The 72,089-nt window shown below is 41.9% G+C and overlaps 1 protein-coding gene across 1 annotated transcript; it reads left to right on the top strand.

The window, feature by feature from the left end:
- Positions 1–13,235: 13,235 nt before the first annotated feature.
- On the top strand, positions 13,236–43,055 carry IGFBP3 (insulin like growth factor binding protein 3). The gene is made up of 5 exons (XM_075272217.1): positions 13,236–13,452; positions 13,548–13,949; positions 25,229–25,446; positions 30,130–30,249; positions 42,505–43,055. Exons 2-5 carry the CDS (start codon positions 13,607–13,609, stop codon positions 42,628–42,630), a joined length of 807 nt encoding a protein of 268 aa, XP_075128318.1. The 5' UTR covers positions 13,236–13,452; positions 13,548–13,606; the 3' UTR covers positions 42,631–43,055.
- Positions 43,056–72,089: the final 29,034 nt, after the last annotated feature.

Raw genomic sequence — 72,089 nt, 5'->3', positions numbered from 1 at the left:
ATAACAAATAACAGACATGTTTTGCATTTGCACATACAGAATGACTTGTACAATAAGGTAATGCCGTGATGAATACTGTAAAAAATTTTTCAAGAATATTAATTTTTTTATAATGCATTCCACCATTATAAAAATTATAGAAATTTAAATGGCACAAGAAAACAATGGACTTCATATGCATTTTTATCCACTGATTTCAGTGGATGTTTTGCATACTCTTGCTTCATTTTTGTTGCTTGACAGTAAGAATTTTTATATTTTTTTTATTTCAGCCTTAAAATTTGTATGTATTTTTATGTAATTAGTAACATGCCCATTTTATTCTTTATACACTCACAACCATTTTATTTCTTTTTATATCATTCTATTATGTTTTAACTTGAGCAATGGAAAACATTCTGTTCTACATTATACAGTCATAAGATGTTAAATATTCCATTGCTGAAAGGTTTGTTATACAGTCAAAATTAACAGATGTTTCTATAGCAATAATGGGAAACAAACATTTATAGGCAAATAATAATGTTGCTTTGAATAAGAGCAACATTTAAAGTGTCCAGGGAGTCAGACCTGGATATTTATGGACAGTTCTAACTCTCAGCACCCCACAAGGGAGCTACGCTGTAATAGCATGGCCCCTATACAGTGTAAGGTGCTGTCTATCTCCAGCTCTGTACACTGCAGAGCTGCAGATGGCAAAATGGCTCCCTGTAATAATAATCTAAAGAATGACCAAGGCCAATTAATGGAAGATGGTGAGCTTCATTTGGGGAGGGAGGTGTAATAAATAAACTGTGAACTGTTGGGGGAGGGGGGTAATTAAACCCTTCCCACTGGAGGCATTTTTCTATTTTCATTTTTGAATCCCCACTTTCCAAAACCCATGACTTTTTTTTTATTTTTCCATTCACTGAGCCATAAGGACTTAATGTTTGTGGAACAAATTGTTCTTCATAATGGTACCATTTATTATTCTGTACAATGTATTGGGAAGCTGTAAAAAAAGTTCTGAATAGGGCAGAATTGGAGAAAAAAGTGCCTTTGTTTTCTTCTTACGGGCTACATTTTTGCTTAGCTCACTGCGCAGCCAATATGACATGTCACTTGTATTCTATGTTTAGGTACTATTCAAGGGATGCCAAATTTATATGGTTTTATTTACATTTTAACCCTTAACAAAAATCCAAAAATGCAAAAGAAATTTTTTTTTCTTAAAGTTGCCATATTCTTACACCTGTAGTTTTTTTCTATTTCCATGTACAAGGATACATAGGGTGTCTTTTTGTGGGTTCAAATGTAGTTTTTATTTATACCATTTTGAGAAGTGTCTGTTGCTTTGATCACATTTTAATAAAAATTTTTTAGAGGTAAAACAGCAAAAAAGTGTTCACCGTACAGGAAAAATATTTTTATAAGCTTGTAGACCAGGAATTTTTGGACAAAGGGATACCTAATTTTATTTCATAGTAATTCTCTACTTTTATATGTATTCTAGGGAAAGGGTATTTTTTTTATATAGTTTCGTTATTTCAATACTGTACTTATTAGACCCCTAGGGGGTTTCAACAACAGGGATTCTGATCACTAATGCAATGCATTACACAACGCTATGCGACTTTCTTACTTACTTCTTTTTTACGGCATTCATTGTGCAAAAGTCTAATAAATGCAATAAGTGCTATTAAAAGAATTTTTAAAAAGTAAAAAAATAAAAAAATTCAACTCATGCCCCTTTCCCTAAAACACACATAAAAGCAATTCAATACTGTGAAACGCATACACATTATGTCTGAAAATGCCCAGTCTATAGAGACATTTTTCTAATACGTTGAACCCCAAAGTGGGATAAAAAAAAAAAAAAGTGTTGAACCGCTGTTTTTTTGCTGTTTTGCCTCTGATAAAAAATGTTTTAAAAAGTGATCAAAACAATAGATATTTCCCAAAATGGTATAACTAAAAAGTACAATCGGATTCTGCAAAAAAAGACACGCTATGCATCCCTGTTCATGGATCAACACATTTACATTGGTGTAGTATTTTTAGGAAGGAGACAGTAAATTCTCCAAATTCGTGAAGTGAGATTACATACACTGACTGTGCAGAAGGCTGTGTCCCTTTGGTGTCATTTGACGTACAGTCTTGATGCACTACAACCAGATGCTTTGTTGTCACATGGATGGGAAAAAATATCATATTAACCCCCTTAAAATTACAAAAGCCCTCCTGAAATTGTCACTTTTTTGTTGTAGATTTAGAATTTATGGCTGAAATAAATATAAGACTAAGGCCCCACTTTGCAGAAACGCAGCTTTTTTTTGTTGCAGATTCTGTTGCGTTTTTTTGAGCCAAAGACAAGAATGGCTACAAAAGAAATATATAGGAAGCTCTTAGGCTCCGTTCTCACGGCGTAACGCGCCGCTCATTTAGACACGTATACACGTGTCAGAACGTGGCGCTTCAAAACAGATCCCATTGATTTCAATGGGTGCCGGAATACGTCCGCTACCCATTGAAATCAATGGGAGGCTTTTTTACCTATTGCTTTCAATGTGATACGTGCAAGGGGGCGAGACACGCCCCCTCTCATACTGTGTATGTGTTAGGCAGTGTTAGGGAACCCTGGAACGGGGACACAAGAGACAGTGAGCCCTAAGCTTATGCCCCCTACTGTCCCTTCCTATTGCCATGCCCTATCCTACGTAATAGGCGGCAACCACGAAGACAGTCCCTCCCTGAGTATGTGACACACAAAACGCAGACAAGACGAACAACAACAATGGGAAGTCAACTTAGCCAAGGGTCAGTAACAGTCGGGCAATACAGTACCAAATCGGAGTCCAAAAAGAGAAGTCAGTGAGGAAAGCCAAAGGTCAAGTATAATACAGTAATCAAAACAGAGACAGTAAGAGCAGGTATGCGCACGGCAATAGCAAGCGCTGGTGTGAATAGGAACCGAGGTTAAATAGGGAGGAAGAACCCGCCCATGGAGTTGACAGGAAGGCAGGTTGTCAATCACAGGGCAAGGCCAGATTAACCTTTAGAGGAGCAGAGAAAATTGAAGGTGAAGGAGATGGGTGTGGTGGAAAATCAATTACCAAGGTGAAAGAATAGGGCAGTGTTCAGACAGTGCAAGGAGAACCCAATGGAATAAATCACAACCGAACACATCTCCTGCGCCGCAGCATGCGGACAGATGATGATGCCAAAGCCCAGATGGGCAAAGATGTTACAGTATGAGAGGGGGGCATGTCAAAAGTTCCCCATGGGGCCCTGCCATTCCTACTTATGCCACTGACTAACATCATGATTTTTGCAAACTGTGGCATTTTCCATATTCGTTCAGCTCTATCACATTTCTTCTCAAAGTTGCTTGCCTTGAGACATGATTCATACTAACCAATCTTTCTTGAGAATAACAGATTTCCTGGTAACCAGTAACACCTGTTTGCGATCAGTTTAGTTAGATGTTACTTGGCTATAATTTTTCGCCTAAATTACAATCAGACCACATCGTGTTATTAATCAATACAAAAATCCAGGTATTCCCAAAAAATTGACTAACTTTTCCTTGAAACTGTACATATAATTTAAATGGTATGAACAACGATAGAAGGATTGGCTCGACCAGACTTCATGTATAAAACATAACCTTTAATCCATTATGCTTAAAAGCGGTGATACAGACATCGTGATGAAGTAAAGAAAAAATAATGAATTAAAACCGCATCCTGGCTGACGCGTTTCGAGATCCCTATCTCTTAGTCATAGCACGCAGTACATAATTTAAATATGTACACATGAATGTTAGGAGTCTCGGTTGAGCTACTGTTGCTTTAAAGGGGTTGTCCAGACTGAAATTCTATTTTTAAACTAGTCCGAGGGAGGTAAAAAAAAAAACATACTCCCTAGTCCCTGGTGCTTCAGTGCCTCCTAGCACAGTCCACCAATGCAGTACCGTTTCTTGCCTCCGTAATTCCCCGCCACACATGACCACTGAGGCCAATCAGCAACCTCAGCAGAAGGGACTGAGACCTCACTGCTGGTGAGGACTTCCACAAAAGAAGACCGCTGAGCAGCAGGACCACACCGTGCTGATAGGACACCAGAGCAGCAGGGACAGGGGAATAAGTTTTTTTTTTTTTTTAATTTCACCTTCCACAGACTAACTAAAAATAAAATTTTATCCTGGGCAACCTCTTTAAAGTTAGTGTGCTGACATGGGAAGCTTCTGCAGTGTTCAGAGAACTCTTAGACTTATCCAATTAGCATCTGAGGAGAGATGTTTATACCCTCTTCCTCTTCAGCCAGGTGCCAGCTGTTTGGCTGTATGTGGTGTGACTTCATATCCTGATCAAGTGTACTGGACTTCTCTAACTTGACTTTTGGCTTGTCATTGGAAATCTGTATGTCTCCCTATTTTGGCTCTGTTGTTACCTCACAGACTGACTCTTGGCTTGGATTTTCATTCTCCTGATATATCCTCATGGTTCTTAACCGCCTTGTAACATATTGTGAGTTCTGGTTTGACTTCAGTTTGTGGAGTGCTTATTTCTTGTATATAGCACCATCATATTCGAAAGTGTTTTACAGATGTTGTCAATCTCACAATCTACATTCCCTGTCAGTATGTCTTTGGAATATGGGACGAAACTGACGTACCTGGAGGAAACCCATGCAAACACATGGAGAACATACAGTGGGGCAAAAAAGTATTTAGTCAGTCACCAATTGTGCAAGTTCCACCACTTAAAAAGATGAGAGGCGTCTGTAATTTACATCATAGGTAGACCTCAACTATGAGAGACAAAATGAGAAAACAAATCCAGAAAATCACATTGTCTGATTTTGTAAGAATTTTTTTTCAAATTATGGTGGAAAATAAGTATTTGGTCACCTACAAACAATCAAGATTTCTGGCTCTCACAGACCTGTAACTTCTTCTTTAAGAGTCTCCTCTTTCCTCCACTCATTACCTGTAGTAATGGCACCTGTTTAAACTTGTTATCAGTATAAAAAGACACCTGTGCACACCCTCAAACAGTCAGACTCCAAACTCCACTATGATGAAGACCAAAGAGCTGTCAAAGGACACCAGAAACAAAATTGTAGCCCTGCACCAGGCTGGGAAGACTGAATCTGCAATAGGCAACCAGCTTGGACTGAAGAAATCAACTGTGGGAGCAATAATTAGAAAATGGAAGACATAGAAGACCACTGATAATCTCCCTCGGTCTGGGGCTCCACGCAAAATCTCACCCCGTGGGGTTAAAATGATCACAAGAACGGTGAGCAAAAATCCCAGAACCACGCGGGGGACCTAGTGAATGAACTGCAGAGAGCTGGGACCAATGTAACAAAGCCTACCATCAGTAACACAGTATGCCGGCAGGGACTCAGATCCTGCAGTGCCAGACGTGTCCCACTGCTTAAGCCAGTACATGTCCGGGCCCGTCTGAAGTTTGCTAGAGAGCATTTGGATGATCCAGAAGAGTATTGGGAGAATGTCCTATGGTCTGATGAAACCAAACTGGAACTGTTTGGTAGAAACACAACTTTTCGTGTTTGGAGGAAAAAGAATACTGAGTTGCATCCATCAAACACCATACCTACAGTAAAGCATGGGGGTGGAAACATCATGCTTTGGGGCTGTTTCTCTGCAAAGGGGCCAGGACGACTGATCCGGGTACATGAAAGAATGAATGGGGCCATGTATCGTGAGATTTTGAGTGCAAACCTCCTTCCATCAGCAAGGGCATTGAAGATGAAACGTGGCTGGGTCTTTCAACATGACAATGATCCAAAGCACACCGCCAGGGCAACGAAGGAGTGGCTTTGTAAGAAGCATTTCAAGGTCCTGGAGTGGCCTAGCCAGTCTCCAGATCTCAACCCTATTGAAAACCTTTGGAGGGAGTTGAAAGTCCGTGTTGCCAAGCGACAGCCCCAAAACATCACTGCTCTAGAGGAGATCTGCATGGAGGAATGGACCAACATACCAACAACAGTGTGTGCCAACCTTGTGAAGACTTACAGAAAACGTTTGACCTCTGTCATTGCCAACAAAGGATATATAACAAAGTATTGAGATGAAATTTTGTTACTGACCAAATACTTATTTTCCACCATAATTTGCAAATAAATTCTTACAAAATCAGACAATGTGATTTTCTGGATTTGTTTTCTCATTTTGTCTCTCATAGTTGAGGTCTACCTATGATGTAAATTACAGACGCCTCTCATCTTTTTAAGTGGTGGAACTTGCACTATTGGTGACTGACTAAATACTTTTTTGCCCCACTGTACAATCTCCTAATGGATGTGGTCTCTTGGTTGAATTTGAACCAAGGACTCCAGCGCTGCAAGGATTCAGGGCTAACCACCGAGTCACATGCACAGTACATTTAGTGGGAGGCACTGAGCAGCAGTTATCAGCAACAAATAGTAAAGCCCATTGATGGAAAGCAACGCCCTTAAAACCGTTTTCTGTTAATTTGCATAGGGATAAAAGAACTTAACTTTTCAGCAACAGAAACTTTAATTATGTATACCAATGGGAAGGTACAGTAACTACTTGATGCTGCACATGATGAGGTTTAGTTTAGGGAGGAAAAAACACCTGACAAGGTTCCCTTTTAAGATTTTCATACATACAAGTATAGTAATACACATGCACTCATTATATACAGTAAAAGCACACAACATGTGGCATATATAAATCACAAAAGTGCACGGTTGTATATATATATATATATATATATATATATATATATATATATATATATGTGTGTGTATATGTGTGTATTGATTTGTACGACTAAAAATAGGCAGCGTAACTGAAAAAATAAATTTACTATGAATATAATATTAATATAATAAATATGAATATAATAAAATCCATTGTTATCTGATTGCAAGCCTTTTGTACTACAAGAAATTACAAGCAATAATGTACGTAGTTTTGCTAGACACCTAAAATATTGAGCTTCAGAATGTACTTGAATGATCCCCTTCTTTGCAGAATTTTACTGTAATGACCTAAACAAAATACACTCAGTCTGAAGAAGTTAATCAGTACCTTCTTTGTCCAATGAGTGCAGCATTATCAGGATGAAATCTAGAGGAAAGGCGACCCCTTTTGGCAACATTCTGCAATGCACTGAAAGCCAAAGTAAACACAATTTTATACCTAACACAAGAACAAAATACAATTATATTATCATTATAATGATCATATTCAGTAGAAATAAATCTACCTGCACAGAATATTTTATATGATGCAGCATGGTAAGTGGCAACTATATTGAAAGTTCAATTATTAAAAAGAAAGCGCCCCAAGCATGTTTTTCATATGTACAGATGCAGCAAACTTTAACTTGCCATTATGTTGTTCATACATACAAATGTTTATTCCCCCTCCCAATTATGCTTTCAGTACAAGTGCAGGTTGATGCATTTTTTTCACAATGGCACATGCTGCCAACCAAGAATGATTTTTTTGGTCAACATGAAAGATGTGGTCAAGTGCAAATAAGCACACTATACTTTGCATCAACAAAACTTGAATTTGTGTCTTCGCCCTAAACATATCCAACAATTGAATGGCAATTTCTTTAGACTAATTCCAGGAGTGGATAATAAAAAAAAAAAAAAAAATCGAAGATGTGCAATCTGACCAATTATAGGTTCTCGGTTTTACGATCCTCTCCTGGTTTTAGCTTCAGAAACTCCATACACTTAACAAGTATCTTGCCCCTCAGTCTAGAATGATCATTATGGTGATAATCACCCAGTGTAAATGAGTCTAAAATTCTAATAACTGTACGCAATTGCGATGTGATTCAGTCTCTAAACTATGAACAACAAGTTTTTGGCAACTGGTCATACAACATGCATGGCCATGTCTAGACACTCAATGTAAGGAACTAGTGATGGCAAATTATAAAATAGATTAGACCAGGAATACCAACAATAATCTTAGCAGTTTTAGCCAGCTGACATTTGATATTTTAATTCCGGGTTGGCTGTATGTAGGTAGCTTTGATTTACTTTAATTATAGTTGGATACCCTAAGGAACTCCATTCCACTTGAACTTCACTGAATCAGTGGCCTTTCTAAGGCCTCATTCACATCTGCATTTGGATTCCATCAAGGGGAGTCCGCATGGGGACCCCCCCGAACAAAATACCAAACGCAACTGCAAGCGGTGTGCCAGTGAAAGCACACGGACCCCTAGACTATAATGGGGTCCGTGTGCTTGCTGCCAGATCTTTGCAGGGATCATGCGGTCAGGAAAGTAGTTCACAATCTACTTTCCTGCCCACATGATTCATGCGGGAAGCACTTGACAAGTGCACGGACCCCATTAAAGTCTATGGGGTCCGTGTGCTTGCGCTGCCACACCGCTTGCAGTTGCGTTTGGTATTTTGTTTCGGGGGGGTCCCCATGCGGATCTTTGAATGGAATACCGAACGCAGATGTGAACGAGGCCTAAGATGTGAAATTTTGACTCATGGAAAGGCCATAAAAACTCAAAGTCCAGATGTTGCGATCCTTACTGATCACTAAAGTGAAGGGCCAGACACATTCAGCTGTGTGAGCTCTGAGCCCATTTCTCTGTGAACAGTTCTTTTTGATTTTCTTCATTAACTGGAGAAGGGATCATAGACTTCTATGAATCTACCCTCAACTAGTGAGGAGAGTCAATCACATCCATATTGGTGAATATAAGGATAAACAATATGTATACTTATACCTGTTGAGCTTTATGTTTACCTAGTTCACTCTGTAAATGATTTACACATAGATAAACAATACTCCAAACTGCAACAACAGTCCCAATAATATGGAACTAAACTCTATGTTAGGAAGACTGAAATCTTGGGAAAGGGGTTTTCTCGTGAATATAAATATTTAAATTTGTAGTTAAACATTTTTGCAAATATAAATTATTAATTTTACAAAGTTTTCAGGATTTTTTCGAATCAGCTTAATGGTAAAAGTATGTTGTATTGATAGATTTTCAATGGATTCAACCATGAACGTAGAAATGTTTTATGGTCTGGTACCCGTCGGAAAACCACCCATGATTTCCTAGTTGTAGCTGGGTTATCTTCTCATGGATATAGTGTATCTGCTTGACAATGTGGCTACTATAAGGAAATCATGACTGGATTTTTTGACAAATCCCAGAGCAAAGAAAGTTTCTGCGTTCATGGTCGTATCCATTGCCAATGAATCAAGACTAATACTGTCACCACTAAGACGGCTCAAAATTTTTAAAACTTTGTAGATATTTTTATTACTTTATTTGGAAAAATGTGTAACTTTTAATTGTTTATAAATGTAAATATAATTATGTTCATTACAATACACTTTTAATGATATAAATTATATCCCACAAACTCTGGAACCCCTAGAAGCTTAGAGACCTGTGGCATTAGAGGGAGGCACAATAATCATAGTCAGAGATATAATGTGACAAGTACTTAGTTCACTGACAATCAAGATGCCAACAGCCATGGATGTATTATCTAAAGGATGCTGCAAAGTGAAGGTAAAGCAAAGAACACTGTGCTTTTATAGTCTATAATAAAAAACTCATACATGTACATGGGCCATAAATGAGTTACTTTATCAGTATATAAGCATTGGTAAAAGTTCATTATAGTTTCACAAAAAAAAGTATGTATTCCAATATAAATAAACCACTTTCACCATGTAGTGCATGTGCATCATAGCTCATGTTTCAGCAATTTTTCAAAGTGTTGTATATGATGGCATATTGCTTGCATTTGGCATCAATTTATAATCATAGATTGTAAGCCCTCGCGGGCAGGGCCCTCTACCCCACTGTGCCAGTCGGTCATTGTTAGTATTATATCTACCTATATATTCTGTGTACTGTATGTAACCCCCAAATGTAAAGCACCATGGAATTAATGGTGCTATATAAATAAATAATAATAATGATAATAATCAATGAGGGCATGACCTTTGTGACACCTATACATGTGCCCAGAGCTGTGCAGAGAGAAGTGCAACACAGTGCGACTGAAGTCAATGGAGTTGAGTTGTAATGCCCACATAGTGCTGGGTCAGAAGTCTGGTGTTTATAGAATTTGCAACCTTAGAAGAACTGTCCAGTTCAGACCAGTGTTAAGAGACACATTATGGGCATTCATTCAAATGAATGGGTTTGAAAACTGCCTGCCGATCTCCATCTCCTGTTCAGTTTCTCGGGCAGGAAATGGAAACCTGCAAAGCGGAGACCAGGCGCAGGTGTGAACCCGTTCTATATTGTTTGTATAATAAAAAGTTATACAATTTTCCCATATATTTTCTGTATTGATTCCTCACATTTTTCTAGATCTCTGCTTGCTGTCATTCAGACATCTGCCTGGCAATGGACTGCTACAAGAGGTTGTCTGTCAGCAGTTTTCTCCCCTATCTTTATAGAGTAGGTGTGCATGCCGATCTGAGCCAAGTGTGCATGTGTAGGAGGTGGCAGGGCACGAGGTATAAATCATCTGATCACTGTCTAATGTGTGTCTAGCATTACTATAGGAATAAATCCCTTATAGAAGTACTAAAGCTGGCCATACACATTGAAATTTAGACTGGTGAAATGGCATATTTTAGACTGTCTGCTGTTGGTTGTTCGTACATAAACCTATGACAGTACTAGCTTTTACCCGCGACTTCGTCTGCGGTGATTTGAGAATTGGGCGGACACAGACGTGTGAAACTGTAAAAGTGCTTTAAAAAGTTTGGTGGGCTAGCAAATGTGATGTGTTGTATTGTGTATGTCGTGATACAGACAATGTGATGTGTTGTATTGTGTATGTCGTGATACAGACAATGTGATGTGTTGTATTGTGTATGTCGTGATACAGACAATGTGATGTGTTGTATTGTGTATGTCGTGATACAGACAATGTGATGTGTTGTATTGTGTATGTCGTGATACAGACAATGTGATGTGTTATATAGTGGACAGCTATATGTAAATGTGAGTGAGGGCTACTCCTGAGGTGACAGTAAGGAGTGTGCAGGCAGGTTGAGGCAGGAAATGCCAGGCAGTGTGTGTGAGTCTATAGCTGGGGCTAGGAGTCCTGCTTTTGTGAGTCTCCTGCTAGGAAGCCATGTTGTTTAGTGGCACCAAAAGTAGCCTGTGACTCAATCCAAAGGGAAAACTATGTTTGTGGAAAATTGCACGCAAATCCGTCCAGGCGTTTTAACGTGATTGAGGAACAAACATCCAAACTCACAAACATCCAAACACACAAACTTTCACACTTATAATATTAGTAGGATGTCCCATACAGACAATCAATGAACTAAAGTTGATCAAGACCAAAGTCTTGTTGGATTTTTTACTTTTGTTTTCTGCTGTGATCCAATGTGTATAGGCTAGAAAGACAGACTAAGGCCGGGGCCCCACAGGACGTAAACATCGCGATTTGCCCGCAGTGGAGATGCTGCGGGAAAAATTGTGGCGTTTTACAGTGCAAGCAAAGGGGATGGGATTCATGTGAATCCCATGCCCACTTTGCGGAAAAAAACGCAGTGCGGACACGTTGCGATTTGCAAAGCCATTGCGGCTGTGAACTTTCTCTTCAAAGTGCTGCGGAAAGAGCTGCAATGCGTTCATGCAGCGGTTCTATCCGCAGCACTTTAGCGCTGCGATTACGGCCCATGGGGCCTTAGCCTTGGGGGAGATTTTTGTTCTGTGTCCGTTTGTATTACTGACACACTCACAAAGTGGCCGTCAGCTATTTTCACTACTTCATTAGCACTAAATGACATTCATCTATTAATTTTTCAAGTATCTGAGATAGTCGAATGCTCGTTGAAAGGTTTGTGCTTATTCATGTGTTTAGGAGAGTTGGTCATGTAACCGACCAACTAGAGTTCATTTCAGATGAGCAATGGCGGTCTAACGTCTAATGTGCATGGCCAGCTTAAAGGGATTATCCGAGAGCAGGACAGTTAGGGTGGGTGTCCATCACAGAATGAGAGCAGCAGACATTGAATAACAGATACCAAGAGAGCCCCCTTTGTCAGGCGTCCATCTACATTCACCCAAATGTAAAAAAACACATGATTGAAGCTTTCTCCCATCATGTTTTTTCACTTTTCAGCACGCAGAACTTTACAAAAGTAAACAAACGTGAAAGAACACAGAGTCTATCATGTTGTTTACATTAGTCAATGGGAACGGATACAGACGGAGGGGCTCCGTCTGTGTCCATTACTGTCATTCTGTATTGGATGAGAGGACTTTAATAACGGTACTGTGAACGTAGCTTTATTAATGGGGGCTTAATAACTTTACAATGTACACTGTGTAGCAATCTAGGCCACAGGAACAGATTGTAGGATCAATTGTATTAGTGTACTCTGTGTTTGTAGGAGTGTAATACTGACATTTTCGCTACCTACAGGGTCTGTGTTCACTGAATGTTTGTCTTTAATGACAACCCATGAAAGCTCAAAACCTTCAATATGGAAAGGAATAATGGAATACATATTTAGGCATAGCGATATAATACACCAATGCAGACATAACACGGCGATCAATGTGGTTTGTGGTATGAATGTGATATTTATGTCCCTGAAAGTGTGTGAGACGCAAAACATTTTACCAAGTGACTTCGAACCTGCTCTGCTCACCATGAATGGACTCTAGTCTCCTACAAACAGTGTTGACCACTTGTGGGTATATTGTGGTGTCTTAGGGCAGCTGCCCCTCAGCAGGCAGAACATGGAGCACTGCCTCAATGTCATTCATAGTACTCTGCATTTTCTATTGTATTTCTTGAGGTGAAGTCATAAGAAAGTTTAAGTAACATGCAGATTAGAATGAGTCCTTATGTAATGTGGGACTCCTCTCCTGCACCACCTGTCTACACAGTGACTACTCCAGCTCCTCATGTGAAGTGCCATAACCTGACGCATTCACCGACTGCCCGCACTTTCCCAAGAAATATGTGCTGAAACAAAAGAAGCCAGTGCCCCCCTCTCCTCTCCCACCGCATTAATGGGAGTTCTCTGAGGTGCACTTGAACACAAATCAGATTCAGAGACTCCCCTTCTCCTCCTCCTCTTCGTATCACCGAATCCTGGATTCCGCCTCTCAGCCTGTAGTCGCCGGCCGGACGTTATTTACTATGCATATGCCGGGGCGTGTCTGGAGCTCACTCTCTATATAGTCAGAACTTGAATGAGAGAACAGATGGGGAACAGAACCTGAGGAAGGGGCAAGTAACAGGCCTAGCGTGGCAGCGCTGTACACAGGCAGGAGGAACGTGTATATTGCCTTCACCAAGAGGGGCGGACACAGCGAGTGGCTTAAGCTTCTCTGCGGGACCTTTCGGAGTCTAGAAGGTGTTCGGTGACATCACGTGATTGTTGAGACTTTGTGTGTAGCCGCAGCAACATGTGCATGTGACCAGGTGAGTACCTGCAGCCACACTGCCCGGCCGGACACATGTGCCTCTATGGGGTGAGATGATGTAATAACTGCTGCTCTCCCTCTGTGTCCCCGCAGCTCCTGTCATCCGTGGCTTGCCCTTATATACTTGTCCTGGTCTCTACACTTCGGCTACTATGTACGTGTGGTGTTCAGCGGCGCTGGCGTTGTGGTTGAGCCAGCTGGCTATGGCAGTGGGGCCGGTAGTCCAGTGCGAGCCGTGTGACTCTAAAGCCCTGGAGCAGTGCAAGCCCCTGAGCTCTGACTGCGAGGAGTTGGTGCCGGAGACCCTGTGCGGCTGTTGCTTGACCTGTGCCCTGCCCGAGGGCAGCAAGTGCGGGGTGTATAGCCAGAAGTGTGGCTCTGGGCTCCAGTGTAGACCCGAACCTGAGGAGCCCACACCAATCCAGGCGCTGCTCATGGGCCGGGGAGTCTGTGTAAATGTCACCAAAGGCAGGGACAGGAGTCACTCGCTAGAAGGTAAGTCTGTAATAGATGATGAGTAGTAATGTAGTCCTAGAACTGGGACCTGTGACCAGGTAAATCCCCAGGAGGGTCCCTGGCCAGAGTCCTGCATGCCATAGTACACTGCATACAGCAGCCTATGTGCCCATATAATAAACTGAGTACAACCTCTAACAAACTACCCAGTTTATTATATGTCGATTGTTTGGGTGGCAGAGATGGCATATAGGCACAAAGCCAGGCTGGGCGCTACCGTGTTTTTCCCCTGAAAATAAGATAGTCTTATATTAAATTTTGGTCCTAAAGATATGCTATGTCTTATTTTCAGGGGATGTCTTATTTTATTGTTGTGTGCTGCTGCCACCACTGCACTTTGCTGAGATGTGCTTGCTGCGTAAAGATTGTATGAAGAAAAACATTGCAGCCGGCTGAATGCTGTGTGCAGTGCTACGTGTGCATGGGAAATCAGGCTGCTGTGATACCGTATGTTGTATCCATTGTTCCAGCTGTTGTGGAATGAGCTGGGAGAGTGGACTCCACATTGCATATGATGCTTAGTGTATGCACAGCAGGCATCTCCCAGCTCATCTATGTATCGCAGTGGCGTTAGCAGCCGGCACACCTGTGCACACAGAACATCGTGCACAGTGTTCAACCGGCTGCAATGTTTTTCTTTACAATCTTTACACAGAAAGATTATTATCATTGGGGGATGTCTCACTTTCAGGGGGTGCCTTATATTAGGTAATTCAACAAAACCTCTGCTATGTCTTACTTTCGGGGGATGACTTATTTTCGGGGAAACAGGGTATCATGCCTCTGTCACTGTCGGGCCTCCGCCACCAATCATATTGCTCACAGAGCTGGGGGGTGGTCCTAGTTAAAGGAGAGGAGTGGGTAGCAAGCTAGCCTTCAAATAAAATAGGAGACAGGTCGTTTATCTGTGAAGTGGACTCCAAAAATGAATCCTTCTGGTGTGCCCCAAGCACCCCAGTCTGACACTTCCTGTATCTACTTGCTTGTTAAAATATTACCCGTGGATTCCACATTAATAGGGTGTGACTGAGAGACTTACAATATTTGGAAATGTGCAAATGTTACACCCATACCCAGGAGCCCATGAGGTCTCTCTTTGCAATATGAGGAGACCTGTACAGTAAACAGTATATTATGGGGGGGGGGGGGTGTAGTGGACCACAGATAACGTTGGGGCTCATAGTTCATGTTATGCCTCCGGAGTTGTGTGTGTGAGTTGCCACCTTCTAGATATGTGTGTAATATATATATATAGAGAGAGAGAGAGAGGAAAACTTTGTTCATTTTTTTTTTTTTTTTTTTTTTATATGGGGGTTATGCAGAGGGGTTCGATTTGCATATGTCTGTTAATTTTTGTTGCACTCATCCTCTGACCAATGAGAGCAACAGACATTAAATAACAGTAGTTTGAACCCACCACAACCTTATCTACTGTCCGCGTCCCCATTCAGAAGTGTTGTAAAAGTCTAAAATGTTGCAACTTTTTGAACGGCAGAATTCTGGTATGCAGAACTTCGTAAATTCACCTCCAGATACATTGAATGTATGTGCAGTGCATAAACTAAATGGGGGAAAATTTACTAAGTCTTAAAAGAACCTACCACCAAGTATGAAATGCTAAATACCATACATTATTTGATTCATGTGTCCCTGAACTAGCTGGCGTTTTCCTTTTTCCAATCTGTCCATCTATTGAAAAGACATTGTCCCTGAGAGGTTATATGTGACCTAGCTCTGATTCTCCATGTGGGTGGGAACCTTTTCAGTTGCTCAGAGAAATACAAATTGTTCCCGCCCACATGGAGAAGCAGAGATGGTTTAGGCTGGTCTTACATGACACTAGTGGTTTTTGAGGTCCGCAATTTGCTGATCAGCAACACAAAATTCACTCTTCTGCAGACGTCTGTGTCCATGCACAAAGTGCAAATGTCAAAGACAGTCTGTGACATGATGTCCGTGACTTTGCAGACCTGCGGTATTCAGTGCAGACCCTGGTCACGGACCGGCACACCATGAATAAACTATTCGGTGGTGTAAGAGGCCGCACTGAATACAATGTGTCCGCAATTATGAACCCACAATTGAGGACCATTTGCAGATTTAACTTACGTTCGTGTAAGGCCAGCGTTACATATAACCTTCCAGGGGGATATCTTTTGGATTGGTGGATGGATTTAAAAAACAAAACTAAAAACCCTATCAAATTAATATGTGCACCACAATATTTGTATAAGGAGTAACTATCAGATTGTTACAACTTAGGGTGCCTTCACACGGCGTAGCTCGCCGCTCCTTTAGACACGTATACATGTGTCCGAGCGCGGCGCTTCAAAACAGAGCCCATTGATTTCAATGGGTGCCGATAGACACGCGCTACCCATTGAAAATCAATAGGTAAAAAAGCCTCCGATTGATTTCAATGGGTAGCGCACATATATCGGCACCCATTGAAATCAATGGGCTCTGTTTTGAAGCGCTGCGCTCGGACACGTGTATACATGTCTAAAGGACTGGTGGGATACTCCGTGTAAAGTCACCCTTAAAGAGGCGATCATTGATAAAATACAGTGTGATATGTTATGGTGTAAACTCTATACAGTGAGCGTATAATATATGCGTATGTATGATTTTTTTTTTTTTATCATTACATTGAGGTTTCTTTTTCTTATGTTTTAGTCCAGTGACTGTTTAATGGATACTTTGGTTGGTTGGTACAGGCTTGCAAATATCATGATGTGAAATTGATCTTATATAGCCAATTAGCTGTATGAAGAGACCTTAGTGATTAGTTCTTTAAGAACTTTTTTTTTCTCTTTCTGTCAACATATTTAGGCGGGCTAATTGTTTGCCTGGGAAGTTGTACTTTTATTTGAGATAGTTTTGGGGGGTACATATAATGTTTTGATTAGCTTTTATTAAAGGGTTTCCCGGGAGTATTTATTTATCTGGTGCAGCTTTGGATGGATTGGAGTGGGGTGAGTGGGTCTGCTGATGTCACAACCCCCAGGTCATGTGATCAAAGGCTACGTTTGGATCCCCAGGTTGTTGATTTTTATAAAGGGCCTGTGGCAAAAGAGTTGTAATCTGATTAGTTACCATGGGCATCCCTACAAAAAGGAGAGGTCAACCAGTCTTGGCTGCTTAAATGGAACCTGTCACTGGGGATCTACAGTGGATTCAGAAGGGATTATGTTCTAGAGCAGTTTTAACTGAAATTGATATATAGCTTTGTGGGAAAAGATTTGGTAGAACTTTTCATTGATTCACTGAAAACTTTGCATTTCTGCTATAACCTTGAGGAGGTGATCCTATTATAGATTATGGCTGCAGCTATCTTTGTTAAAACATAGTGTAGAATACTTAGAGCACCTAGTAACCTAGCCATCCTATTTCTAGCTCTCTGAAAGAAACACAGCCAAAGTTATGTCAAAGTGAAGAGTGACAGTTACGAAACCTGTTAGGTTTCATTTGTTGCGAATGTCCCAGCAGAACAAAGGAAGACACGGACAGTGATCCCTAATACTAGACCCACCATGAAGTCCTTGCCTGCTTGCCTCAGCTACCCTAAACGGTAGAGGACAACTGGGCGACAGTCCCTTCCTATGTAACAAGTGCAAACACAAATGCAGACAAGACAAACAAATGAGAACAGGTAGAGAAATATTAAAAGGTCTGAACAGTCAGGCAGCAGGAACAAAACAAATATGGGAGGAATACGGCTCTGCAAAAACATAGTTACCGGGGAAAACTGCTATCATGCTCCACAGAGACTAATAGCAAGCTCTCAGGTGTGGGTTAGAAAACCATATACACTATGTGATCAAAAGTATCCAGACATCCCCAAAGACATGCGTTTTTCATATTAGGTGCATTGTGATGCCCGGTATTCCATTATCAGTGACCTCAGTAGACATTAGACATCGTGAGAGAGCAGAGTGGGGCGCTCCGCGGAACTGACGAACTTCGAACGTGGTCAGGTGATTGGGTGCCACACATCACGCAGGTCAATGCCAAACGACGCTTCGCTTGGTGTAAGGAGCGTAAACATTGGACAATTGAACAGTGGAAAAATGTTGTGTGGAATGACGAATCACAGTACACAATGTGGCGATCCGATGGCAGGGTGTGGGTATGGCGAATGCCCGGTGAACGTCATCTGCCTACGTGTGTAGTGCCAACAGTAAAATTCGGAGGCGGTGGAGTTATGGTGTGGTTGTGTATTTCATGGAGGAAGCTTACACCCCTTGTTGTTTTGTGTGGCACTATCACAGTACAGGCCTACAATGATGTTTTAAACACCTTCTTGCTTCCCACTGTTGAAGAGCAATTCAGGAATGGCGATTGCATCTTTCAACACGATCGAGCACCTGTTCATACTGCACGGCCTGTGGTTACACGACAATAACATCTCTGTAATGGACTGGCCTGCACAGAGTCCTGACTTGAATCCTATAGAACACCTTTGGAATGTTTTGGAACGCTGACTTCGTGCCAGGCCTCACTGACCTTCATTGATACCTCTCCTCAGTGCAGCACTCCGTGAAGAATGGGCTGCCATTACCCAAGAAACCTTCCAGCACCTGATTGAACGTATTAGAGTGGAAGCTGTTATCAAGGCTAAGGGTGGGCCAACACCATATTGAATTCCAGCATTACCGATGGAGGGTGCCACAAACTTGTAAGTCATTTTCAGCCAGGTGTCCGGATACTTTTGATCACATAGTGTATATGACATCTGGAATCTGCCCCAGACTTGATTGGAAAGGAAGGATGTCAATCACATAAGCAAGAATAAGGATAACTCTTTGAGGAGCACAGATAAACAAACAGTGGAAGAGATGTGTGAGATGAATGAATAGCTGAAGTGAGGGGATAGAGCTGTATTCAGACAGAGTACAAGAAACTGAAAAGCATGAAAATCCTAGCCAGGTGCACCTCCTGCGCTATACCATGCGACTGGAAGAAAGTGCGGAAGTTTGAACAGATGCGGATGTTACAGTGACATTATTATATTCTGTAGGGTCTCTTCATACTCTGCCGTTACCTCTGTTGGAATGCCAGAGGACCAAAGTAAAGGATAACCGCGCTTCACTTAGTTGATGAATATCAAACCTTCTTTATTATAGTTCAGAATAACACAACGCGTTTCGGGCATCAATTGCCCTTTTTCAAGTGTAAATGAACTGCTCTGGGTGGCTTGAAAAGGGCAATTGATGCCCGAAACGCGTTGTGTTCTGAACTATGATAAAGAAGGTTTGATGTCCATCTACCAGGTGAAGCGCCGTTATCCTTTACTTTGGTACTCTGGCATTCCGATTGACACCACTGGTGGGACGGATTCTGCTGCTCTTGTTCACCCAGGGAGGAACCCCCTGTGTTCTAAGGCACTGTTGGTAATTGTGAATTTATCAAAGCTCCCTCGGGTGAGAGTCAACTCTGTATTTATCGTATTATTCCTTCACCCAACAATACTTCACCATATACAGCTCGGTGCTGTACTTGTTTTTGTGTTCACATTACTTCTGTTGGGTCTCCTCACAGCATTCGTGCTCTTTTGTAAAGTCATAGATACAGCGGCCACAGCTGAGGCTGGTGATTGGGCCACCAGCAGTCACATGGGCATTCCATGACCCTCGGTAACCAGGACACTGCTGAAGCCTAATCATAGACCACAGCTCTGAGCCCGTGCCAATGATGTCACCAAGAGCGGCCCAAAAGAGGTAATAGAAAGTGAGTATGAATGTGTTAAGTCATCTCTAAATCTATGTGGGCTACAGACCTGCTCTTAATCTCATTTTAAACACTGGAATTAGACCTGTTTAAAGTGACATTGACTATGGACTGCTCCCGGGGTAAATGAACGTTGCTCCATCCTCAAGCAGGAACTTATTTCCATTGTAACTATCCTGTGACCAAAGTGGTGGTACATATTGCACTTCCTTATGTTCTTTGCCACTTTAAAGGGATTCTATAATTAGAATCCCTTTTTCAGTTATTATCCCGTCAGAATAGCCTTAAGAAAGGCCATAAGGCTGATGTTAACATATTTTTAATACACATAGGTAATAGTGTCCCAATTATTTCTCCCCGACAGGTAACGCCCCCCCCCCCCCATAGGAAATAGTTCTCTCAATCCCACTCCAAATTACATTACATACAGTACAGGATACACAGTTCTGGTGAATTGTCCACTTTCCTCTTCTTCCTGCAAAGTTTGGATGTGTTGCCCAACTGTGCATCTCTTTTATTGTGTTCCCGGCTACCCTGTCTGCACTCTGGTACTGCAAACTGTATGATAAAGACTTTAGAAGAGGAGCACAGATGGACGCCACTTCAGCACTTTGCAGGAAGAAGAGGTAAGCATACACTTCCCTGCATGTGAAGACAGTAGTGTGGTGAAGGGGCCTATGAAGCCTCCTGTTTAGGCGCATGGTTGCAAGGGCGACTGCTGTGACCCTTATAGCTGTTTGTTTTGCCTTTGCCTGAAAGGTCCACAAAACTCCCCAGGTATAGCATGATGGGGACCATCCGGCTGAAGGCTGAACAAAGTGAAGTCACGTAACATGCTTGCCCCTTGCTCCCTTACCAGACCCCTAATATCTCTTGCTTAACTTCACCCTGTGCAGTGTGTGTTCATTTTCCGATTGCTACGACATCACCCATCCTACTTGAGCAGGGCAGAAGGGAGGTGGTAGACTCCATTTAAGTAACTAAACCAGTGTTGTGCAGCATTTACCAAAAAGTTGTAGAAAAGCTATTTATTAAAATAGATAATCCAGTTCACAGAACTCAATGTAAACTTTTTGAAAACTCTTTCTAGCTGAAAATAATTAATTAAGGCAGATTGCTTTCCTGTACAGTAGGTCTTTATTCTACCTAATGCTTGCAGAAATACACTTTTAGATACGGGAATAAGTTAAGCAGTTAAAGTGCTGCTTGCAGGACTTTTTTTTTTTTTTTTTGCATTTTTCATGCAGAGAGGGGAACAGAATAGCCTGAACACAGATGTGAACCGGGCCTATGGCTGCCTAGCATTATTATGGCATTATTCCAATAATATGGAAGTGTTCTGTACATACTTATTGCTTTTCTTCAGGTATCACGATTTCCAGAGCGAAGTTTGCCATAATGCAAATAAATGCATAGCTGTTTGTTGCATCTTGTTAATATCCAGACATTAAATGTATAACAACATATATATAAAAATTTCTTACTGTTTGTAAAGGAAAAAGACATTTGAGTGTCACATAATGGATAATTGTCCTGCTACTTTTGAAGGTAACTCTTGTTCACGAATACGTATACAATTCTTAGTGAAAGTTATAAACTTTTACACTTAGTCTCATGAGACTCCTCTCTGTTGCTCCCGGCGTCTGTGCTGCTCTTCATTGATTCTAGGGATGTACACGCTGGCTTCATTGTGCAAGTGCCGGAGTTTCAGGGCATTCACACTCTAAATGAGGTGTACTCCTCTGGCTTCATTGAAGAACTGATGTGAGGAGTACAGAGGTAGGGTGACTATAAAGCTATTTTTAATGTAGCCATGAATTGCATTATAACAGGGCGATTTGGGACACTAAACCCAAGATCCATAAATACCTGTGGGTGACTTAGAGTCAAAGATGCCCTGACAGATTCCCTTTAAAATGTTTAATGGAACTATGCACTGATTTAGACTAAGGTCAGCAAATCGTAGCTAACCCAAATTCATAAAGTGTAGCAATTCTGTTTACCGCCTCTCATATATTGGGTTTGTTAAAGTAAGGAAAGTACAAAGTATACGTTGCTATCTACTGCAGAGTATGTTTACTGTTTACGGCTAGGTTGACTTCTGCATCAGAGTCTCCGTAGGAATCTGCCGGAGAGAAAAATCCTGCTTGGAGGACTTTTCTCTCCGAAGGTTTCAGTATGAAAATGGATGGATACCAGCATTATATATGCTGTCCACAGGTAACCACTGTTTTGGCGGACGGGCTATCCACTGTCCGGGTCCTCTAGCGGACCTGAATGACAGATAGGCTAGGTTTACAATTGCATCAGGCTAAGTCTGTATTCTGGAATATCTAGCCAGTTTAAATATGAAAAAAATAAATAAATGCTCTGTTCCTTCAAGTTTAAATGATTGCATTTTACAATATTATGGAATGCTACTTTATGTGACAATGTTCTCTGCTGAGATTATGCCACTGCTATTTGCTTTGAGCCTCCCGTATAAGATGCTGTTATTAAGCCTTCAGTATACTTGAGTCATGAGTTTTACAAAAGGTATTTTAAGGTAAAGTCATCACCAGTTTTATAGGATATAAATATGTACTCTTGTATATGTCATGGGTAATGCCAGACTCTGGGTAAAGCCATCATCTGCATAATGCCAAGGTATTAGTGAATAATTGAACTTGATGAAGGATCATGTCTTTGTAAAAACTGTACTATGGTGCAGATCGATAAGACAAACAGATTTAGTACAAGTTTAATTCTACTATCTAAATAACCTTTTTACTGTAATATATATTGCAATTTATATGATGGCTTAGATTATATATGGTGTGGCTTTGTGAAAGTTGCTAAGAAAATTAGTAACAGAAGGACTTGGTTTGCCAACGAGGTCATCCCAGGATAGATTCTGATCTTATCGCATGACACTAACAGCAGATACCCATGAAGAAAGTTGTCAGCAAAGCACACCCCATTGTAAATGATGGTGTGTGAAAATAATCCTGAAGTCATTTTACTTTGAATTGTAAGCCTTGAGATCTGTTAAGCTATAGCTGAGTGCTAACCTATTCTATCAGCAGAGGTCTTAAATGAAATGTTTGCAACACACGATGTACTGGTAGTTTCACCTCTTCTTCCGAATATATGTTGCATATCTAAGATACTACTTCCCATTCTCTCAGATTCACAACATTATGTACACAATAGAGCTGCAGTGAGGTGGGTCTATACCTTTACTTTACAGATCCCTTTGTCAGAATGCTATTTCCTAAGTATGGTGAAATTTGCACCAAATTTATTAACAGGCTCAGAACTAATAAAATTTTTAAAATGCTCCAGACATGCCAGGCAAAAATCTTTAAATCTGTGCTTTTCCTCCTGACTCTAGTTGATACATTTGGCCAGCTTTCGGTCACTTCAAATTTGATTAGAAAGTCAAAAAGTTGTGCAAGTAATGGTGATAATCAGCTAGTAAACATAAGGCTGAGGGTAAGTTCACGCAGGTTTTTTGGTCAGGATTTTGAGGCTGTGTTCGCTTCAAAATCTTGACCAAAAAGACAGGTCAGGTCAGGTGTTTTTTCTGAAACAAGCCGGCTCCCGGAAAAAGAAGCGAAATGCTCATTCTTCAGGCCGTTTCACTTCACGATTCAGTCTGAAGCCACTCCCTCCTCTCGACTAAGCCCAATCTGGAGCGGAGCGCGCAACTGGTTGCTGGTGCAATTCAGTTATGGCTACCTCCACCTCAGGTTCCAGTCCAAAATACCCCTTGTGAACTTACCCTAAACCACAGTGGCAGCGCATTGTGGTTTTTCCCACAGCGCTTTTTTTGTTGTTTTTTTTAATGTAGATTGTGAGTCCCATATAGAGCTCAGAATGTACATTTTTCCCTATCAGTATGTCTTTAGAATATGGGATGGAAATCCATGCAAACATTCCCACAGCGCTTTTCAACCTCTGCAGACTTGGTTTCAAGTATACCTATAGGGAAACCACCCATGTTTCTATAGGTATAATTGCTGCAACAGTTTTGGAAATCGCAGCGTGACATCTGTGTGTATTTTTCTGCAATGTGTGGTTGGGTTGGACTGTAAAACAACATGTTTCTCCCATGAGGGGCCCCGGCCTAAATAAGGATCCTAATAACTTACTGCAGATCCCTTGTAGGTGAAGATATACAAAAATATCTGTTTCTTGTTGAGCCAACTATCATTATTCAATGGTTGTGTAAAATGAACTAGCTGGTCCTTAAGGTTCCTGCTGCCTCTTCTATATGTGATTGTGGGAGTCCGTATCTCACTAAAGTCCTCACCCTGTAAAAGAAAATCCAAATGTCGCTCAAAAATGTCTCACTCCAGAGTGTGCATCATCAAACTTGGCAATAATCCTACATTTTCTTTTATGATTGATTAGTTTTTGAGATTAATAAATCCTATTTGTTACTTAAGGCAGCCGTTCTGAATGCCTTCCATAAGATAGACGCTGCTGTGAAGAAGGACGTTCCTGACTGACTGTCAGAAACACCCTTCTGACAGTGAAAAGCTATGGTACCGGTACCTACAGCTCTTCACCGTGGGCACAGAACGGGAAAGCCGATAGTGCGCTGAATTCAGCGCACTGTCGGCTTTCTAGCGGTGTATTAAACCGTATGTACCCCAGGTGATGAAAGGTCCTCTTTAAGTGAATTTTTGTGTTTCCAAACATTTATAACTTTACTTTACTGTAACAGAAAGATTAGAGGGGCAACTATTAGAAGCAGAATTACATCATCCTGCACTTGATGGGGCCAGTTTATGGTGGAAAAAACACCTGACCTGGTTTTCTTTAATGGGACAGTGGCAGGCTTCGAAAACATGGCTGCTCATATTTTGATCAAGTTTTTGTCTTGTTAAAGAGGACCTTTCACCTATTTCTTAGCATTTGTTAATAGGCGCTGCTCCACTGATTTCAACACAGTTGGAATTTTTTCTGTAGACCACAGCACTCTTGAGTAACAAGTGCAGTTAGTTTTGGTGCCTGATGTGCTGTTTAAATTGTGTAATGTTAGAAGGATAGTGTCAGGCAAGGGGTGCGATTCAGAGCTTCAATCAATGCCAGCCGGTGTCAGAGCTAAGAAACACACCCCTTACCTGCTCCTGCCAGACATCGCCCCTCATGACAGTACGGAGCCTAAATAGAACATTAGACACCAAAAATAACTGCACTATTTGCTCAGTAATGTGGGGGTTAGAGAAAAAATTCTAACTGTGCTGGAATCGGTGGAGCAGCGCCTATTGCAGTAAAGAGCTGGACTTATTGGAGGTGGAGGTGTATAGCTATAAAATTAAAATTGCTGTTCTGATATGTTTATTATGCTTGCTGTATATGGCCATATATTGCCATTGCACTGGTGAAACGTGGGTCCAAATATTTTACTACAATTATTGATTTGTATTGAATATTTATATACTTTTCATGCTTTGTCAAACTGTAAAAATATTGCAGCCAATCATACTGGCTAAAAAAGTTATTGCAATATCAAATATGTATACTTTTTGTATTGATAGGGAATTTCAGCAAATCTGAGGAGGATATGCTTCCTGACAGCAGTGACACTCAAGCACCATCTAACACACAAAGAATGTTGTATAGTAATCCTCAGACCAAAATAGAAATCATCAGGAAGGAACAAGCCAAAAATACTCAGCGATATAAAGTAGACTATGATCCACAAAGCACAGACACCTTAAATTATTTTACAGAATCCAAGCAGGATATGGAGTATGTAAGTATGATTGTTCTTCTGACCTTGTAACGATTTAGAAGAGAGGGAGTACTCTAACTTGTTATATCTATGAGAATGTATCACTTCTTAACAATTTCCTATCAATTTAAACAAAAATAAAACTAACACAGATGAAAGGTATAAATATGACCCTTATAACCGAAGACCCACATATTCCACTGCTATAGGGATTATTCAGTTTCCAATATACAGTCTGTATCAATTTGTCACAGTTCTAGGTTTCTGCTTGCTGTCATCCTCATAACTTCCGGTCAACAAAAGGTCTATAGTCATTATGGTCATGTGATCCTTCATATGACCAAGGGCTTTTTTTTTTTTAAATTCACTGGATGTAAACCAAGATTGACAGTAAGCAGAGATCTAGGAAACGCTGAGGGAATGATACAAGAAGTATTACCATAGTGGCCAAACGTTTTGAGATGGAAACCAAGTTTGAGTTTTTACAAAGTTCATTGCTTCTGAAGGAAAGATCACCTGGAGAAGAAGAGAAGAGCACCATCATGGGTCATAAGTCATTCCAACAGTAAATACAGTAAGGTATCCTGAGACTATTCATGTATTGGATTGCTTTTCATCCAAGAGAGTCGAGCTCACTCACTGTTTTGCCTAAGATCACTTCTAGTAATAATGAATGGTATCTAAACATCCTCCAACAGCAGCTTCTCCCAGTGCTCCATGAACAATTTGGTGATGAACAATACATTTTTCCAACATGATCAAGAACCTTGTCACAAGACAAAAGTGATAAGCAAATGGTGAAAAAAAAAAAAAAACACTGGAATTTCTTTGCCATGAACCCAAAACTTAAAGGGATCTTATCATTGGATACCCTTTTTTTTTCTGACCAACACGTAGGAATAGCCTTAAGGCTATTCTTCTACCTTTAGATGTCTTCTCCGCGCTGCCATTCGGTAGAAATCGGGGTTTCTTCGGTATGCAAAAGGGCTCCAGCGCTCAAACAGTACTGGGGGCGTCCCCAATGCTGCGAGAAAACTCTAGCAACACCTCTATCTTCTTCTGGAACGCCCTCTCCTTGCGTCTTCTTCCGTTCTGGCTTTCAATCTTCTAGGCCTCGGGCAGAACCGACTGTGCATGCCCGGGCCACAAGAAAATGGCTGCTGAGGCCGCCGAGTCTAGAAGATAGAAAGCCAGGACGGAAGAAGACACAGGGAGAGGGCGTTTCAGAAGAAGATAGAGGCTTCGCTGGAGAGTTCTCTCACAGCATTGGGGACGCCCCCAGTGCTGTTTGAGCACTGGGGACCACCCAGCGGTATTCGTCAATAAATTTACAAATTTATTAAACGCTAAGAACACTGAAGCAAATATCTCACTCTAAGGACATATACAAACATTTAGTTGAAACTGGGCAAGACAACCCCTAAAAAAACCCCCAAACCCTGCCATGTAAGAATAAAATGAAAACAGCCTTAAGTTCATTGTATAAATACTTTGCAGTGAGCTTCCTCTAGTGGTAAAAATCAGACAACCAAAATATTAATGTAATAAATCTTTGGTAGATTTGAAGCTATAATGAAAAAATAGGCGACCCACTAACACTATAAATAAATCAACAATTAAATATGGAGCTAAAAATAACATGATTTATTTCTGGGACAGAAAAGATATTGGGTCAACTTCTAATTCAAGAGGATTAACTGATCAGCAGAAATGTTAGAGCTTTACTACAGTTGTAGTTATCTGATGACACTCCACATTCAGCTTGTTAAATCCAAAATAGCAAGAGAATTCAGAAATAGTTATTAACAACTTAAGTCTTTCCTAAATGTCTTTTATAGGAGTGGAGAAAAGTGGGACAGGAAAGTATTTGTAGAGTTACTCTAATTTATATGTAGAATTGAATTTCAAGCATGCTTTAACCGCTTCATACCACAGGCGATTTTTGTTTGACATCTGCTTTCCAAACCTCATAACTTTTATTTTTCTGTTCACAGAGCCATATAAGGGGTTAATGCTATGCTATACTGTACAAATTATACTTTTTATTGGTACCATTTTATATTCTGTATGATGTACTGAGAAGCTGGAAAAAAAATGGGGATAGGAGAAATACTGCGTTTGCACAACTTCCAGGGGCTTTTAATTATACCATTTGGTGGAATGTCTATTGCATTGATCACTTTGTAACCAAATTGTTAAGGGAGGCGAAAAAAAACATCAGTTTGGTTCAGTGTTTTGATTTTTTGACATTCACAATAACATAAAAATGTTTTTATAATTTTGTAGACTGGGTGATTTTTTTTTTTTTTTTGAGCCCAAGGATACCTAATGTGTATGCATATACTTTTTGGGGGTTTTTTTTTTGTATAAGACTGTCAAAATTTAAAATTTAAACTAGTTCAACAGATAAACAAATTACATAATATAACCACCATCTTCATAGTAATTAAAATAATTTAAAAAAAAAATTCTGTGGTCACCAGAACGGAATAGCTCTAAAATTTTTGTAATTCAGTTTCCACAACAGCTGAGCTTGAAACTTCTTGCTTTAGAAAAGAACTCACTTCAGAGAGCCTAATTAGCATATTGAATGCAGAAACAAATGGTGATTGCATAGGGTTCGGTTGAATCAGTAGAGTGACACTTGTAAAAAGAAAAGGCCAGTGGTATGACTATCGCTGTAGCAGCCAAACTGGCTACTACAGGGCCCTCAACCTAATGGGCCACTGCTTTTTTTTTTTTTTTTTTACATAGGCTGTTAACTGCTGGAGTAACATGGGGAAGTTAGGGCCCTACTTACTTACCAGTCCTCATTTCTGCTCACGGCCACTTCCTCTTCTATTCAACAGGGCTCCCTATGTGTCCCGTATCATGTCAGCATCAGGAAGCCACTGACTGGAACATGATATGGAATGCATAAGGCCCTCTGGCAGGGCTGAACGGGAAGCAGAAGTGGTCATGGCAAGAGCGGGGATCTGTAAGTCCACAGCAAGAGTATCTGTTGGGCAAATCATGGTGATTACGAGGTTCACCTGTAGGTTCTATTTGGCCCAAATACGTCTGAACAGAAAATGCTATTATACTCTGGGGATTCTTCAGACCCCGAAGTATAATGATTGGAGGTCAAGGGGAGGTGAAAAAAAGTTAAAAACCAGTGTTGCTTAACTCTTCTGGGCTCTGGCACAACTCCCTGCTGTCTTCAGGGCTCTTTAGTCACAGATGTCACGTGGTTCAGGCCGGCATGATGCTAGTGTAATCTCATCTGTGACGTCATAGAAGAGGACCGAAGATAGCAGGGAGTTGCACCGGATCCCAGGAGAGGTGAGTAACACAGGTTTTTATGTTTGTCACCCCCCTCAGCCATATTATACTGTGTGCAAGGGCTGTTATGGGACATTATACTCTGTGTAGGGGCCACTATGGGATATTATACTGTGTGGAGTGGCCGCTATGGGATATTATAGTGTGTGTAAATGTGGTTAGTATACCGAAGGGGGCCAGGAAAGTGGCATGGGGCAAAAGTTTGCTATAGGGCCCAATGTGTGCTAGTTAAGCCCCTGTAAAGGGCAATTAACTTGAGGTGGTGAAAACTCTTCTTTAAATGCATATAGAGTATTAGTATCAGAAACAAAGCTGTAGCTACTATAAAAGGGAACCAAAAAATGTTATGATGGTAAAAAGTGGAAATTCACTTAGAGCGAAATAGGACACTTTATTTTTCCTGTTTGTTTTCATAAATCATTAGGGTATCCGGTCGTTTGACATTTGCGACGTACAAATCCTTACCCTTTCTTCACATCTGCGCTCTGTATTCCGTTCGGGGAGTCCGCATGGGGACCCCCGAACGTTATACCAAACGCAACTGCAAGTGGTGTGCAGTGAAAGCACACAGACCCCATAGACTGTAATGGGGTCTATGTGCTCTCCGTGTACTATCCACACGAATCATGTGGACAGGAAAATAGATTGTGAACTACTTTCCTGTCCGCATGAACCCTGCGGAGATCTGGCGGCAAGCACACGGACCCCATTATAGTCTATGGGGTCCGTGTGCTTTCACTGGGACACCACTTGCAGTTGCGTTCGGTATTCTGTTCAAGGATGTCCTCATGTGGACCTCTTCGGAAGGATTACCAATACAGATGTGAACAAGGCCTTACAATTTGGCTATGAATGTCTGATGTACATCGGATATTTGCATCTCTACAATGATTTACATCTTAGAACAGACTCCAAGTTGAAATGTTTAAAAAAAAAACTAAATCTGTAAATTTTTTGCATATAACCCAATTTTAAAAAAATCTATAGTTCTTTTTTGTAATAGAAAAATAATTAATACATTTTTTTTTTTTTTTTGGGGGGGGGGGGGCGGAAAGAAGTGATTTTATTTTACAAAAGTAGTAAAACCTAAAGCTGTACAAACTTTGAACCCAATAATCATACTGATAAGAAGGTAACATTTGTTTATTTAAAAAAAAAAAAAAAAAAGTACAATGTTGCAAAAAAGCAAGCCATTACTATTTCGGCATCAAAATGAGAAAGTTTTGTCTTTTAAAATGTGACCGTAGAGGTAAAACCAAACAAAAAAAAAATCCCACACAAGTGTACTTAAAATGTTAAATACTGTCAATGGTTTACTGTACACTTTAGCAGCCTATTAGAGCAATTCTTATATAAATGAATGCTACATTGTTGTCTTTACAGGGTCCATGTCGAAGAGAAATGGAAAGCATATTAAATCACTTAAAGATCATGAATGTCTTGAGCCCTAGAGGATTTCATATACCAAATTGTGATAAAAAAGGATTTTACAAGAAAAAGCAGGTGAGTTACACTTATTGCATAGTGTTGAATGAAATTTAGGGAAAAAATGTGGTTAAATCTGATATTTTATTTAAATGGAAAATAAATGTAACAAGCAGTGACTGCAACTAATCTACAAATGTCAGTTGGGGACAGTGCTTTATGTGCTGTGGCATTCCTGACAACAGCTTAGCAAGCAAAGAACTTCATCATACACCATCACTCATTGTTGGCACTAACTTTAATACTAGTCTTCATTCGTTTAAAAAAAGCCAAGCTTCTCTATGAAGAATCAGGAGGCTAAGACCAAGATAGATCAGTTCCTTAAATTATAACTGGCTGTTTGAGAGTTCCTAGAAGAACTCAGTTGTATCTCATTACCAAAAGAACATCAGCGAGCTGTTAATCTTTGTATATATCTTTAAAATATTCCATTTACTTGTATACAAGTAAAAAAAAATTTTCAAACATCTTCATAGTTAAAAACTGTTAGCTGTAGATTGTTTTGTAATAAAATTTTCCTTACTCAGAGATGTATGTATTTATGGCTATGCCATTAAATAAGTCAGTGGGCCATATTTAACAAAACTGTTTAAGGCTGGAGCCCCGTGGGGCAGAAACGCAGTGATTTGCAGGAAAAATCGCAGCGTTTTACAGTACTTGCAAAGTGGATGGCATTCATGCGAATCCCATGCCCACTTCGCATAAAAAAATCGCAGCGCGGACACACTGATTTCCAAAACCGTCACGGTTTTGAAAATCGCAACATGTCAATTATATCTACGGAAACGCCAGCGGCTTTCCCGTAGAGAGAGTAAGAGAAAGTCCACGGAGGAAAACTCTGAACTTTATCTTCAAAGTGCTGCGAGAAGAACCGCAATGTCTTCAAGCTGTGGTTGTTCCCGCAGCACTTTTTTCTGCAAGGATTTATAACTGGGCTGAGGCCTACTCCAGATCCGCCCTGGAACACATATATATCAGAAACCTGGGGAAGATATATCTGGACTCCAGCACTTTGCCTTGTCACCTGTTTGCCTGACAGTCAGTCAGAAACGCCCTTTCTCACAGTAGCGTCTATTATGCTGTACTGTGAGAGGTGAGGAATAGAGATGAGCGAACAGTGTTCTATCGAACACATGTTCGATCGGATATCAGGGTGTTCGCCATGTTCGAATCGAATCGAACACCACGTGGTAAAGTGCGCCAAAATTCGATTCCCCTCCCACCTTCCCTGGCGCCTTTTTTGCACCAATAACAGCGCAGGGGAGGTGGGACAGGAACTACGACACTGGGGGCATTGAAAAAAATTGGAAAAAGTCATTGGCTGCCGAAATCAGGTGACCTCCATTTTAGACGAATAGTGGATTTCAAATCCGGGTCATATGAGAATGTGAACTTTGTGACTATGAGACAGGGATAGCTGTACAGGCAGGGATAGCTAGGGATAACCTTTATTTAGGGGGGAATGTTATTAAAAATAACTTTTTGGGGCTCTATCGGGTGTGTAATTGTGATTTTTGTGAGATAAACTTTTTCCCATAGGGATGCATTGGCCAGCGCTGATTGGCCGAATTCCGTACTCTGGCCAATCAGTGCTGGCCAATGCATTCTATTAGCTTGATGAAGCAGAGTGTGCACAAGGGTTCAAGCGCACCCTCGGCTCTGATGTAGCAGAGCCGAGGCTGCACAAGGGTTCAAGCGCACCCTCGGCTCTGATGTAGGAGAGCCGAGGGTGCACTTGAACCCTTGTGCACCCTCAGCTCTGCTACATCAGAGCCGAGGGTGCGCTTGAACCCTTGTGCACACTCTGCTTCATCAAGCTAATAGAATGCATTGGCCAGCGCTGATTGGCCAATGTATTCTATTAGCCTGATGAAGTAGAGCTGAATGTGTGTGCTAAGCACACACATTCAGCTCTACTTCATCGGGCTAATAGAATGCATTGGCCAGCGCTGATTGGCCAGAGTACGGAACTCGACCAATCAGCGCTGGCTCTGCTGGAGGAGGCGGAGTCTAAGATCGCTCCACACCAGTCTCCATTCAGGTCCGACCTTAGACTCCGCCTCCTCCGGCAGAGCCAGCGCTGATTGGCCGAAGGCTGGCCAATGCATTCCTATGCGAATGCAGAGACTTAGCAGTGCTGAGTCAGTTTTGCTCAACTACACATCTGATGCACACTCGGCACTGCTACATCAGATGTAGCAATCTGATGTAGCAGAGCCGAGGGTGCACTAGAACCCCTGTGCAAACTCAGTTCACGCTAATAGAATGCATTGGCCAGCGCTGATTGGCCAATGCATTCTATTAGCCCGATGAAGTAGAGCTGAATGTGTGTGCTAAGCACACACATTCAGCACTGCTTCATCAAGCCAATACAATGCATTAGCCAGTGCTGATTGGCCAGAGTACGGAATTCGGCCAATCAGCGCTGGCTCTGCTGGAGGAGGCGGAGTCTAAGGTCGGACCTGAATGGAGACTGGTGTGGAGCGATCTTAGACTCCGCCTCCTCCAGCAGAGCCAGCGCTGATTGGTCGAGTTCCGTACTCTGGCCAATCAGCGCTGGCCAATGCATTCTATTAGCCCGATGAAGTAGAGCTGAATGTGTGTGCTTAGCACACACATTCAGCTCTACTTCATCAGGCTAATAGAATACATTGGCCAATCAGCGCTGGCCAATGCATTCTATTAGCTTGATGAAGCAGAGTGTGCACAAGGGTTCAAGCGCACCCTCGGCTCTGATGTAGCAGAGCTGAGGGTGCACAAGGGTTCAAGTGCACCCTCGGCTCTCCTACATCAGAGCCGAGGGTGCGCTTGAACCCTTGTGCACACTCTGCTTCATCAAGCTAATAGAATGCATTGGCCAGCACTGATTGGCCAGAGTACGGAATTCGGCCAATCAGCGCTGGCCAATGCATTCTATTAGCCCGATGAAGTAGAGCTGAATGTGTGTGCTAAGCACACACATTCAGCACTGCTTCATCACGCCAATACAATGCATTAGCCAGTGCTGATTGGCCAGAGTACGGAATTCGGCCAATCAGCGCTGGCTCTGCTGGAGGAGGCGGAGTCTAAGATCGCTCCACACCAGTCTCCATTCAGGTCCGACCTTAGACTCCGCCTCCTCCAGCAGAGCCAGCGCTGATTGGTCGAGTTCCGTACTCTGGCCAATCAGCGCTGGCCAATGCATTCTATTAGCCCGATGAAGTAGAGCTGAATGTGTGTGCTTAGCACACACATTCAGCTCTACTTCATCGGGCTAATAGAATGCATTGGCCAGCGCTGATTGGCCGAATTCCGTACTCTGGCCAATCAGCACTGGCTAATGCATTGTATTGGCTTGATGAAGCAGTGCTGAATGTGTGTGCTTAGCACACACATTCAGCTCTACTTCATCGGGCTAATAGAATGCATTGGCCAGCGCTGATTGGCCGAATTCCGTACTCTGGCCAATCAGCACTGGCTAATGCATTGTATTGGCTTGATGAAGCAGTGCTGAATGTGTGTGCTTAGCACACACATTCAGCTCTACTTCATCGGGCTAATAGAATGCATTGGCCAATCAGCGCTGGCCAATGCATTCTATTAGCGTGAACTGAGTTTGCACAGGGGTTCTAGTGCACCCTCGGCTCTGCTACATCAGATTGCTACATCTGATGTAGCAGTGCCGAGTGTGCATCAGATGTGTAGTTGAGCAAAACTGACTCAGCACTGCTAAGTCTGCATTCGCATAGGAATGCATTGGCCAGCCTTCGGCCAATCAGCGCTGGCTCTGCCGGAGGAGGCGGAGTCTAAGGTCGGACCTGAATGGAGACTGGTGTGGAGCGACCTTAGACTCCGCCTCCTCCAGCAGAGCCAGCGCTGATTGGCCGAATTCCGTACTCTGGCCAATCAGCACTGGCTAATGCATTGTATTGGCTTGATGAAGCAGTGCTGAATGTGTGTGCTTAGCACACACATTCAGCTCTACTTCATCGGGCTAATAGAATGCATTGGCCAGCGCTGATTGGCCGAATTCCGTACTCTGGCCAATCAGCACTGGCTAATGCATTGTATTGGCTTGATGAAGCAGTGCTGAATGTGTGTGCTTAGCACACACATTCAGCTCTACTTCATCGGGCTAATAGAATGCATTGGCCAATCAGCGCTGGCCAATGCATTCTATTAGCGTGAACTGAGTTTGCACAGGGGTTCTAGTGCACCCTCGGCTCTGCTACATCAGATTGCTACATCTGATGTAGCAGTGCCGAGTGTGCATCAGATGTGTAGTTGAGCAAAACTGACTCAGCACTGCTAAGTCTGCATTCGCATAGGAATGCATTGGCCAGCCTTCGGCCAATCAGCGCTGGCTCTGCCGGAGGAGGCGGAGTCTAAGGTCGGACCTGAATGGAGACTGGTGTGGAGCGACCTTAGACTCCGCCTCCTCCAGCAGAGCCAGCGCTGATTGGCCGAATTCCGTACTCTGGCCAATCAGCACTGGCTAATGCATTGTATTGGCTTGATGAAGCAGTGCTGAATGTGTGTGCTTAGCACACACATTCAGCTCTACTTCATCGGGCTAATAGAATGCATTGGCCAGCGCTGATTGGCCGAATTCCGTACTCTGGCCAATCAGCACTGGCTAATGCATTGTATTGGCTTGATGAAGCAGTGCTGAATGTGTGTGCTTAGCACACACATTCAGCTCTACTTCATCGGGCTAATAGAATGCATTGGCCAATCAGCGCTGGCCAATGCATTCTATTAGCGTGAACTGAGTTTGCACAGGGGTTCTAGTGCACCCTCGGCTCTGCTACATCAGATTGCTACATCTGATGTAGCAGTGCCGAGTGTGCATCAGATGTGTAGTTGAGCAAAACTGACTCAGCACTGCTAAGTCTGCATTCGCATAGGAATGCATTGGCCAGCCTTCGGCCAATCAGCGCTGGCTCTGCCGGAGGAGGCGGAGTCTAAGGTCGGACCTGAATGGAGACTGGTGTGGAGCTATCTTAGACTCCGCCTCCTCCAGCAGAGCCAGCGCTGATTGGTCGAGTTCCGTACTCTGGCCAATCAGCACTGGCCAATGCATTTCTATGGGGAAAAGTTAGCTTGCGAAAATCGCAAACTGACAGGGATTTCCATGAAATAAAGTGACTTTTATGCCCCCAGACATGCTTCCCCTGCTGTCCCAGTGTCATTCCAGGGTGTTGGTATCATTTCCTGGGGTGTCATAGTGGACTTGGTGACCCTCCAGACACGAATTTGGGTTTCCCCCTTAACGAGTTTATGTTCCCCATAGACTATAATGGGGTTCGAAACCCATTCGAACACTCGAACAGTGAGCGGCTGTTCGAATCGAATTTCGAACCTCGAACATTTTAGTGTTCGCTCATCTCTAGTGAGGAACACACAGCTCAGCGTCATGGCTGGGCGGTAAGTAACACCCCCTCTCACAGTACAGCACTATAGATGCTAATGTGAGGAAGGGCGTTCCTGACTGACTGTCTGAAGCGCCCTTCTGACAGTGAAGAGCTATGGTACCGGCAACGATAGCTCTTCACTGGGGGCCACAATGTGAATGAAGCAAAACTTATATACAGTCCTATGAAAAAGTTTGGGCACCCCTATTAATCTTAATCATTTTTTGTTCTAAATATTTTGGTGTTTGCAACAGCCATTTCAGTTTGATATATCTAATAACTGATGGACACAGTAATATTTCAGGATTGAAATGAGGTTTATTGTACTAACAGAAAATGTGCAATATGCATTAAACCAAAATTTGACCGGTGCAAAAGTATGGGCACCCTTATCATTTTATTGATTTGAATTCCCCTAACTACTTTTTACTGACTTACTGAAGCACAAAATTGGTTTTGTAACCTCAGTGAGCTTTGAACTTCATAGCCAGATGTATCCAATCATAAGAAAAGGTATTTAAGGTGGCCAATTGCAAGTTGATCTCCTATTTGAATCTCCTCTGAAGAGTGGCATCATGGGCTACTCAAAACAACTCTCAAATGATCTGAAAACAAAGATTGTTCAACATAGTTGTTCAGGGGAAGGATACAAAAAGTTGTCTCAGAGATTTAACCTGTCAGTTTCCACTGTGAGGAACATAGTAAGTAAATGGAAGACCACAGGGACAGTTCTTGTTAAGCCCAGAAGTGGCAGGCCAAGAAAAATATCAGAAAGGCAGAGAAGAAGAATGGTGAGAACAGTCAAGGACAATCCACAGACCACCTCCAAAGAGCTGCAGCATCATCTTGCTGCAGATGGTGTCACTGTGCATCGGTCAACTATACAGCGCACTTTGCACAAATAGAAGCTGTATGGGAGAGTGATGAGAAAGAAGCCGTTTCTGCACGTACGCCACAAATAGAGTTGCCTGAGGTATGAAAAAGCACATTTGGACAAGGCAGCTTCATTTTGGAAACAAAAATTGAGTTGTTTGGTTATAAAAAAAGGCGTTATGCATGGCGTCCAAAAAGAAACAGCATTCCAAGAAAAACACATGCTACCCACTGTAAAATTTGGTGGAGGTTCCATCATGCTTTGGGGCTGTGTGGCCAATGCCGGCATCGGGAATCTTGTTAAAGTTGAGAGTCGCATGGATTCCACTCAGTATCAGCAGATTCTTGAGAATAATGTTCAAGAATCAGTGACGAAGTTGAAGTTACGCCGGGGATGGATATTTCAGCAAGACAATGATCCAAAACACCGCTCCAAATCCTCAGGCATTCATGCAGAGGAACAATTACAATGTTCTGGAATGGCCATCCCAGTCCCCAGACCTGAATATCATTGAACATCTGTGGGATGATTTGAAGCGGGCTGTCCATGCTCGGCGACCATCTAACTTAACTGAACTTGAATTGTTTGTCCAAAATACCTTTATCCAGGAACTGATTAAAAGCTACAGGAAGCGACTAGAGGCTGTTATCTTTGCAAAAGGAGGATCTACTAAATATTAATGTCACTTTTCTGTTGAGGTGCCCATACTTTTGCACCGGTCAAATTTTGGTTTAATGCATATTGCACATTTTCTGTTAGTACAATAAACCTCATTTCAATCCTGAAATATTACTGTGTCCATCAGTTATTAGATATATCAAACTGAAATGGCTGTTGCAAATACCAAAATATTTAGAACTAAAAATGATTAAGATTAATAGGGGTGCCCAAACTTTTTCATAGGACTGTATTTTTACCCTCTCTGAGTTAATAAAAGTTAATCAATGAAATATACTCCAAAATTGGTGCCATTAAACACAACAACTTGTACTGCAAACAAAAAATAAGCAAAAGCTATGGCTCTTGGTATGAAATGACAGGAAACTGGAAAATGGATTAGTCATTAAGCAGTTAATAAAGACTCTCTTAATTATAGCAATTAATCTCCTCTTTCTCATATGTTTACACATACTGTAGCTGTAGAGTTTTACAAAGAAAATCTATACAGATGTAGCAAGCTCAACAACCAACGTAGTCACAGCATGCAAGCAGGGTGACTTCTTTGGGTCCATTCATATGGAGTAAATGCACGCTCATTTTGGCTAAATACACGTGTAAAGAATACAAGTGTAAAAATAAGACTCCCATTGACTTCAATGACATTTTTTACATGTGTAAAAAAAACGCATTAAAAAATGTGCGTTTTTTGATGAGTTTTTTACACGTGTAAAAAATGTTATTGAAGACAATGGGAGACTTATTTACACTTGTATTCTTTACACACACATGTATTTTGCCAAAATGAGCGCGCATTTACTCCGTGTGAATGGACCCTTTAAGTGCCAGAATTGCTGACGGCTCAGCCTAAAGCTTGCAACTGTGACAGACTATTTTACATGGGGTAGTCTGAGGTTACTTCAGTTTATAATTAGTCCATGTTCAAAAGTAGGCCATTAAACTTACGTAATACTGAACCGAACCACCTGATGTAATGCAGTCACTCACAGCCACAAATTGTGATTTTTGGCTTTAGATTGTAACTCCCATTTTGTTATTTTGCTGGATGGGGTTTTGCTGACCATTTTTGTAATGTATTTTATTATCCTATCTAACTTCCTTATAAATAGAAAACTGGTTGCAGCATTCTCCTTAGCAACCCTCTAACTGAGCTATTACTAGGGAAAGTACATATGTGCTGTGAATACCACAGGGTGGATGGTCACTGCAAATGGCTGGATCTTCAGTTGTATACCACCTAGAAAAATGTTTGATATGCTAGAAGTGCCTGCCTCCCAGCGACATCCTGTCCTGTAGTATAATCTATATGGAACGGTATTTCACTAGGAGACATGAACTCTTAGGGTCAGTTCACACGTGAAAACCGCCTAGCTTATTTGTGCGAGGTAAAAAACCTTGAGGAGTTTTTTTTATGCTGTTTTTTTGCATTCCACGCGGTTTTTGACGAGGTTTTTGACGCGGTTTTCGCTAGCGGTTTTCGCTAGGGTTTTTTTTTTCCTATATGTGCTATAGAAACTGCAGGCGAAAACCGCGCGTTTTTTTGCAAAAAACCGCGCGGTTTTGTGTGCAAAAAACCGCGCGGTTTTTTACCGCGCGGTTTTCGCCTCCCATTCACTTCTATGCAATTCTTCAGGCGTTTTCCGCCTGAAGAAAGGTCATGTCGCTTCTTCAGGCGGAAAACGCTAGGAGGAAAAAAAAAGCTAGTGGTCTACATAGACCACCATGTTAAAGGAGAGGTTTTTGAAGCGAATTCCGCTGTCAAAAACCTCCCCTTTGCCCACGTGTGAACTAGCCCTAAGATGATGCTAAGTATAATTCTAGGACCCCTTCTCCTGGCATGATGTTGAGGCCAGTAAATCTGTCAAACACATGGACCAAGTTTCACGTGTGAAACTAGAGTAATACTAAGTCTCAAACTTGGTAATGGCTGCTGTCAGTTCAATAGCGGCCATAGCTAAGACTGCATTTAATTTTACATTTATTTGGATAGAAACGGCAACTGAACATCTCCTGCACGAATAAGTACGATGTGATAGAAGGAAATCGGCTAGCAACACTCCTTAGATACTAAAAGTCCAACTTTAATTTAATTAAAAAACAGAGTTCACACAGTTTTCTTTTAATGCACTCCCTTTATATGTTTTTCTTCTTGGCACTTTTTTCTATTGTGTGAACTCTGTTTTTTAATGGATTAAATTAAGGAGTACCTAAGGAGTGTTGCAAGCCGATTTCCTTCTATCTCATCGTACCTATGGTCAGCCCTCCTATAGTCCGGAGGGAAGGTTTGGCACCTCGAAGATTTATGCTCGGTGATGTGGTAAGAAAACAGTCTACTTTTCTATGTTTTGAACAATGCACAAATGTACAGCACCATTCTTGGTGCTGAAGGGGCTGCTGGGCTCTTGGAATTGCTGCAGCCTCTTCAAACAACTGATTGGCTGGGGGCCTGGGGGTCAGACTCTTGACTTTGGACAGCAAATTGCCCTGTGACCCAAAGTATCAATTATCTTGATTCTGTGAGTCACTTCTTCACCATGGGATTACTGTCCTAACTTTAAAATCCCATATTCAGCTTGCCCAATACCCAAACTGGGCTTTAAGACTATATACTTCTTGTACTACGTACTTCTTGGCTGCTTTTTTTTTTTTTTGTCTATTTCTGTCCCTGGCTAGTATGCTACTCCCCCCAGCAGGCCACTCCGAAGAAGATGGCTAATGCTACCACAGAGTTGAAAAATCTGGGATTTCTATGGGCAGTTGAAACTACAATATATTATGTTTTCCCCTCATTTATCTTTGAGGACAGCAAAGGGATCTTGGTTATACATTCCTTATAATACACTTCGCTGGGACCACCACACGCTTTATATATATGTATCTAGCATTTGGTTGCTTACATACTTTTAGGAAGAGTAACTATTTAATGCTCCAAGAATATCCAATGGGGCATTACGAGAACTCCCACCATTATTGTTAACCCACTATAGGTAGCTATGCTACATAGTCAGGACCAATATTTTTAAACTCAGATAAAAAAATAAATAAATAAAGCCCAAGACACAAACCATTCAAGAATAAAGATTTTGCCACAGTGAGTATAGCCTTTAAGATGTTATGCAGTTGTTTCAAATTGATGGCGGTCTTTAAAATAAATTTCAATATTATTAGATCAGTGGGGTCCGACTCAGTTGGCAGTCAGCTGTATGAAGGAGCTGCAGTTCTCTAGCAAGTGCTGTGTCCTCTTCATTCTTTACTAGACACAGATTTGAACTTTTCGTTGCATTTGTTCATACTAGAAGTTGGACCCTCACTGATTTAATAATGGGACCCACCATACTGTCTGTCAGCCTGATAACATAAAATATCCTCACACAAATGTTAAGATTTTTTTCATACATAAACCTTCAATACACATTTTTGGCATTAAACAGACATTTCAAATCCTCAAGACATGCTGACCTTTTTGGCTGCATACTTGGCAACTAACTTGGGTATATAGGTTTACCTAGTCATGGACAATGTGCCATTTTACTCTTGACAAAAAAAATCTTGGCAATACATCATTGCTATTTTTAACATATCTTGAAATAAACTTTTATTAGACATAATAAGGATTTTATTTTTTTTTTTTCTGTGTGTGTGTTTTCCATTTTGTATGTCACTATATATTTAATTCTGGTCACTAAGCCTCACAATTAGAAATAATGTTTAGAAGATTCCCACGGAGTCTGTTTCTTTGGAGAAAAAAAAATCTGACTCCCACTGAAACGATTGGGGGGAAAAAATGTCAGATGTTTTTTGTAGAAGGATTTTGAGGCAGACCCTTTAAACTTAAACTATTACTCCCCTCTGGCTATAGCTTCCAGTGGCAGCAGCTCCATTCAGGTCCCTTGACTACCATCAGCAGTGATGTCTTATTTTTTGTAGAAGACCTCTGCAGCCAATCATAAGCCTAAGCAGAGACCTCCTCACAAATAGCATGTGAGTGCTGTGAAGTGGCATTTCTACCAATCTCTGCCTCACCGGTCACCTCTTAGGGTCCATTCACACGGAGGAAAGTGGTGAGGAATTTGGTATGGAATTTTCCACTCTGAAAAAAAAAGCTTCTAGTGGAAAAAAAAAAAAGCTAGCGGAACCCATTGAAATCAATGGGAGGCTTTTATTTTTTTCAGCGTGGAAAATTTCACACCAAATTCCTCACCGTTTTCCTCCGCGTGAATGGACCCTAAAACGACCAGAATAACAGAGCTGCTGGCGGTGGGTGGAAACAGAGTCCTAGGAAAAGGCCTGTATTAGTTTATGTTTAAAGGCCCCTTTAAGATTTGGTTGCAATTTTTTACATCCTATATCTACATCAACTACATGAATGTGTTTTTGCTATGATTGTGTTTTACATGTGAAACGTTTGTTTCATGTTTCACCTGTAAAATTAAAAGCAAACCTGAAAACCATAAGCAATTTTTTTCCCCTCGATGCTATACCCATCTCTGGTGTCTGTATATACCATGAGGCTAAGGCCCCACATAGCGGGTGACAACAATAAAGCACTGCTGGAAAAACTGTAGTGGCAATGCATCGCCATTTGGCAAGCCACAGCATTTACGCCACGTGGGCCCCCGGCCAGTGCTGCACCTCCCATGAGGCGACCTGAAGCGACCGCTTCAGGCGGCGCTATGCCAGGGCCACGGGGAGAGCGGCATTTTTGCTGACCTAAGCCAGTCCAGGACAAGCTGTCCTGGACTGGTTTAGGGTCACCGTCACTGAGCGGTGGATTGGGGAGGCCGCTGGAGCAGCGCTGCTCCAGCAGCCGCCCCTCACGCTCAGGCAGAGAGAAGGTCCTCTCCCTGCTTGCTCTCTGCCTGCTAAAGACGATCACTCTGCACGGCCCCGCCCCCTCCGCTCAGCCCTGCCCCCTTCCGCTTGGCCCCGCCTGCTCGGCCCCCTCTTCCGGGAGGGGGGGGGGGCGGCTTTCTGACATCCGCTTCAGGCGGCAGAAAGCTATGGTTCACCCCTGCCCCCGGCCTAATTGTTCTGATAAGTAGTACTCAAAGAAATTATTTTATATACTTCAATATCTATATTTGCTGTCTTAACCACTTGCTCCGCTTTGTGTGAGTACTTTGAACACCAAAAAGTTTGTAAAAAGCCAAACACCACAACACAGGCAGTTTCTAAACAGAATATGGGGCAGAATAATTCACAAGGTGAAATGAGCTTTAACCACTTGCTGGAATAAGTACATGAGTGTGTAAACCTCATATCTAAGAATACTAGGGTATTAGCTGTGATTTTACCGTCTCTTTACATTTTAATGTTTTTATTCTGCAGTGCCGTCCATCAAAAGGCAGAAAAAGAGGAAATTGCTGGTGTGTGGATAAGTATGGGCAACCTCTTCCAGGATATGATATGAATAACAAGGGAGATGCCAACTGCTATAACTTGGAAACCAAATGAGTTACCGGATTGGATCATTGATGAAAAAAGGACGTATGTAGAAATGCTATTGGAAGGAAAAGAAAAACAAACCATTACTTGATCTGAAACTGCAAACTTAACTTTACATCGAGGTTGAATATTTTATATTGTGGACATCACAGCTGAAACTTGCCACTGAATAATCTTGCAGCTTCAGCTATGACTTGCCTTGTTATGCACTATTGACCCTAAAAAGTGACCTGGGGAGTTAAAAAAAGAACTTCATTATGGATTCAGGAAAAAAGACACCTATGACCAATTCAGTTTTACAATGTACTGGATCTTTTTACATGTGGATGAAGCTTCTTTTTTTTTTTTCTTTCCCTTCTCCTTTTCAGTAAATTTTTTTGGGAAATTTATCTGCACGGGTAACTTTTTTTTTTTTTTTTTTTTGTCTTACGAGAATTTGCCATTTTCTGTCTAAATATATTATGAATATTGTTAGTCTGTATTTAATATATTTTTATATAAACTTTAAACATAAATTATACTTTATTGACCCTTAAAGCCTTTTCATTTATAGTAATTGTGGGAAATTAAGCACAGATTCCTCTGTGTACAATGGAATTAAAACCAAGATTTTGCACCCTTAAATGCAATAGCACTATCTGTGTGGCATTATTAAACATTTATATTTATATTGTTCCTGTGGGTCCTTTAAAATACATCATGTGATGGAGAAAATAAGCCTTATATTACACATAAGGGAGCGTTCACACTACCGTTGGTGTCCGACAGGTAGTGTCCGCTCCTAGTGTCCGCTCAAAATCTGTCACGGACATTAGGAGCGGACACTAGCTGTGTCCGTGACACCTGTCATTCATTTCAATGGGCATCGGATGCGTTGTTTTGCACTCCGTGCCCGTCCTTCCCTGTCCGCAAGTGAAGATGTCCGACTTCTCAAGCGGACAGAAGAACCCTGCATACAGTAAGTAGACAGAAGGGGTTGTCCCATCTCAAAGGCACTATCTATACTGTTAGCTTATGTGGATTTAAGACTTTTCCTAAATACATTGCTTCAGCAAAACTGCTTTGTTTGGCCGCTATCTGAGATTATTCATTTCATTGTTTACACAGCGTTTCCATAACCTGGGGATGATCTTATCTCTCCACCCAGGACTAGTGACATAGCTCCCTACTCTCAGGAGGGAAGGGGGATCTGAGTGCTCGGAGCGAGCTTGTATTTCTGAGCCGTTTTTCTCCTGCTTCCAGTTATCAGGTCGGCTAATTGAATTTTGCTGATAAGGGCTGAGACAGGGAGTCTGTTACCTCTATATGTAAACACAGACCTAAAACAGAGTTTATTGCAAGCTGTCTTGTAGCATGTAGATTTGGGATTCTCATCAACTATCAAATCCAGCTCTGATACATCAGTTTCATATTGTGCATCTTCCAGTGATACTGTGCTAATTTATTTACAACCATTCCTCATTACTGACTGCAAACATGTAGTGCTATGAAGAGAGATAGCAGAGCTGGCTTTGTCTTTGAGACAGCAAATGAAACCACGCCCACCAATTCATCGAGAAAACCAGGAAGTGAACAGAGCTTAAAGCATGTGAGTTGGGAATTCCCCTTTAACCCTTTTCTAGCCGAGGATGTCAGCTCTATGTCCTCCCAGAGTGGCACTTCAGTAGTGGAGGACGTAGCTAAAACGTCCTCCTTACTAATGCCGATATCTCTGGACTGCCTGATAATATCTTGATGCTTTAAAATTCATTTTAAAGATAATCATCTCATCTTTAAAATGATATCAAGGACATCATGATAGAATTTATAATTTTGGAGCAATTCACTGTTGGGGGTTAAAACCTACTCAACACCAGGATGAATTTATTAATACTAGCATTCTGTATACCAGTCTTAATAATTTAGGCAAATCTCCCATGCACAGACAAAGCTCATGCCAACTTTCTATTTTATAGGATATCCAAATATTGCAACCATAGATAAGAGGCTAAACATGTCAATATTAAAACTATTTGTACCTCTTGTGTGGTTTAGTATACTTCTGCAACAGGACATAAAAGGAACCTGTATCATTTCATGCCCTACTGTATATCCTGGTTTAGGCTAGGGCCCCACATAACAAAACACACCAGTTTTCCGCTGCGTACTTTCTTCCCCTATTATACTTATATGGAAAATGTCAGCATTTGTACATTGTGGACACGTGAATAGAATTAAGTTTAAGAGCATCACACTTTGGGACTTCTGTTTAAAGGGAATGTCTTACCAAAAATCAGTCATGAAAATTATTGTTTATTACGTTTACATTTCTTTGGCATTTCAAGCATTATGGAATACTAACATTTTTAATGTTTGTCATTGTGTAAGTATCATCTGTGTATATTGTCAATGCACACAAAGTACACAGGATTTATAGTTGCTAAAGGATCTTTGACATGATCAAAGGTCCTTTTAAGGCAATCACGGCTCTCCATTGTTACACTAAAGTATATTAACCACTTCAGTACCGGGCCAATTTGTGGTCCAGGACCAGACACATTTTAAGTTTATTTTGTATGTGAAGTTTTGTGGGCTGCAACGTTTTTTCCCATATGTCTCATTCAACTAATTTTTGTGTCTTTTTTCAGGGACACATAGGGCTTTATTTTTATGTAGTTTTTATTTTCGAATGGGTTTTAATTTTTTATTTTTTTATCCAGGAAAATATAAACAAAATAGGAGGGAAATTGTGTCTGATTTTCACTTTTTTTCTTTTTTTTCTTTTTTTTTATTTAATAACACAAAGTGCAACTGAGAAACTTTATAAAATAGTTTTTCCTCTCCGTTGTGGTAATTTTTATTTTGTATGGTGTTGTTAGGGGGTGGGGATATAACCTTTAATATAACGGCATTTTATTGGCGTATTATTTTACTTTTTTTTTTTTTTTTTATTAAATGTAACTTTTTTTTTTTTTTTTTTTTTTTAATATATATTTTTTCTTTCAGACTGTGTCCCCATAAGGCCATAAGAGACCTTTGGGCACATCTGATCACTTTTTTCTTTGTTAAGGAGGCTGATTTCTCCTATAACTGGGGCTGGTACATTAGGGTGGCTGCATCATGGCGGCGCCCATAGCTGCGTATACAGCGCTCATTGAGCGCTGTATACACAGCGATTGAGAAGGCAGGGAAGGGAATAAACCTTCCCTGCCATCTCTCTGGGAGCTCCGGCTGTAGTACGTCCAGTTCTGGCAGGACATACCGTACTTAAATCTCTAGTGCAATGTACTGCAATAGTACTGCATAGTATTGCAGTACATCACACATTGGTTCCCCATAGGCAGTCAGAAAACCGACTGCAAAGGCTGGTGCTGGAAGTATTGCCATAAGCCTGTGGCCACGGCATTACAGCACTGAGCTATTATATTATGGAGCTGAGCATTAACTATATGCTTGTAATAGTGCTGCACAGAGTGGAATGGGTTAATTCTATGGTGCTGTACATTGGAGGGTTTACAATATACAATTGATATAATAGATAAAACACACATACAATACTAACAGTCACCAACTGGAACAGTGAATAGAGGGTCCTGTTTACAAGGGTGTATGATCTAAAGGCATAGAGACAGTAGGTGAAGGTAGAGGCTGTTGAGATGGTGGTGTTATTGAAGGTTGTAGGCCTTTCTGAAAAGTTGAGTCTTAAAGGTCTTCTTGAATCTAATGATTGTGAGGAAGAGCCTTATGTCATGGTAGTAAGTTCCAGACTATAGTGGATGTACAGGAGAAGTCTTAGAGACTATTGTGTGCAGAGCATATAAGAGCAGAGTGTAGTAGGAGGCCACTTGTGGGTAGGCAATGGACAATTAGGTCAGAGATGTATAGTGGTGATAGTTTGTAGATGGTTTTGTCAGTCAGTGTTAAGGTATGTTCACACGAAGGAAAAGGTCACGGAAACGTTTTCCGTTGTGTGAACATTTCACTCCACAACGATCTGAATTAGTGATTTGTATAAAGGCATAATGACATCCTTGTCACGAGCACTTATACCTTTTTTTGATGAATATCATATTTGTTTGCCTTGACAGCAGCTTCCTGGCACTGGTCAATATAGTTCAGCTTACTATTCACCAAAATCTCCAAGTCTTTTTTTGTTGGCTGCCTTACCTGTTATTCATTCCATTTGTCTACATTAAACCTATGCTTCTAACTCTGCATCTCCTCCCACTGTGATATTTTACTATCCTCCTCAGATTAGGACATTCTGATAGAGAACTGATTTGTGAACCCTACTTGGTACAGTATTGGCAATATCTCTGTAAAGCACATGTAGGGTAGATGGATGGTGGGTGGGTAATTTGGAGTATAATAGTCCTTAGGGTCTCATCTTCCCCTCAGTTGATGGCAGGTGTAAAAATCGTGGCGTTTTACAGTATCTGCAAATTGGATGGGATTCATGCAAATCCTATGCCCACTTTGCAGTAAAAACCGCATCATGAACATGTTGCGATTTCTAAAATCAGCGCAGTTTTGGAAATCGCAGCATGTCAATTATATCTACAGAAATGCTGGTGGCTTTCCCGTAGATATAATGGTAAGAGAAAGTCTGCGGAGGAAAACTGAATTTTCTGTTCAAAGCGCTGTGGGAGTGCCACGATGCGTTCCCACTGTGGTTTTATCTGCAGCGCGTTAGAGCTGCGGAACGTCCCATGGGGCCTTAGCCTAAGAACAGGGCCCCACAAGCCGGAAACGCCGAGGTAAAAATTGCGGAGTTTTACAGTACTTGCAAAGTGGATGGGATTCATGCAAATCCTATGCCCACTTTGCGGAAAAAAATCACTGCGCAGACATGCTGCGATTTCCAAAAACGTTGCGGTTTTGAAAATCGCAGCGTGTTAATTAAATCTACGGGGGGCAATTAGCTGAGAATAAGGATTGTTCTAAGATAGGAATTAAATGGTTACTCACCATTTCTGACCGGGCAGTATTAATTTCTTCATGTGGCCACTACAGGCAATCACTGGCCTCAGTGGTCATGTGCTATAATCTGTTACACCATTGCTGCAGTGATTCCAGTGCTTGAAGTCATGATTTAACTACAGTACATGACCACTCAGCAGAATCCCAGGATCTCAGGCTCAGCAGCAATGTTTACTGGCCGGCCCTAATGCTACACGCAGTCCGGTCCAGTCCTTTGCTGCAGCAATCCGTCCTCTGTGGCACACCTCCCAATCATCCTGGATTCAGCGGGACAGTCCTTACTCGTGTGAGGTATTTCACAGATTCAACTTATCTTACTTGAATATAATGGTAAAGCAGGGAGCCTTCCGCTTCCTGCCTCACCCTTCAACCCCTGTCTCTGCTTCGGGAGAAGTAGACGCGATGTGGTGACGTCACTTACATCACACCTGCAACTCCCTAAAGCCACCGGTACCAGAGATAGCTGACCAAACAGCAGGGGGATGTGGAAAGGAAAGTATTAGTGGTTTTTTATGTTTGTTTGGAACCAGATGGAGGACATAATATTGTGGGAGCAACTGCAGGGGGACATTAAATTGGTACCTTCTGTACTTTGAAAGTTGGGAGGTATGCTGTGGTGTCTCATGGCTGCACCTGTCTTATACTCTACATGGCTTTAACTGCACACTTCTCTTTGTTACCAACTGTAAGGTCTTATATAGTGAATCCTTTTCAATAGACCACCTCTTCGAGAAGACCACCCCCTTATCCAACCTTGAATTTTTGTCATTTCAGTTCCACCATATGTGAGAGACAGGAAAATATACCACACTCGCCCAAGTTTTAAAACCTATGGTAATCACCATTGTATATAGTTACACAATGTATGCTGATTACATATTATTGTATGGACTAGTGCCCTTTGGTCACAAGTTGCCACTGTTTCGTCCCTGTTATTCCTCCACAGACTTGTTGATAAGGAAGTTGTTCACAGGAAGCTCTGATGTGAACATGCTTAGTTAGTCTCTTAGCATCTGTAAAAAGCAGAGATGCTGGGATAAAATCTGTCGCCATTAACTATGGAGAATGTTCTGGCAGAACTGAGAAATGCTCTAGATGAATAGACACAACTTCTTCTATATTCCACACCTTAGATGGGAGAAGATCGTGCAGAAGAGTGCCACTGGGGAGCTACGAAAGCCGGGCCTCGCAAGGAGGCCCATTGGGAACTGCGACCGAACATGTGAAAGTCCAGAGGCAGCGCTGGTCGCAGTGGAGGAGACCCTGCATCATCAGAAGCTGTTTCATCCAGAAAACCTGAGCTCAGGTCAGCTCCACGGCGGTAGTCTACAATGTGCACGCAACAATACTGAGCTTTGGCACCAAAGTGTAGGACTAGGGTGTTAGCACTTTCTATGGACACTCAGTTCAGCCTGTTGCTATTAAAGACGTCTTCAGTTAAAAGGGTTTTCCAGGCAAAAATTTTTCATGTCCTCAGGCACATGCGGTTTTATATACTGGTAGAAAGCTTTCCGGGTATGTATAAATGTCTTTCTGACAGTGATGGCTCCGATAACTTCACCAGGGGAACAGAATGGGAAATCCAATAGTGCTCTGAATTCAGTGCACTGTCAGCTTTCTAGCAGTATATAAAACCGCGTGTGGCCGAGGACATGAAAGGTCCTCTTTAATAAATGTACCTATATATTTTTTAGTGTGTTTTGAGTGATTTCTGGGTGTCTCTGGGGGCCCCAAGTGTCTCCTACTTTTGTTTACTTCCTTCTGCTTCCTCTTATGTAACTTCCTAAACCCTCTCACTTATCTCTCCCTCCTTCCTCACTCCCCTCCCCCATACACTCCCTCCCTGTCTAGTTATCTTTCCTATCCTAGCTATCCTATATGTCCTACCCTACCTACTCAGCCCAACCTCAACCCATATTACATACTTACCCTTCTTCCTGTGACATGGCTTCTTCTCTTCCTGTACTGTGCGCGCGCTCTTTTCCCACCGTCACCTACTGAGAATGCATAGATACGCAGTAGAGGTGATTTACCGGCAGCAGTGTGCGCACACTGCCAGTACAGGAGGAGGACCCGTCTCGCGGGAAGAAGCCGCTGGATAGGTAAGTATGAGTGAAGTGGATGGGGGGAGTAGTAGTGACGGTCTGTTTCTGGAAATGGGGAAATATACATTTTTCTTTTTATTAATAATATTTAGAAAGTAGAAGGGGGGGAGTGTTTAGATTATTGTAGGGATTTCAAAATATTCTGGACAACCCCTTTAATAATTACTTGCATTAAGGACTCTGGATTCTTCACCATATTCTATTGCAATCTAACCTCAGAGGATCCTGTGATATTGCCAAGTCCATCAAATTGCCTGTTTCCACTTGCTCAGGACTGGATACTGATATTCACTAGGGGTGAGCAGGGAGGTCTGGGTTTAGAGGTGTCTATAAGTTTGTTAGTCCTCATACTGAATCATCGGTAAACCGGCTTTACACACAAAAACTTCCTACGTTATCAGAGGTATTAATAGGTGATTTGGGCCACTCTCCTACATGGGCCCGTTAGTAAGCAAACTATAGTGAGATAGTTTGGACATATAGAGCCCTACCAGGTTATACAGCACTGGGGTCTCGGCTATCCAGTCGAGTGTGTGTGACATTCTGTGTGGTTCTTTTACCGTGGTCTTCGTAAAATAAGTTTATAGCTGAACTCGTTTTTTGTGTCGTGGGTCTTTTGTGTTGTTGCCTTCACTGTATTCTGGGAAGCTCACCCCGGTCATGCTTACACATATATTATACATAATAGCTTGAGACTAGACCACTTTTCAAGACAAAAGGTTACAGTGTACACTATCCAACAGTGACACCTAGTGTACATAGTCAACAGCACAGTAGAAGTACAGTACAGTACAGTAACAACATTGAAAATGCACAATACTGCACAATGATAAAGTTCAGATGTAAAATTTGTAAGGGGGTGTCCAATAGTGTTGCATGCTGCAAATGCTCAAGCATCCTTTATGTTGCTATTAAATACATAAAAAAAAAGAAAAAGAAATCTTGTCTTAACTATACATTAGAGATGAGCGAACACTGTTCGATCGAATAGATATTTGATTGAATATCAGGCGGTTCGAGGTATTCGTTTCTAATCGAATACCACGAGGCAAACGCACTAAAAATTTGTATCCCCTCCCACCTTCCCTGGCGCTTTTTTTGCACCAATATCTGCGCAGGGGAGGTGGGACAGGAACTACGACAATAGGAATGCATTGACCAGCGTTGATTGGCCGTATGCCATACAGAGTACAGCTTTCGGACAATCAACACTGGTTCTGCCGGAGGAGGCAGAGTCTAAGATCAGTCCTCGGCAGTCTCCATTCTGGTCCGATCTTAGACTCCGCCTCCTTACAGACGAGCCTCCAGCAGAACCAGCGTTGATTGGCCGAATGCTGTACTCTGTATGGCATTCGGCCAATCATTGCTGGTCAATGCATTCCTATGGGAAAAAGTCTGCTCCCGCATATCACAAGCTGACAGGGATCCCGACGTAATACAGTGACTTGGGCATGTTAGATGCCCCCAGGAATGTTTCCCCTGATGTTCCAGTTGCATTCCAGGGTGTTGGCATAATTTCCTGGGGTGTCATAGTGGACTTGGTGACTCTCCTGAGTCGAAGAGTGGGATCCCTTGAAACGAGCATTTTTCCCCATAGACTATAATGGGGTCTGATATTTGTTCGAATAGTCGAATATTGAGGGGCTATTCTAAACGAATATCGAATATTTTACTGTTTGCTCATCTCTACTATACATATGTCATTTATTATTTCTCTTGCCTGGACATTTGTGGCACGCCAACTTTAAAACAACAGGATTTCTCTATTCTGTCATGAGGTGTCTACTATATATATATGTGTGTGTGTCTGTGTGTGTGGTATCCTACTGGAAACACACACAAAAAAAAGTTATGTGCGTGTTTATGCTCTTTGAGAATTGCCATATGTTTACTTGCATTTTAAAAGACCAAACCACTGGAGAATATCAGTTGAGTTCATGGTATAAACTGAACTCTGGGTAGGTGAGAATCTTCCTCTGTGAAGTAGGAGGAAGCAGAAGATTCATGAGGAATAGGTAGGAGACTGCAGACATACTAACACTTCCTACTGTTTTTCAGGCCTCCTCCCCCAGACTCCATATACTTTCACCCAGCTTATTGGTACTCAAGGTATGTTCACATGGAGTTTTTTGCAGGCTGAAAAAAATCTGCTTCAAGAAGTAGGCAATTTTCTTTTTTAACAATTTTTTGTTGCGTTTTTTTGTTATGGTTGCTGCCATGGTTTATTGCTCCAGCACACTGTAAGAACCTTGCACTTGTGGTTTTTGATGCGATTTTTGCAAAAATCGCATCAAAAACCAGTGCTGTGTTTTTTCCGCCTCCCATTGATATTAATGGATTTTTCAAAGAAGAATCCGATTGAAGATAGGCCATGTCGCTTTTTTTTTTTCCTTTGTGTGAACATACCCTCAATGTATATTGACATCAACCCAGTGAAAATTAATGAGGAGATGCCTGGGGGATTGTTTTAAAGTCTTATTCTATGTAAATTTTCTTTAGGTTTAATTTGGGCATTGAACCCACAGTTTTTTTTGCATGGGAGGCAGGAACATAATGACTGAAACCACAAAAGAAACCACATGGGAATTTAGGCACAATATTAATCTGAATACAAGGGGATCAAACCCTTTGGGAGGCAACCCAAAAGTATGTTAAGGACCAGGCCTCATGTGTCCATTCATGTGTCCCTTCATGTGGTAATAACTTTGAGACGCTTTAAAAGGGTTGTACCATCTCAAGAATCCTATCTATTCTGCTAGCTTATGTGGATTTAAGACTTTTTCTAAATACATTGCTTCAGCAAAACTGCTTTGTTTGGCTACTATCTGAGATTGTTCACTTCATTGTTTACACTGCATCTCTGTAACCAGAACCTGAGGATGATCTTATCTCTCCACCCAGGACAAGAGACGTAGCTCCCTGCTCTCAGGAGGGGAGGGAGAGCTGAGTGCTTGGAGCAGCTTGTATTTCTGAGCGGTTTATCTCCCTCTTACAGATATCAGTCTGCTAATTGAATTTTGCTGATAAGGGCTGAGACAGGGAGTCTGTTACCTCTGTATGTAAGCACAGATCTAAAACTGAGTTTATTACAAGCTGACTCTTGGTCCTGTAGCATGTAAATTTGGGATTCTCATCACCTATCAAATCCAGCTCTGCTAGATCAGCTTCATATTGTGCATCTTCCAGTTATACCTTATTTACAACCATCCCTCATTACTGACTGAAAACATGTACTGCTATGAAGAGGGAGCAGAGCTGGCTTTGTCACCGCCTAAACACACACTATCAGCAAGGGATTTAGGCTTTGCCTGTGAGACAGCAAGTGAAACCCCGCCCACCAAATCACCGAGAAATCCAGGAAGTGAACAGAGCATACAGCCTGCAAGTTGGTGAACAGGCGAGTTGGGAATACCCCTTTGAGTTATCAAAGTGATTCTGAGATTGTTTTTTGTGACACCTTGTCCTTCGGTAAATTTTGGTCATTAACCCCTTATAAACTGGCCCATAGTAAAATTACATCGGCACTGATGGGTCCTTCCTGAATGCCCTATAGTAAAATTACGTTGGGTAGTCAGGGAAGGTTTTCCCTGTCAGTGCCGACGTAATTGAGCTGGTGTTAGCTGTATCTGACAGCTAAAACCCGCTCCTTAACCCCCCATCAGAGCTCAGCTCCGATGGTTTTTTTTAACCCCTTGGATGCCGTGATCAAACATGATCGCTGCATCCAACGGGTTGTGTGATCGTTCTTATCCAAGCAGTGAGATCGGGGGGTGCCAGTATGTGTTATATGCAGCCTGGGGTCTGGTCAGTGACCCCAGCTTCCTGATGCCCCCACATACCTGGTGATCTTGCCAGGATCTTTGGAAGTCAGGCTATACATCTATACTGCCAGACACATGTATGAAGTGTCTGGCAGTGTACAATATTGATTCAGCAATTAAATCATTGCAGAATTAAGTTTCCTAAAGGGACACATGAAAAAGTGAAATTAAACTCTTTGAAAAAAAAAAAATAGTTATAAAGCCCCAAAATTCCCTTTTTTCTAAAGAAAATGAATTCTATAAAAAAAACCTAAAAATTAATAAAAATAATGCATATTGTACTGTACAATAAAACTGAAACAATATTTAATGTACACAGTGAAAATAAAACAGAAACACCCACCGGAAGTAGTAATTTTTCGCCAACTCACCTTACAAAATATGCTATAAAAAGTGATCAAAAGTTATGTACCCCACAACAGTAAATAAATAAAAACGTTACGCCTCTCAGAAGACGGCATTGCAAAAAACATTGATTTATGTCCCCAAATGTGTTTTTGTTCTGCAGAATTAGTATCACATAAAAAAATAATATAAATGAGGTATTGCCGTAATCGTACTGACCCACAGTATAAAGGCCACATGTTACTTATACTGTACGCTGCATGGCAAAAAAATTAAAAGGTAAAACGCAATGCCAGTATTGAATTTTACTTTATTAAAAAAAATTAAGAAAACAGCAAAAAGAGTTAATAAAATAAGTTAATAAAATAAGTTGTAGGCACCCCAAAATGGTGTCATTACAAAATGCACCTCATCCCGCAAACAACAAGCCCTTATATGGCCACATCACCAGAAAAATAAAGAAAATATAGCATCTAGTAATGTGAAGACAAAAACTCCCCAAATCGCCAAATCATTAGAACACAACTGGCTGCAGCAGAAAGGGAATATATAATCTGTGGGAGCGGATATCAGGGGACGCCCCATATTTAGAGCTTATAAGGGAAAATACACCAGAAGTGACCCCCAGAGTGACTCCCCCTATCATAGGAGCTACTGGGACATAGTAGGGAATTTGGTGTTTGCAATGTACTCCACACAGCTTATATATTCCCTCTTCGCCATCCGCTGTGCAGTCACATCTAGGATACTAATACTCACTAAACCCCCTGATAAATTCTTTGAGGGGTGCAGTTTCCAAAATGGGGTCACTCGTTTGGGAAATCCACTTTTCTGGTACCTTACAGGCTCTACAAACATGACATGGCGTTCAGATATCAAACATCTGAATCTGTATTCCAAAAGCCGCATAGCTCTCCTTCCCTTTTGCGCCCTGCTGTGCGCCCAAACTGCAGATTATGCCACATGTATGACACTGGTGTACCCAGGATAACGTACGTAATGTCATATGTGGGTATAAACTGATATTGGGGCACAGCCAGACACAGAAGGGAAGAAGGGTTATTGGGTTTTTGGAGCACAGACTTAGTTTGGTTTTTGAATGCCATGACACTTTTACAGAGCTGAAACGCCAGTGGAAAGTGGAATCCCCTGATATATGACCCCGTTTTGGAAACTACACCCCTGAAGGATTTATCCAGGAGTACAAAGAGCATTTTTAACCCCCAAGAGTTGCTGTAACTTATTATCCATAAATGAATACGAAGCTAATTGTGAGAGGTGAAAATGACAATATTTGCAGGAATACGTCATTTCAGTTCATAATATGTTGTGCGCGACTTGCATCAGAGATGAGCGCTCTAAAAGCTGTTGTGCCCTGAATACCCTCTTAACAGTTTTTGGAGTGTGCATCTCTGCTGAAATAAGTTGAGCACAACATATCGGGCACTGAAGTGGCAAATCTCTGGGAAAATTTCATTTTTAACTTCTCATTATCAGCTGCGCATTCATTTCTGGAAACTAAATAAATGCAACACTCGAGGGTTAAAAATGCTAACTACACCACTTGATAAATCCCATCAGTGGGTTAGTGCCCAAAATGGGGTGACATGTCTGCGGATTCCACTTTATTGGCAATTCAGGGGCTTTACAAAAGTGGCATGATGTCCAAAAATCAAACTGTGCTCCAAAAACCAAAATAGTGCTCCTTCCCTTCTCTGCCCAGCTATGCCCAAACAGCCATTTATACCCATATTTGGCATTAGGTACATTATCTGGGGTTCACCAGTGACATACATGTGGGCATACACTGCCATTTGGGTACACAGTAGGGCGCAGATATGAAGGAGCGATATGTGCTTTTGGAGAGCAGATTTAGATTGTTGGTTTTTGGACACCATGTCACATTTGCAGAAATTCTAAAATTACCTCTACAAAACAGGGTCACTTCTTGGGGAATTCTAGTTTACTGGCACCTCTAGGGCTCTGCAAAACAACATGGCGCCCAGAAAGGCCCTCTAAATCTGTACACCAAAAGCTAAAAAGCGCAGTGCTCCTTCCCTTCTGAGCCCTGCAGTGTGCCAAGCAGCAGTTTAAGCCTACATATATAATTTTTTGCCCCTCGGGATGGCCCATTTAATAATTTTAGGGGTGCAGGTCTCTGACAACACAAACTGGGTGCAACATATTGGGCACCGAAATGGCAGATTTCTTAAAAAATTTCAATTTTCATTTTGTACATTAATTTTTGGGAAGCATTTTTAGGCTCAAAATGGTAATACCCCTTGATACATTGCTTTATGGGTATAGTTTTTAAAATGGGGACGCTTTTGACTTTAGAGGCTCAGCAAATGCGACATGGCACCTGAAAACTATTCCAGCAAAATCTACCCTCCAAAAGCCAAATAGCGTTCTTTCCATTCGGAGCCCCACCATGTACCCATACAGCAAACTATGACCACATATTGGGTATTGCCGTGTTCAGGAGAATTTTTTTTTAACAAACTGCGAGGATTTTTTTCCTTTAACCCCTTGTGAAAATGAAAACTTTGGGGATGAAGGGACATTTTAGTAATTTTTAATTTACGCATCCCAAGTTGAGTAAAATCTGTTAAACGGCTGTAGGGTCAAAATACTCACTATAACCCTCAATGAATAATTTAAGGGGTCTAGTTTATAAATAAAGACAATTACACTTACCGGTAATCTGTTTTCCCTTGACTTCCACAACGGCAGTAAGCTGGAGGTATCCCCACCCTCAGGGACAGGAAATGACACCATTTAAATAGATCCCTCCTAGAACCACCTTCAGTCGCTACCCGAGTACCTTCGCTCAAGGACAATCATTAGCATTATCACAACAAATTTTTTTTTTTTTTTTTTTTTAACAACAAAAAAGAGAAGAAATCTGTCTGGGACAGTATATACAACTACTATCACCTCAGTGAATATATGGGTTGGGTAATTAAACCCCTACCGTTGTGGAAGTCAAGGGAAAACAGATTACCGGTAAGTGTAATTGTCTTTATTCCCTAGACTTCCACAACGGCAGTAAGCTGGAGATATACCAGAGTAATCTCAGGGGGGGACAACAGCAGAGAGGACCTTGCGTACAAAGGCCAAATCTGTATTAGAAACTACATCCAGTTTGTAATGTCTAAAAAAGGTATCAGGATTAGACCAGCCTTGCAGATCTGTTCAATTGAAGCATGAGCCGACTCGGCCCAAGAGGTGGCCATAGCACGAGTAGAATGGGCCATAAGGCCCTCCAGGGTGGCCCAGGCCTGGGCTTCATACGCCAAAGAAATGGCCTGGACAATCCACCCTGCAATAGAGACCTTGCTGGCTGCTAAGCCCTTATTCTTCCCCTGAAACAGGACAAACAGGTGGTCTGACCTTCTGAACTCTGCTGATCTATTTAAATAGGAGAGGAGACAGCGCCTGACATCTAAGTTGTGAAACTTGGCTTCCTTTTCAGATTTAGGATTCTGACAAAAAGATGGCAAAACAATCTCCTGCGAACAGTGGAACCTGGGAAATACTTTGGGAAGGAAGGAGGGTTGGTGCTTTAACAAAACCCTATTCTCCAATATAGTGAGGTACGGAGGCTGACAAAAAAAAAGCCTGCAACTCCCCCACTCTCCTAGCCATGGTAATAGCGACCAAAAACGCTAACTTAAAGGTTAACATCTTAAATGGAATTTCATTAAGAGGCTCAAAGGGACTATCAGAGAGGGCTGAGAGGACCACATTTAAATCCCAAGGGGGTACAGTGGAATGCACCTGAGGTTTAATTCTAAGGGACCCTTTCACAAACCTTTTTAAGATAGGGATCTCAGCTAGCCTACAGTCTAAAAAGGTACTCAAAGCAGCAATCTGAACCTTAATTGTGCTTGGACTGAACCCCTTATCCAACCCCCTCTGAAGGAACTCCAGAATCAAGGCTATGGACACCGGACCCTCTGGAGCCCTAGAAGCCTGACAAAATCTCTGAAAGGCGTTCCAGGATCTCAGATAGATCCTATTGGTGACAGGCTTCCTGGAGGCCAACAGTGTGGTAATAACTGGATCTGAAAATCCCCTGGATCTTAATAAACTCCTCTCAATCTCCAAGCTGTTAGTTGGAGTCGATGTGGAGAGGGATGTTTTACTGGGCCCTGCATTAGCAGATCCTCCTTGAGAGGAAGTGGCTGACATTCCCCCTTGGATAACTGTAATAGGAGGGGAAACCAAGACCTTCTGAGCCACCTGGGAGCTATTAAGATCACATTGGCCTTTTCATCCCTGATCTTTGTTAGGACCCTCGGCAAGAGTGAAATGGGAGGAAAGGCATACAGGAGGCCGAAGTTCCAGGTCTGGGAGAAGGCATCTACTACATATGGACTGTTCCAATGGTTTAGGGAAAAAAAACTTTTGAACCTTGGTGTTCCTTCTGGTAGCAAAAAGGTCCAACATAGGTAGACCCCATTTGTCCACCAGAAGGTGAAAAACTTCCAAGTCTAGGCTCCACTCTGATTCCTTCAGTAACTCCCTGCTGAGGAAGTCCGCTACTAGGTTCTCTGTGCCCCGAAGGTGAGTTGCCATGATAGATAACAGATTGCTTTCTGCCCATCTGAAGATCCTTGCCGAGATATTGGACAAGTTTGGGGACCTTGTCCCCCCTTGCTTGTTTAAGTAAGCTACTACTGTAGTATTGTCCGATAGGATCTTGACATGCCTTCCCTTTAATTCTCCATGAAGGGCCTGAACCGACTTCCACACGGCTGTAAGCTCTCTTATATTGGAAGAACTGTTCTTTAGCTTGGAGTCCCAAATCCCTTGGACTGTGGAGGAGGATGTATGCCTCCCTATCCCTGCAAACTTGCGTCGGTGGTAACTATAACCTGGTGAGGACGCCGCCATGGGACTCCTTGCTGTAGATTTGTGGATATTTTCCACCAATTTAGGGAGTTCTTTATATGAACTGGAACCTTTACCTTCTTGCACAGAGAGGACTGCTGTCTGTCCCAGACGGAAAGCAGGAAATTTTGAAGTGGCCTTGAGTGGGCCTGAGCCCATCTTACTTCAGGACTGGTAGAGGTTAGGAAACCTAACAGCCCCATCATATCTCTTATAGAAACACGAACTGACTGTTAGAAGGTCCTGATCTGGGAAATTAAGGACAACTGTTTCTCCTGTGGGAGAAAGGACATCATTAGGTTGGAGTCCAAATGAAAACCTAAGAACATCTGAGACTGAGCAGGAGAGAGATCTGATTTCTGGAGATTAATAATCCAACCCAGTCTCTGCAAAATGTCGCAGACTAACTCAATATTGGCCAGTAACTGGGCTTCAGAGGGCCCTACCAGCAGGAGGTCATCCAGATAAGGGATCAGCTGAATCCCACTGGAATGGAAGTAACTAGCTACCTCAGACATGACCTTAGTAAATACCCTGGGGGCAGAGGATAATCCAAATGGCATAGCCTGAAACTGAAAATGACGGATGGCAGACCCAATACAAATAGCAATTCTCAAATACTTTTGGTAAGCTGGATGGATAGGAATATGGTAATAGGCATCAGTGAGATCAATAGACGCCACCCAACAGCCCTGGAACAGCAGATTTACAGTGGACCTGATAGTCTCCATCTTAAATTTCTTGTATGCAATAAATTTATTTAAAGGCTTTAAATTAATAATAGCCCTATAAGAACCATTGGGCTTTTTGATTAGGAAGATAGGAGAGTAAAAACCTTTCCCCTGCTCTTCTACCGGAACCTGAACAATAACTTGTTTCTGGAGGAGAAGAAAAATCTCTCCCTCAAAGGCGGCCTGCTCTGAGGGGCCAGATATCTCTGGTAAAAGGCAAGATAATATACTGCTACCATAGGTGGCAGCAGGCGGTAGCTGACAATCAAGTAACAGGCAGGTAGCCATCCAGGTGGCCAGTAGCCAAAGTCAGGTAGACACCATATACGGAGCATATAGAAATAAAAATCTGCTTCCCACAGACTGAACCACAAAAACTTGCCTTTTTAATGAAATTTGCTTAATATCAAGAATAGACTTGGCGCACATTCAGCTTACCTCACCTGGATATATGCAAGCCGCTGAGAATCCAGTGAGCCCTAAACTCACTGCATTAATAGGCTGCTGTTCACATTAGCTGCAATTTAAGGCAGCGGAGAAACCTAGCCCATCAGCCAAGTGAGCGCACAGAGTGTGCAACAGCAGGCTGGAAGATAGGCACCAATAAATATAACTTAGAGCATACACTATTAAGTGAGCAACAAACACATATGCATTTATCAAGCAGTGATAATACACAGGTATATGTGAACCGCTATACCTAGGTCCACAGCATATGGTCTCCACTTAGGGACTAAATGCACCTTAAAAAACTGCAAGACATAAAAAGTTTGGTTGGATCTTACCATAATGGCGGTGAGATGACTTACACAGCTAAGCAGCACGGGTGAGTGCGCACGGGCGCTGACAAACGACAGAATGCACATAGCAATAGTGCTTTAGTTTCTGCACTGGACACAGGAAAGTTGGAGAGGACTCAGCTCAACCTACTGCTGGTAATGAACAAGCTGCCACACAGCTGAGAAAATGAGGAAGGAAAGGAAAGGAAAGGAAAGGAAAGGAAAGAAAGAAAGCTCTAAGACACCTTCTTACAAACCTTACAGGAGGCTAGAAAAGCCTCCTCCACCTGTCCTGTCACACAGGACAGAAAAAAAACCCACCTGTCCCAATTGCACCTGGGACCTGGGGAAATCCCAGGGGAACATGATTCTTCCTACGACCCAGCCCCTGAAACATCTGATCCTGAATGCTGAGGGGTTCTTTAGCTTCCTCTAGGCCAGTGATGGCGAACCTATGGCACGCGTGCCAGAGAGGGCACACAGAGCCCTCCATACCGGCACGCCTGTGGTCACCCAGATCGCTCACCCATGGGAAATCCGGTACAGGATTCCCCGTTGATGAGCGATGTACGTGCAAATGCACATATAGCTGAAAGCCGTCAGTGTAGACCGCGGCCTACACTGACTGCAGAGTTTGACCTCTGCTCCGACGCGGGCGCGATGACGTCATCAGCGCCCGCAGTGAAAAGGAGGTGGACGCTGGCGGCTCTTCATGGGTGAGTATGAGAGTATGTGGCTGAGTGTGACTGGCTGTGTGGCTGACTGTGTGTGTGAATATGATACTGACAAGCATATAATACTGGGGGGGAGCATATTCAAGAGCATATAATACTGAGGGGGGGGCGTATTAAAGAGCATATAATACTGAGGGGGGGGCGTATTAAAGAGCATATAATACTGAGAGGGGCGTATTAAAGAGCATATAATACTGGAAGGGCGTATTAGAGAGCATATAATACTGAGGGGGCATACCAAAGAGCTTATAATACTGGGGGGGCATACTAAAGAGTTTATAATACTGGGGGGGGGGTGTATTAAAGAGTATATAATACGGAGGGGATACATACTGAGGAACATATAAGACGGGGAGGATGTGTATTGAGGAGCCTATAATACTGGGGGGGGGGGGCATACCAAAGAGCTTATAATACTGGGGGGGCATACTAAAGAGTTTATAATACTCACCTCACTATTTATATCACACAGTATCTGTTTTATAGCAGACGTGGTATTAGTACAGGATGTAATAACATTACACGGTCACTATAAAACAGATCCTGTGCAATATAAATAGTGAAAATTAATTGTTAAAAGTACAAAATGCAGAGAGCTTTACATTTCAGTACAGTTGTTTGTATTATTGAAAGCTCTGTAAAGCCCCATTCACATGACTGCAATTTGTGGTCTGTAACCGTCCACAATTGTGAATCTGCACGGTATTAAGTTTAAATTGCCGTGTTGGCACTCCGCGAAAATTTAGTGGGTTTTGGGTTGCAGTTTGGGCACTCGGTCACTAAAAGGTTCGCCATCACTGCTCTAGGCCCATTGTGGCCCGGACCGCTTTTACTAAGGGCTGCGAGTCTTTGATAGAACAACACGGCTTCCCAGAGTCGTCCAGAGAGGAATCAGACTCCACCCCTTCCCCCTCACTATCCGACACTACCAGTGCAGGTGAGGCCTGGGGAGCATAAGAAGTGGATGGAAAGGCTGTGGGAGGCCCTATGACCTGTGGTAACCTCTGCTCAATGGCTGAGTGGACCTCATCCTTAACAATAGCCTTAATACTACCCAAAAGAGATGGTGATTCCTCCGCCACTAATTTTTCAGTACATTTGAAACAAAGTGGTTTTTTGTGAAGACTCGGTAAAGACTTTTTGCAAATAGCACATTTTTTGGAAGCCGACTTTGTGCTGGCCGCTTCCTTAGCCTGAAAACACAAACAGATAAAAGAACTACTAACATAAGTTCCTTGAAGTGACTTAAACCACAAACAAACTAGCAGAAAGAGAAGGAGGGACCCACCGGGCTAGGAGCTTTGGTAGAATCCATCAGACCTCACACTGATCCTTAAGGAGCCACTGTAGACCACTGCATATACACAGCAACAAGGTAGCAGCAAACCAAGTATCAGACTGCAACCTGGGATTTTGAATCTGGCGCCACCCGGTTAGGCCACGCCCCCTAATCACCTTTGAGCTGCAGCCGAGCTCCATATGCCGGCCGGTGGAAAGGAACAGTGTCTCCTGCTACTGCCTGAGGCTCCAGCAGGCAGCAGCAAGGTCTGGGACGTCTGGCCGGCTTACAGCAGCCGCCTGCGACCAGGAAAAGCCCGGGAGAATACCGCCACCGGCGGATTTACATCTATCTAGCACCGGCAAGGCCGTTCAACAGCAACAGCCCGGGGAGCCGGATGCCTCGCACGGTCTCCCCGGCAGCACACCGCTACCCAGGGACTTCCATGGACCCGTGCGGTAAGTAACTGATGGTGTCTTCATCCTGCAAGTGACAGGAAATGACTGAAGGTGGTTCTAGGAGGGATCTATTTAAATGGTGTCATTTCCTGTCCCTGAGGGCGGGGATACCTCCAGCTTACTGCCGTTGTGGAAGTCTAGGGAAATGGGGGTTTTCAATTGTTTTCTTAACTCAAATCTTGTTTGAATGTGCAATGGGCCTGAAAGATTTTGAAGCAAAATTTGTGTCTTGAAATCCAGTTGGTGCTCCCTTCTTTTTGGGCCCTACCGTGCGTCCGTAAGAGGTGGCATTTTGTTATATTAATTATTGGATGTACAAATTTGTTTGGACCGCCATAAAATATATTAACTCTTCAGAAAAAAAAAGAGTTTGAAAAGTCAATTTCTGTAAAGCCTTCAGACTCAATTTTGATTCCTGACCTGCCTGCAAAGTTAGGAAGCTGAGGCTTGTAATTTTCTGGGGGTCCACAGCTATTCTGCAGTTTGGAATCTACCTCAGCATTTTTTGGGGGAACGCTCATGACTGAATGAGTAGGAGGGGGGAGGGGGTAAATAGAGGAATAAGGTATCTTCCTCTTCTTCCTCACTGGTGGTATCAGGGTTGGAGGCCAGTAAGGCATAGGCCTCTTCATTGGGACATTTTGTGTGTGTGTCTTGTTTTTACACATGTAAAGAAACGTTAATTTATTGACCCTTTATTGAAAATGTGTCCATAGCAATTCTAACGAAAATCGAGATTATTACAGAAGAAAAAAAATGGTGTTTAGAAAGTGCTTGGAATATTTTTCTTACATCAGCCAACTTTATATACAAAAGACATTACATATAAAATGTATAATCATGAAACTAAATGCAAGAACTTTATTTCACATTAACTCCTTTAGTATTTACAGATTTGAAAATGATCAACTCTGGAAATTTGGGATTGAACTGAAAACTGTTCAGACATTTTCTATGACCAGATTGTGGGAGACGGCTTCCTCGATGTTGTTAAGTTGTTGCACTACCCACTCATCCACTCTTTTTTTCTAGAAAAGGAAACAGTTAAAAGGTGAAAACGTTTCAGACATTTGGGATGTTAGCTTTTATGATTAGAAACATAAACCATAATTCATATTTTAAATAGAGATTGTCTTCTTTAAAACCTATAAGAGGATGGTATATGGAAGTAGCAGAGTTCCCTATAGCCTTTAGTTTAACTTCATATAGATTATGTAGCTTTATGGCCAAAGAAAACTCTAACCTAGTCATCCCATCCAATGGTTTAACACAAAGTAACATAGGATTCACATACACAGCGGGATGGGGGGCATATGAAGATCGAAATTAAACTGGGTGAAGCATATGAGGGGGACATTAAAATGTGGGGGCAGATGAAGAAGGACTTTAAACTGGGGGGCAGATTGAGAGTACATTAAACTAGGGGCAACTAGATGGGGACATTAATGTCCTCCTCCAGCTACCCCCAGGTTTAATGTCCCCCTACAGTTTAAAATGGAGCAGCTGGAGGTAGACATTTATACTCTGGGGTCAATTTGAGGAGATTATAATGAGGGCATATACTATTAGGGTGAGTGTAGGAGCATTATACTGTGTGGGGGCACAAAGAGAAATTAATAGGAATAGGCGGAGTCAATTTAGAAGTGGGTAGAGCTAAATTTGCCATGTTGCACTACACATTTTGTCCCTCTTTCTGTCCGTTGAATGTTGGTAGGTATGTATGTGGTTTATTAATTTCTATTGAGAGATTGGGGCGATGGTAAACTGGTACTTAAAAATTTGCAGGAAATATTTGCCTTCAACGCAAGAAACATGCTTCGCACATGAGCAGCAACAACTATATCTCCAAAAACTATATTTTATGGTTAAAAAAATCACAGATAATTATTTGTACTATATAAAAAAATAAAGTCTAAATAAACAAAATCTATTCAAAAATATGCATGTGCAGCAGGTACATGCATATGACAAAGACAAATGCATTGATTGCCTCCAAAACATAACCTCTTCCATCCCTCATTCTCTGGAACTCACTACAAGACTGTCGGCCACAATCACAAGCTTCAAGAGAATCCTGAAGACTCATCTCTGCAAGAAAGCCTCCAATCTTAAATCAACCATGAAGCCAGTACCCCACTGTCTTAACAGCCTTTACCCTCACTTCTATTCCCCTTCCCTAGTGGGCAGAGTCCTCTATCTCACTGGACCAATTCATTGCTATGTTCATACACAAAAAAATCTAAATAAAATTAAAAAGTTAAACAAATCTTAATTATTGTGCTCATTTTTTTGTTTGTATGTAAATCCCTATGGAATCGATGTTGGCCTAAAGATAAAATAATCAGACAGATTTTTGTTTATCACAATACAATGATATTTGCATTTACTTCACGATTTACTCTTTTCTGCATTTGTTGAACATGTTAAATATATTTAGTATCATTGCTGATAGTTAGAAGCAGTAACTAATGTTTTAGGGCTACATCTATTTTTTTTAAACTTTGTAACAAATATATGAGACTGTCTGATGTGAAATGAGAAAAGTGAGGGAAGAGATTTGTAAGAATTAAGAGGGGAAATTAGAATAACCAATTGTTTCGCAACTATGAAACAAGTAATACACGTTTTGCAATCCCTCACAATATTTGCTTGAGTTTAAATTGTAAACTGACCACAAGATGGCAGTCAACATTCAGCCATCAATCAGAATTCATTGGATAGGACGCCCACATTTGTCTAAAGTCCAACAAAATAGTTCTTATAGGATTGTTTTGTTTGTTTTTTTTTGGTCAAATTATTGTTTGTGTTCTATAGGATAATTTTCTTAGCAGTGTGCAAGCTCAGGAAAATGCCGTCACACTGCTCCGGCCTGATGCTACTATGCAGCCTTGGTGTGGGATAAGCCAGCGTGTACCGGCTGTGTGCGAACGGCCTGGCTAATTACTGTTCAGCCTCTGCCGGTGGGGAGTGAATCTTGCGGAAATGTCGGCAGCATTTATCGGCCCAACATACTCTGAGTACGGCGGGGGTATTGGCTCTGAAACCTTTCACACGGGTGTGAGGGGGCGGTGGGGGTCCACTGGAGAGGAGGGAGAAGTGGGAGAGGGGTTGTGGGTGGTCCTCAGAGGGCCAGGGGCCTCATAGGACGCGCAAAAGGTGGGGGCCACGTGGTGGGTAAGTGGAGGGGGGGGATTGGGGGGGGCACGCTAGAGGGGGGTGGACGCGGGAGGCGGATTATGGGGAGCCCTCAGAGGGCTGTGGGCCGCCTAGAATGCGCAATAGGTAAGTGCCGCACGGAGCATCAGTGGAAGGGAATTGGGATGGGGGGCCGGACCGCACCTGCTTGTACTGCACATATACCTAGATGTCACAGACCCAAGATGCCAGGGCAGGCGGATTATTAGTGACACCCATTGCATATGTATATGCAGGTCAGCATAAACAAACAACCCGCAGACGAAGTCGCAGGCAGATGCTAGTTCTAATTATAAACGGAAGTGATCAATTGTAACATTTTAATTTATTTCATTTGTGTACTGTTTTTAGTCACTGCAGGAATATTAATCCACAATTAGGCTACGTTATTAATTGTCCAGGTCCTAAAAATTAATGATACTGAGGACCTATCCATAGGAGCCGACACCCAAACTGTTCATCTGAAGCAGCCAACAGCAGGTATATACAAAGTAAATGGCCAAAGCAGCTTAAAAAAGTGGTTAACTTTGGAAACCCACAGACCCCATAGACTATAATGGGGTCTGCCAAGTTTCCGTCCGAAGAAGGCGAAAATTGTGGAAAGAAAGCAGTGCTTTTCTCTCCCCATTTTTCAAGTGGAATGGGAACAGAATACCCAGGTGCAGACCAGGCACAGATGTGAACCTAGCTTAAGAAATATCCTCAAATGATATCCATTTTAGGGACACTAAAATTAGATTAAAAATAACATGTATCTATCATTCAAAAATATACAGAAAAGGAGTTACCATATGGATGAGATGGAAAAAACAACCCAGACACAAAATCCTCCCTCCTAGGGAAAAGTTAGTGTAACCATAGATGTATAGCATTGAAATCTTATTGATAGGATAAAGAAGGGTAAGGGTAAGGTCCTATATAAATTTAAATAGGGCACAAAAACTGTAACTTAAAACACCCCAATGTAACCTCAACTTATTGTATTTACAAGGAGTTATATACATATTAGAGATGAGCGAACAGTAAAATATTCGATATTCATTATTCCTTTCGAATAGCCCCTCAATAGCCCCTTCGAACGAATATCATACCCCATTATAGTCTATGGGGAAAAATGCTTCGTTTCAGGGGAACCCACCGTTCGACTCAGCAGGGTCATCAAGTCCACTATGACACCTCAGGAAATGATGCCAACACCTCTGGAATGCAACTGGGACAGCAGGGGAATCATGTCTGGGGGCATCTAACAAGCCCAAGTCACAGTTTTATCCCAACATCACAGCCTATCAACTACACACTTTGCACACTCAAAAAAACCACTATGAAGGTTGAAAAATACCTGGAAACCTTCTTTCCTCCCCAATTGGATGGACAGAAACCCAAATTTAAAGCTAAAGAAACATTAACAAGCACCCCTTTAAATTACGTTGCCCATGACAACCACAGATGGAATAGGCAATGGGAAATCCAACAGTACCCACCCTTAGGGCTGGTTAGGGTGGATTGAGACTCTAACCAGCATATAGGACCTTAGCAGTGGCGTAACTACCACCGCAGAAGCAGCTGCCACAGGGCCTGGAACATTAGGGGCCCGGTGACAGCTGCTACCGCTGCTATCATTATTCTCGGAGGTCTTTTCGGACCCCCGAGTATAATGATCGGGGCCCCCTGTTGGTGGAATACTTTCCACCAACAGGGGGCCCTGAAGCTGCAGCAACGGCTGACACACAGGAGCTGCAGGGCTGGCTCCTCTCAGCGCTTCAGGATGCCCCCCCCTCCCCCCCTCTCTTTCTCTGCCTGTCCTCTGCCCACCAATGAGAGGGCTGAGGAGAGCCCAGGAGGGGGGGGCTTATCCCTGCCGAGCTGCACACAAGAGAAGAAGAAGAAGCTGCTCCAGGAAAATGAAACTAAAGAAAACAAGTACACAGGTACATACTGGGGTTACTATACTTAATATCAGGCATTTGGGGGGATTACTTTTGTTTTAGTAACTCCAGGTGCCTCATATTAATAGCAGTTAACCCTATCATGTCCCTCACATTAACCCGTGTGCCTCACCATTAGATTTACTTATATGTGAGACATATGGGGGTAATAATAATGAAGATACTTTATTATTACCTCCATGTCTCTCACATATCAGTAACTCTTATGTGCGGTACACAAGGGTTAATGTGAGGGACATGATGGGGTTAACTTCTATTAATATGAGGCACATGGAGTTACTAAATTGTAATGCACATGTCCAGATTTTTTATCCACAATTGTCCTGGTATAGCGGTCAGCGGGTGAGGTGACAGTATTTAGTCCTGTAGGGGCCACTATGGGACATAATACTGTGTGCAGGGTCCACTATTGGTCATAATAGAGCGTGCAGGAATGTGTAGGAGGGACTCGGTCGAGATCTTTGGTGTCAGGGGGGCCCCATGTCAAAAGTTCGCCACGGGGCCCTGCCATTCCTAGTTACGCCACTGGACCTTAGCCTTATCCTGTGCTGATAAATCGAACTCTTAATAAATGTAATACTTCATATCTTAGTTATGGTTATACTAACTTTTTCCTGTGGGGTGGGGGTTTCTATCTCACCCATGCTGTATTCCCTTTTATCTGTTTTGAGAAAATTATTTCAAAGGTTTCTAAGAGATCCTATGCTGGCGAATCTCAATCTGAATCTTATAACCCAATGGCAGCATTGGTTTATGTGGGATTGATCCCTTCAAACTAACTTGATCAGCTTTTATGAGGAGGCAAGTGCTAAACTGGACCTGGGCAACTCCATAAATGTAGTGTATATGGGCTTTTCAAAGGCATTTGATACTCTACCACCTTAAAGGATGGTTTGTACGTAAAAAGATAATACTGTGATTAGGGGAAAATATTGCTATTATGGGGACTAGGGGTATCCATTCCGTGGGTGTACTTCCTTGGAGCCCAGCTACAGCATTTGAAAGGGTGGGGGAAGCAGAAGGAACTTCGTATCATGGGTCACTTGGTTGCCCAGATAGTGTTTTGGGAGGTCCCAGCATATGTATTAACCCCTTAAGGACCAGGCCATTTTTTGGTTTCGCATTTTCGTTTTTCCCTCCTCACATTTCAAGAGCCATAACTTTTTCATTTTTCAGTTCACAGAGTCACATGATAGCTTATTGTTTGCGGGACAAATTGTACTTTGTAATGGCACCATTCAATATGCTGTGCAATGTACTGGGAAGCTGGAAAAAAATTCAAAATGAGGCGCAATTGGAGAAAAAATGCATTTGCGCCATTTTCTTATGGGTTTAATTTTTACAGCATTCACTGTTTGGTACAAATGACATGTTACCTGTGTTCTACGTGTCAGTACAAACGCGGTGATACCAAATTTATATAGTATTTGAAATTTTTTGATACTTTTAAAAAAATGATAAACTTTGCAAAATAGAAAAAAAAATGTGTCATCATGTTCTAACACCTGTAACTTTTTCATATTTCCATGTATGGAGCTGGTTGTGGTGTCTTTTTATGCGGGACAAGATGACGTTTCTATTGATACCATTTGGGGAAAGATCCGATGGTTTGATCACTTTTTATTCAATTTTTTATAGGAGGCAAAGTGTTGAAAAAAACGCTTTTTGGCTGTTTTTATTTTTTTTGCCGCTACGCCGTTCGCAGTACGGGATAAATGTTTTAATATTCTAATAGTTCAGGCATTTTGGAGCGCAGGGATACCTAATATGTTTATGTTTAATGTTCTTTAATTACTTTTATAGCTAATCTAGGGAAAGGGGGGTGATTTGAACTTTTATATTTTTTTTATTTTTTTAATACTTTTAAAAACTTTTTTTTTTCTTCTGTTACATTTATGATCAGACCCCTTAGGTACCTTGAAACCTAGGGAGTCTGATCGCTCATACTATTCACTGCAATACTACAGTATTGCAGTGAATAGGAAAATCGCAGCACTTCTATTAGACGATGCCTCTGGCCTCTGGCATCGTCTAATAGATCTCGTGCAGAGACAAGCCTGGAAGCCTTCAATAGGCTTCCGGCTGTCATAGCAACCGATCACCACCCTCTTGTGACGTTCAGGAGGGCGGCGATCGGCGAAACATGGCGGCGCCCATGCCGCCGGCGCCGTTTACACACTGCGGTCAGGTTTGACCGCAGTGTGTAAAGGGTTAACAGCAGCGATCGGCTCGGGCACCGACCGCTGCTGTTAGTGGCAGGTCCTGGCTGTATTATACAGCCGGCATCTGCCGTGTATGGAGCGAGCTCAGCGTGTGAGCTCGCTCCATACATCCCCATGCGACCCATGACGTACAGTTACGTCAAGGGTCGCTAAGGGGTTAAAGTCAAAAGGCAAGCCTTATGTCCAACACTTTCCTCAATTTACAGGTTTTGGGACCAGGGGAAGGAGATCTTAGGGCAGAAGGGCCATACATCTTTTATCCAACTTTAGCATAACTACAGTCTACCTGAGTTCTATACAGGAAGGAGACAATATGTGTAGTTTTACCACCTCTGGGCCCAGTACAGTCTTCCTTACATTGCCTTCCAGGTACCTTCAACACGGACATGCCTATAATGCTCCAAACCGTTTGTCTATTGTGAGTACACAGGTGCCGCTCGTTATAGTCACAGCACAATAATCAGACATCTGCCTGGTAATCAGCTGTGCACCTGTGTGCTCATCACATGACCATGGACCGTAAATCACATGACCATGGTCAGGCTTTTATCCACTAGAAGTAACAGAATGAATGACAACAAGCAGAGATCTAGAAAACTGTGATGAATTGATACAGAAAGTATATTGGAAAATTGTACAACTTCTTATTATACAAACAATAACAGTTGTCTCTCAATATTGGTCGGAAAGTGGACAATCCCTTTAAGGGACAGTACAGAGATGTTTCCAAATATCTATTTATATCTAGGCCTGTATCTATGAAAATATCTTCTATGTCTAGAGGGAAAAAAAGCTTTAACTAAAGTCATTGGCGTCTTTACAGTAAGAGTAGGGACACTATGGAACTCACTGCCACATGATGTGATGACATTTGATAACTTCTACAAGTTCGAAAAGAGACAATATCTTTCTTGAAGGTAAGATCATAGGTTTTTGAAGCTAGAATTTTTTGGGATAGGATATTGATGTCTAATTGACATATTTGGGATTGGGAAAGTATTTTTTTTTTTTACTCGGATTGGACAGTTGGCATCAGTCTCGTGAGTGGGCTTGGCCTTCCCTTGGATGAATTGGGCAGGTTTATAGGTATAGGTTGGACATGATTGACTTATCTTTACCCATGCTTATCTATTATGTCACGAAGTAATATTAGTCTGCTTACTATGAGTAGTTTTCTTAGTGTTTTCCTCTTATAATATTTCTTGGGCGTCCTTAACATTGACAGGTTTGTAGAAATTTCCAGATTGGCATCTTTATTCTTTGCATTCAACTTCATTTCTCTTGCTAAATCTTCCCCTCTGGAGCATTGATCTTCAGCAGGACTTTGAGTCTCTGGCAGTGGAGATACATTCTTTGAAAAGATATCAGTTTCTTCATGATTCCTTGGCAAAATAGCCTTTGCAGGTTTTCCTTGTTGTGGATCCATTTTATGATTGTGGATTGCAAAATAGGAATCTTCTTCCCACTCATCTACTGTAGGTAAACTACTCGTGTAGAATTTTGTTAAGGGAGTGCTGTGTTTCATCGTCAGATGAACCTTTCTTGTAGATCTTCGAATGTTTAGAAAAGAGTACTCTTCATCAGACATGTTTAGTAGGTGTCACAATTAAATGTGTATTTCTAGGAAAAGATAAATAACTATATTACTGGGTGTATAAAATGTTCAACTGTCATGGAAAAGAACCTGACACTCCTTGGTTAAAGATTCATGGGATTATTTATTTATTCTATTAATGACAATCTTTGGGAGCCTTCACATGATGTAACGCTGCGCTCATTCTGATCATAAAAACACGTTCAGAATGAGCGTGTAAAAAGCAGCTCCCATTGACTTGAATGGGAGCCGGCATACGTGCGCTCCCCATTGAAATCAATGGGAGGCTTTTTTCCCTATGCTTTTAATGTATTACGCATGTATGCCGGCTCCCATTCAAGTCAATGGGAGCTTCTTTTTAAGCGCTCATTCTGAACGTGTTTTTACGATCAGAATGAGCGCAG

This window comes from Leptodactylus fuscus, chromosome 4, assembly GCF_031893055.1.
Source record: "Leptodactylus fuscus isolate aLepFus1 chromosome 4, aLepFus1.hap2, whole genome shotgun sequence".
Taxonomy (NCBI): domain Eukaryota; kingdom Metazoa; phylum Chordata; class Amphibia; order Anura; family Leptodactylidae; genus Leptodactylus; species Leptodactylus fuscus.
Note: the sequence above shows the minus strand (reverse complement) of the source record. Positions and strands in the feature narration are given on the sequence as shown.

Bases quoted from the DNA above. Each gene is read 5' to 3' on its own strand.
- IGFBP3 (XM_075272217.1), top strand. From the start codon at position 13,607: ATGTACGTGTGGTGTTCAGCGGCGCTGGCGTTGTGGTTGAGCCAGCTG. The intron at 25,447-30,129 runs GTAAGTATGATT...TTGTCTTTACAG, and splicing joins CCAAGCAGGATATGGAGTAT to GGTCCATGTCGAAGAGAAAT. The intron at 30,250-42,504 runs GTGAGTTACACT...TTTATTCTGCAG, and splicing joins GATTTTACAAGAAAAAGCAG to TGCCGTCCATCAAAAGGCAG.